This window comes from Oppia nitens, unplaced genomic scaffold (genome assembly GCF_028296485.1).
Source record: "Oppia nitens isolate AA-2021 unplaced genomic scaffold, nextdenovo-longstitch-racon4-pilon3 scaffold1_pilon_pilon_pilon, whole genome shotgun sequence".
Classification (NCBI taxonomy): Eukaryota; Metazoa; Arthropoda; class Arachnida; order Sarcoptiformes; family Oppiidae; genus Oppia; species Oppia nitens.
In genome coordinates, this window is record NW_026533199.1 from 687,419 (window position 1) to 751,478 (window position 64,060).

Genomic DNA, 64,060 nt, shown 5'->3' on the forward strand with positions numbered 1-64,060 from the left:
AACTGATATTTTATTATTTTTTAAAAATATTAGTATAGTAGTAAACTTATGATTCATAAATTATTTTTTTATCATATTTTTTTTTGTTTAATATAACCCTGGTATATAAGATCAGTAATTGTTTTTCAAAATATTATACAATCATATTAATAATTTGATAATTATTTTTTTTATATAGACAACACAAATAAATACTAATTGTTTACTAAATTTATAATTTTTTATTAATTTGCATTTTATTCAAATAATTATTGTTTAAAATGAAATAAGTAAAATAATTTAGCAAATTTGTAATTTAAGATAATATAATTAAAATTATAAAAAATATCAAATAGAATGTAAATTATAATATTATTAGACTATAATGTAAGTTAAGATTTATATTTAAAATTTAATAATATATTGTTTCAAAAATATTTATTTATAAATAAAAACATAAATAATACAATTATTAAAATTTTACAGTAAATATTAATTTAATTGATAAAATGCTTAACGCTCTGAAGTCATTCAAATTTAGCTATTTTTACCTTAAGTGACCAGATTGTTATGGCGCGTGTTATTAAATTAATTTTAGACCAATCAGAATTTAATCTATTATTAAGTTTTCAACGGTTTTAGAATAATTACAAATATTTTAACATATACTAGCTAAACCTATAAATGTATGATTATATCGTATAATGGTAATATTTACTGAAGAAGTTGAGGAATAGGTCATATTATCATATAATGGTAATATTTACTGAAGAAGTTGAGGAATAGGTCATATTATCATATAATGGTAATATTTACTGAAGAAGTTGAGGAATAGGTCATATTATCATATAATGGTAATATTTACTGAAGAAGTTGAGGAATAGGTCATATTATCATATAATGGTAATATTTACTGAAGAAGTTGAGGAATAGGTCATATTATCATATAATGGTAATATTTACTGAAGAAGTTGAGGAATAGGTCATATTATCATATAATGGTAATATTTACTGAAGAAGTTGAGGAATAGGTCATATTATCATATAATGGTAATATTTACTGAAGAAGTTGAGGAATAGGTCATATTATCATATAATGGTAATATTTACTGAAGAAGTTGAGGAATAGGTCATATTATCATATAATGGTAATATTTACTGAAGAAGTTGAGGAATAGGTCATATTATCATATAATGGTAATATTTACTGAAGAAGTTGAGGAATAGGTCATATTATCATATAATGGTAATATTTACTGAAGAAGTTGAGGAATAGGTCATATTATCATATAATGGTAATATTTACTGAAGAAGTTGAGGAATAGGTCATATTATCATATAATGGTAATATTTACTGAAGAAGTTGAGGAATAGGTCATATTATCATATAATGGTAATATTTACTGAAGAAGTTGAGGAATAGGTCATATTATCATATAATGGTAATATTTACTGAAGAAGTTGAGGAATAGGTCATATTATCATATAATGGTAATATTTACTGAAGAAGTTGAGGAATAGGTCATATTATCATATAATGGTAATATTTACTGAAGAAGTTGAGGAATATGTCAAATATTTCATTTATTTTTCAGTCATTTTTACCATTAGATGATAATTGGATCTAATTATCACAATCTTCAGTTATTTTTACCATTAGATGATAATTGGATCTAATTATCACAGTCTTCAGCCATTTTTACCATTAGATGATAATTGGATCTAATTATCACAGTCTTCAGCCATTTTTACCATTAGATGATAATTGGATCTAATTATCACAATCTTCAGCCATTTTTACCATTAGATGATAATTGGATCTAATTATCACAATCTTCAGCCATTTTTACCATTAGATGATAATTGGATCTAATTATCACAATCTTCAGCCATTTTTACCATTAGATGATAATTGGATCTAATTATCACAATCTTCAGCCATTTTTACCATTAGATGATAATTGGATCTAATTATCACTATCTTCAACTATTTTTACCATTAGATGATAAAAACCACTATATGTGAGCATCACTTATTATAAGACATACATAAATTTAATTCTTAATAACTTAAAGATAAAATTAAAATTCAATAATATTTAATTTTTTGTTCGATTCATTTTGATTGGTCAATTGGCTCTGTGCCAATGGCACTGTTTTGTCACCAAAGGAAAACGTCGATTTGTGCCGATGGCACACGTTTGTTGTCAGCGCGTTAATAATAATAATATTAATTGTATTATAATTTATATATTAATAAGTAAGTTATAAGTAAATCATAAAAATTGTTTTAGTAATTAGATTAAATATTTTTTTAAAACTTTATAAAATCATTGTTTATTAACAAACAATAGGTATTAATTGTTTGTCGATTATATGTCTGTCCCATTCATCCCACAAACACTATCCCAATGTAACACTCAAGGGATGTGGTATCGGACGGCAGTCACTGATGTCGAGTGGAAAGTGCTTTAAATGGTTATCCAATACAACAACAACACAAATGGATATACATTTGGGTCGTAACGCACAACCGGGTGAAGTGCCGTTCATTGTGTACATACAAATCGGCAATTAGTATGTATTTAATTAAAACAATCAATAATTTTAGTTAAATTAAATGTGTAATACCCAGTGGTGGACGCGGCACTGGTATTATACTCAATGAGCGCTGGATATTGACTGCCGCACATGCAATAGAGTATGTAATTATACAAAAAAATAATTAAATGTTAAAAAATTAAAAAAAACTTTTTATTTAAACCAACAAAAAACAACAGTTTTCCAATTAATGATTTGTTAGTATATCCGGGAGTTTTAGACACTAATAATATGCGCACCGATAATAGCTACCGACCGATGCAAACATTTATTCATCCAATGTTTAAACAAACAACTAAAACACATAACCCAGCCTTTGATATCGGACTCATTAAGTTGGGATCTGATTTGCCGATCACTGGCCACCGTCACCACCAATTGGGTGCATATCGTACACTCAACGGTATATGTTTGCCCCGTAAGCTTGAAATCAATAGCGTCAATGAGCTGGCATTGTATGCCGGTTACGGTTATATCGATGAAACCACTAAAACATTGGTCAATAGATTGCAATTGAGTTATACAATGATTATACGGGCAAAAAATAATACATCAGATGAACAAAACCGATTGATTTGGAGCTATAGATATCCGCCTGAAATCGGTTCGCGGAGTTGTGCTGTAAGTTATGGTTAAATAAAATTTATTAAATTTTTTTTATACATTATATATATCAGGGTTAAACAAGGTTTTGGATTTTAGAGGGGCTTTTAAGCAACAATTTTTTACATTTGGTCAAAAAGTTTGGGGGGGAGTAAAATCCTAGAATCTCGATCTTAGGGGGCTATTATGGTTTTACACCCCTACCTCCTTACTTAACCATGATATATATATTTAATTTAAATTATTATAATCTATTTTATCTATTGTATTTTGATGCAACTAATTAATTATTTGTATAATTTTTTGTTTGTTTGTTAAATAGGGTGATTCTGGTGGACCATTATATCAATATAGTGGTAGTACTGACGGTAGGGCAGTGCTTATCGGCATAAACTCAGTTAGCCGTTCCAATCATCCGTGTGATGTCACCGATCAGATAGCTTATACACTTTATCCCCGGGTGTCGATGCATATCGATTGGATAATACAAGTTATTAATGATAATAATAATAATTAAGTCTAAATTATTTGATAAATTACATTTGTGTTATTTATTTTATTTTTATTTTATTTTTTAATTATTTTTATAGTACTTAATAATTGTATAATTAATATCATAGTACAGTATTATTTTTATATTTATAAAATTATACACATATATATATATATATATATATATATATATATATATATATATATATATATATATAAGTTATTTATATTACATTTATAGTAATTTATAATCAGTATAAAGTATCCATTATATATATAATACTATAGTAACTTATTATATTAATAGTAAAAATTAGCATAAATTTAATTTTTAAAATAAATTTTGTTGTTTTTGATTACGATGGATGTAATAATTCACGAAAAATATTGATCCAATGGATAACACGTCTATTATTAGTAATTTGTTGCCTGTATTTGACACTCAATACAATTGCCAGACAAACCATAATAATTAAAGCCATAAATCCAATATTTGAACCACTGTTTGATCCACATTCCGGGACACTTGTCGATGATATTATTGAATAACTATTGTTTAGATGACTACTACTACTACTATCAATACTACTACTTGTAGTAGTATTAGTAGTCTCTGAACTTTCATTGACTGATTGTGAGTACATATTTTTAATTATTAATTAATAAAACACAAAAATTTTATGGCTATGATGTAATTAAAACTTTAAATCACAAAAAACTTATAGTTTTTGTTCAATTTTAAAACAATTAGCGATAACTATTTAAATGCTACGAAAATTTTGTTTGCATGTAACTAATATACTATCCATTTATATACTGTATATTACAATGTCTATTAATAACTTACAAACTAACTACTGAAATATAATAATTTTTTATTTAAAATTATAAATATTGTTGTCAATCATATGTCCTGTTTATTGGTATTAACAAAATATATATACAATTTTATAAAAATATTAAATTAATATATAAACAATAATTTTGTTATTAAAATAATAATAGTAAATCAATTATTATAGCAAGTATGTACTGTAACTGATATTTTATTATTTTTTTGAAAATATTAATACAGTAGTAAACTTATGATCCATAAATTATTTTTAAAAAATAATTATTTACCATAATTTTATGCCCATGCTAAATTCAATTATTATTTTATGTGCTTAATATAACCCGGGTGTATCTAAGATAATTAATTGTTGTTAAAATACAATGATATTAACTACTGAAATATAATAATTTTTTATTTAAAATTATAAATATAGTTGTCAATCATATGTCCTGTTTATTGGTATTAACAATATATATATATATATATATATATACATACATATTTGTATATATACAAAAATTATAAAAATATTAAATTAATATAAACAACAAATTTGTTATTAAAATTTTCTATTTTAATAGTAAATCAATTATCAATTCATAATATAATTTGTTTTTACATTCACATAACTAATTCAACTAAACTGTATATTATAGTATTAATATTTTTATTTATTATTATTATAATTTCTATTAATAACTAACTTACAAATTAATATTGAAATATAATAATTAAAATATTTGTCAAACATATGTCCTGTTTATTGGTATTATCAAAATATATATACAATTTTATAGAATATTAAATTAATATATAAACAATATTATTGTTATAAAAATAATAATTTTAATATTAAAATCAATTATTATAGCAAGTATGTACTGTAACTAAAATTTTATTACTTTAAAAAAACAGTATTAATACAGTAGTAAACTTATGATTAATAATTTTAAAAAAATAATTATTGTTTTAAATGAAATAAGTAAAATTATTTAGCAAATTTGTAATTTAAAACAATATAATTATAAATACAATTATAAAAACATATCAAATAGCATGTAAATTATATATTGTTTAAAAAAATGTTTAATTAAATTAAAACATAAATATTAACATTATTAACATTTTACAGTAAATATTAATTTAATTGCTTAAAATGCTTAATAATAAAAATATTAATAATATTTATTGTCTTATAGTTTATATATTCAAAATTATATTAATAAGTAAGTTTTAAGTAAATCATAAAAATTATATTATAATAATTAGTTTAAATATTTTTTTAAACTTTATAAAATCATTGTTTATTAACAAACAATAGGTATTAATTGTTTGTCGATTATATGTCTGTCCCATTCATCCCATAAACACTATCCCAATGTAACACTCAAGGGATGTGGTATCGGACGGCAGTCACTGATGTCGAGTGGAAAGTGCTTTAAATGGTTATCCAATACAACAACAACACAAATGGATATACATTTGGGTCGTAACGCACAACCGGGTGAAGTGCCGTTCATTGTGTACATACAAATCGGCAATTAGTATGTATTTAATTAAAACAATCAATAATTTTAGTTAAATTAAATGTGTAATACCCAGTGGTGGACGCGGCACTGGTATTATACTCAATGAGCGCTGGATATTGACTGCCGCACATGCAATAGAGTATGTAATTATACAAAAAAAATAATTAAATGTTAAAAAATTTAAAAAAACGTTTTATTTAAACCAACAAAAAACAACAGTTTTCCAATCAATGATTTGTTAGTATATCCGGGAGTTTTAGACTCTAATAATATGCGCACCGATAATAGCTACCGACCGATGCAAACATTTATTCATCCAATGTTTAAACAAACAACTAAAACACATAACCCAGCCTTTGATATCGGACTCATTAAGTTGGGATCAGATTTGCCGATCACTGGCCACCACCTCCACCACCAATTGGCTGCATATCGTACACTCAACGGTATATGTTTGCCCCGTAAGCTTGAAATCAATAGCGTCAATGAGTTGGCATTGTATGCCGGTTACGGTTATATCGATGAAACCACTAAAACATTGGTCAATAGATTGCAAATAAGTTATACAATGATTATACGGGCAAAAAATAATACATCAGATGAACAAAACCGATTGATTTGGAGCTATAGATATCCGCCTGAAATCGGTTCGCGGAGTTGTGCTGTAAGTTATGGTTAAATAAAATTTATTAAATTTTTTTTATACATTATATATATCAGGGTTAAACAAGGTTTTGGATTTTAGAGGGGCTTTTAAGCAACAATTTTTTACATTTGGTCAAAAAGTTTGGGGGGGAGTAAAATCCTAGAATCTCGATCTTAGGGGGCTATTATGGTTTTACACCCCTACCTCCTTACTTAACCATGATATATATATTTAATTTAAATTATTATAATCTATTTTATCTATTGTATTTTGATGCAACTAATTAACGCGCTGACAACAAACGTGTGCCATCGGCACAAATCGATGTTTTCCTTTGGTGACAAAACAGTGCCATCGGCACAGAGCCAATTGACCAATCAAAATGAATCGAACAAAAAATTAAATATTATTGAATTTTAATTTTATCTATAAGTTATTAAAAATTTAAGTTATGTATGTCTTATAATAAGTGACGCTAACATATAGTGGCTTTTTATCGTCTAAAGATAAAAATAGCTGAAGATAGTGATAATTAAATTCAATTATCATCTAATGGTAAAAATAGCTGAAGATAGTGATAATTAGATCCAATAATCATCTAAGGGTAAAAATAGCTGAAGATAGTGATAATTAAATTAAATTATCATCTAATGGTAAAAATAGCTGAAGATAGTGATAATTAGCTCCAATAATCATCTAATGGTAAAAATAGCTGAAGATAGTGATAATTAGATCCAATAATCATCTAATGGTAAAAATAGCTGAACATAGTGATAATTAAATTCAATAATCATCTAAGGGTAAAAATAGCTGAAGATAGTGATAATTAAATTCAATTATCATCTAATGGTAAAAATAGCTGAAGATAGTGATAATTAGATCCAATAATCATCTAAGGGTAAAAATAGCTGAAGATAGTGATAATTAAATTAAATTATCATCTAATGGTAAAAATAGCTGAAGATAGTGATAATTAGCTCCAATAATCATCTAATGGTAAAAATAGCTGAAGATAGTGATAATTAGATCCAATAATCATCTAATGGTAAAAATAGCTGAACATAGTGATAATTAAATTCAATAATCATCTAAGGGTAAAAATAGCTGAAGATAGTGATAATTAAATTCAATTATCATCTAATGGTAAAAATAGCTGAAGATAGTGATAATTAGATCCAATAATCATCTAAGGGTAAAAATAGCTGAAGATAGTGATAATTAAATTAAATTATCATCTAATGGTAAAAATAGCTGAAGATAGTGATAATTAGCTCCAATAATCATCTAATGGTAAAAATAGCTGAAGATAGTGATAATTAGATCCAATAATCATCTAATGGTAAAAATAGCTGAAGATAGTGATAATTAAATTCAATTATCATCTAATGGTAAAAATAGCTGAAAAATAATGAAATATTTGACCTATTCCTCAATTTCTTCAGTTTTATTACCATTATATGATAATATGACCTATTCCTCAACTTCTTCAATTATTATTACCATTATATGATAATATGACCTATTCCTCAACTTCTTCAGTTATTATTACCATTATATGATAATATGACCTATTCCTCAACTTCTTTAATTATTATTACCATTATATGATAATATGACCTATTCCTCAACTTCTTCAGTTATTATTACCATTATATGATAATATGACCTATTCCTCAACTTCTTCAATTATTATTACCATTATATGATAATATGACCTAATCCTCAACTTCTTCAATTATTATTACCATTATATGATAATATGACCTATTCCTCAACTTCTTCAATTATTATTACCATTATATGATAATATGACCTAATCCTCAACTTCTTCAATTATTATTACCATTATATGATAATATGACCTATTCCTCAACTTCTTCAGTTATTATTACCATTATATGATAATATGACCTATTCCTCAACTTCTTCTATTATTATTACCATTATATGATAATATGACCTATTCCTCAACTTCTTCAGTTATTATTACCATTATATGATAATATGACCTATTCCTCAACTTCTTCAGTTATTATTACCATTATATGATAATATGACCTATTCCTCAACTTCTTCAGTTATTATTACCATTATATGATAATATGACCTATTCCTCAACTTCTTCAGTTATTATTACCATTATATGATAATATGACCTATTCCTCAACTTCTTCTATTATTATTACCATTATATGATAATATGACCTATTCCTCAACTTCTTCAGTTATTATTACCATTATATGATAATATGACCTATTCCTCAACTTCTTCAGTTATTATTACCATTATATGATAATATGACCTATTCCTCAACTTCTTCAGTTATTATTACCATTATATGATAATATGACCTATTCCTCAACTTCTTCAGTTATTATTACCATTATATGATAATATGACCTATTCCTCAACTTCTTCAGTTATTATTACCATTATATGATAATATGACCTATTCCTCAACTTCTTCAATTATTATTACCATTATATGATAATATGACCTAATCCTCAACTTCTTTTTATATGATTATCATACATTTAATAGGTTTGGCTAGTATATTTTAAAATTTTTGTAATTATTCTAAAACCGTTGAAAACTTAATAATAGATTAAATTCTGATTGGTCTAAAATTAATTTAATAACACGCGCCATAACAATCTGGTCACTTAAGGTAAAAATAGCTAAATTTGAATGACTTCAGAGCGTTAATTATTTGTATAATTTTTTGTTTGTTTGTTAAATAGGGTGATTCTGGTGGACCATTATATCAATATAGTGGTAGTACTGACGGTAGGGCAGTGCTTATCGGCATAAACTCAGTTAGCCGTTCCAATCATCCGTGTGATGTCACCGATCAGATAGCTTATACACTTTATCCCCGGGTGTCGATGCATATCGATTGGATAATACAAGTTATTAATGATAATAATAATAATTAAGTCTAAATTATTTGATAAATTACATTTGTGTTATTTATTTTATTTTTATTTTATTTTTTAATTATTTTTATAGTACTTAATAATTGTATAATTAATATCATAGTACAGTATTATTTTTATATTTATAAAATTATACACACACATATATATATATATATATATATATATATATAAGTTATTTATATTACATTTATAGTAATTTATAATCAGTATAAAGTATCCATTATATATATAATACTATAGTAACTTATAATAGTAAAAATTAGCATAAATTTAATTTTTAAAATAAATTTTGTTGTTTTTGATTACGATGGATGTAATAATTCACGAAAAATATTGATCCAATAGATAACACGTCTATTATTAGTTATTTGTTGCCTGTATTTGATAGTCAAAACAATTGCCAGACAAACCATAACAATGAGAGCCATAAATCCAATATTTGAACCACTGTTTGATCCATATTCCGGGACACTTGTCGATGATATTATTGAATAACTATTGTTTAGATGACTACTACTACTACTATCAATACTACTACTAGTAGTAGTATTAGTAGTCTCTGAACTTTCATTGACTGACTGTGAGTACATATTTTAAATTATTAATTAATAAAACACAAAAATTTTATGGCTATGATGTAATTAAAACTTTAAATCACAAAAAAACTTATAGTTTTTGTTCAATTTTAAAACAATTAGCGATAACTATTTAAATGCTACGAAAATTTTGTTTGAATGTAACTAATATACTACCCGTTTATATAACTGTAAATTATAATCTCTATTAATAACTTACAAACTAACTACTGAAATAAAATAATTTTTTATTTAAAATTATAAATATTGTTGTCAATCATATGTCCTGTTTATTGGTATTAACAAAATATATATACAATTTTATAAAAATATTAAATTAATATATAAACAATAATTTTGTTATTAAAATAATAATAGTAAATCAATTATTATAGCAAGTATGTACTGTAACTGATATTTTATTATTTTTTTGAAAATATTAATACAGTAGTAAACTTATGATCCATAAATTATTTTTAAAAAATAATTATTTACCATAATTTTATGCCCATGCTAAATTCAATTATTATTTTATGTGCTTAATATAACCCGGGTGTATCTAAGATAATTAATTGTTGTTAAAATACAATGATATTAACTACTGAAATATAATAATTTTTTATTTAAAATTATAAATATAGTTGTCAATCATATGTCCTGTTTATTGGTATTAACAATATATATATATATATATAAAAATTATAAAAATATTAAATTAATATAAACAACAAATTTGTTATTAAAATTTTCTATTTTAATAGTAAATCAATTATCAATTCATAATATAATTTGTTTTTACATTCACATAACTAATTCAACTAAACTGTATATTATAATATTAATATTTTTATTTATTATTATTATAATTTCTATTAATAACTAACTTACAAATTAATATTGAAATATAATAATTAAAATATTTGTCAAACATATGTCCTGTTTATTGGTATTATCAAAATATATATACAATTTTATAGAATATTAAATTAATATATAAACAATATTATTGTTATAAAAATAATAATTTTAATATTAAAATCAATTATTATAGCAAGTATGTACTGTAACTAAAATTTTATTACTTTTAAAAAAAACAGTATTAATACAGTAGTAAACTTATGATTAATAATTTTAAAAAATAATTATTGTTTTAAATGAAATAAGTAAAATTATTTAGCAAATTTGTAATTTAAAACAATATAATTATAAATACAATTATAAAAACATATCAAATAGCATGTAAATTATATATTGTTTAAAAAAATGTTTAATTAAATTAAAACATAAATATTAAAATTATTAACATTTTACAGTAAATATTAATTTAATTGCTTAAAATGTTTAATAATAAAAATATTAATAATATTTATTGTCTTATAGTTTATATATTCAAAATTATATTAATAAGTAAGTTTTAAGTAAATCATAAAAATTATATTATAATAATTAGTTTAAATATTTTTTTTAAACTTTATAAAATCATTGTTTATTAACAAACAATAGGTATTAATTGTTTGTCGATTATATGTCTGTCCCATTCATCCCATAAACACTATCCCAATGTAACACTCAAGGGATGTGGTATCGGACGGCAGTCACTGATATCCAGTGGAAAGTGCTTTAAATGGTTATCCATTACAACAACAACAACACAAATGGATATACATTTGGGTCGTAACGCACAACCGGGTGAAGTACCGTTCATTGTGTTAATCAAAATAGGAAAGTATGTATTGAATACACTAATAAAACTAAAATAATTAATTATATATATATATTGATATATTAACAACAAAGTGGTGGTCGAGCCTCTGGTATTATAATCAATAAGCGTTGGATATTAACCGCCGCACACGCGATAAAGTATGTCATATCAACAAAAAAATAATAATAATTATTATTATATCAACAAAAAAAAATTAAACCCATTTTGTTTGATATACAACAAAAAACAAATACAGTTTTCCAATCAATGATCTGTTAGTATATCCCGGGATCTTAGACACTGATCAACCAACTGATAGCTACAGAATTGAACAAACATTTATTCATCCAATTTATAGACAACAAAACAAATCAGTTAACCCGTACGTCGATATCGGACTCATTAAACTACAATCAGATTTACCGCTTACTAACCGCCACAGATCGGGTACATATCGGACACTTAACGGTATATGTTTGCCACCAGAGTATGCAATCAATAGCGACAATCAACTCGGACTGTATGCCGGTTACGGTGTTTTAGATGAAAATACATTAAGTTTAAGCAATAGATTGCAAATAAGTTATACAATGATTATGAGGGCGAAGAATAATACCATCGATGCATACAATCGATTGCTGTTTAGCTACAGATATCCATTAACTACCGGTTCAATGGGTTGTTTTGTATGTGATTTTGCAACTAATAGTTTTTGGTAGTAATTATTTATGATTTTATTTTGAAATTAAATGAAAGGGTGATTCTGGTGGACCATTATATCAATATAGTAGTGCTGACGGTAGGGCAGTGCTTATTGGTATACACTCGGGTAGTCGTGGCAATCAACAGTGTCAAGTGACCGATCAGATAATATTTACAGTTTATCCACGTGTTTCAATGTATATCGATTGGATAATACATGTTATTAACAATAACAATAATAATTAGTTTTAATGGATAAATTAATTAAATTTGAACGCTGAATTTTTTTTAATTATTAAAATAATTTTACAATTATAATTATATACAATTTATATTATATAATAATACTACATATTATAATACTATATATAATAATATTATAATATTATATATTATATATTATATATTATATATTATATATTATATATTATATATTATAATATTATATATTATATATTATATATTATATATTATATATTATATATTATATATTATATATTATATATTATATATTATATATTATATATTATATATTATATATTATATATTATATATTATATATTATATATTATATATTATATATTATATATTATATATTATATATTATATATTATATATTATATATTATATATTATAATATTATATATTATATATTATATATTATATATTATATATTATAATATTATATATTATATATTATATATTATATATTATATATTATATATTATATATTATATATTATATATTATATATTATATATTATATATTATATATTATATATTATATATTATATATTATATATTATATATTATATATTATATATTATATATTATATATTATATATTATATATTATATATTATATATTATATATTATATATTATATATTATATATTATATATTATATATTATATATTATATATTATATATTATATATTATATATTATATATTATATATTATATATTATATATTATATATTATATATTATATATTATATATTATAATATTATATATTATATATTATATATTATATATTATATATTATAATATTATATATTATATATTATATATTATATATTATATATTATAATATTATATATTATATATTATATATTATATATTATAATATTATATATTATATATTATATATTATATATTATATATTATATATTATAATATTATATATTATATATTATATATTATATATTATATATTATAATATTATATATTATATATTATATATTATATATTATATATTATATATTATATATTATATATTATATATTATATATTATATATTATATATTATATATTATATATTATATATTATATATTATATATTATATATTATATATTATATATTATATATTATATATTATATATTATATATTATATATTATATATTATATATTATATATTATATATTATATATTATATATTATATATTATATATTATATATTATATATTATATATTATATATTATATATTATATATTATATATTATATATTATATATTATATATTATATATTATATATTATATATTATATATTATATATTATATATTATATATTATATATTATATATTATATATTATATATTATATATTATATATTATATATTATATATTATATATTATATATTATATATTATATATTATATATTATATATTATATATTATATATTATATATTATATATTATATATTATATATTATATATTATATATTATATATTATATATTATATATTATATATTATATATTATATATTATATATTATATATTATATATTATATATTATATATTATATATTATATATTATATATTATATATTATATATTATATATTATATATTAGCATATTAAAAATTTTATTTAAATTCTATATATTATATATATAAACTTGTAAATTTTACCGTAAGTTACATACTAACAAATACATTTAGGTGTGCCACCCTGTATTAATAAATGTTAACATAAACTGTATGTTTGTTTACAGTTTGTTTTTATAAATAAAAAAATATTTGATAAATTGCTAAAAAAATAACTTTATTTATACATTAATTGAATAATGCCATTGAAATTCAATTATCTAAACATGTTATCAACAAATTAAATAAAATAATATTTATATAATTCACTAAAAAAAATATATAATCATAATTTTTTTAATTAAATAAATATATCATTTTTAAATTATGTAAATGTATTGTCTGTCTGTTTGTTTGGTTTTATTATATAAATTTTTGTGATTATATATAAATTATTTTTGGTTTCAAGCGATGAATTGGTGGAATAAATACCGAAATCACATATCATTTTGGTATATAATTTAAATTATTAAACAATTTTTTAAAAAAAAATTAATTTTAATAAAATAAATTATTAATTTAAATATTTAATTGATTTCTAATTGATTTTTTTAAAAATATAATTAGGATTCTGGGCTTAAGTAACAACTATTCCTATGTTATTATGTTAAGCGCAGCCTTCGATATCATTGCCGTTAGTGTCCATCATTGATATGATCATTACAATCATTATAATCACACAAACACATTATTGTTAACAAAAAAAAATAATTAATTATATATATATCGTATAATTATTGTTAAAAATATTGCAGGAAAATGATCGCAAACCGGGAGTCAGTGGCGGCGGCGATGACATTACCGCCGATGACTACGACGACAACAACAACAATAAAAATTCAACAACATTTCAGTGCAACTCGTCATCGACCGGTGCCGTACTTATTGCTGATATACTTCCCTGTCTTATCATTAAACTATTGGCACCGTTTGTCTTTACAAACACAAAGTTAGTAGTGTCCTATCACTTAAAAATTTAATATACTTTTTTAAAATAAAAAATTTAATTTTTTTTAATGATAACATATATATATAGTTTTAGGGTCTCATTAGTGGTCATACTGTCGGCCATGAGTTTCATATTGACATCAATTTCTACAAATATCTACTATTCATACATAGGTTTGTTGTTAAAAAAAAGGTTTAAATCTCTATGTTTAGGATTTAACTAAATTATAGTTAATCTATTTTTTTTAAATATATATATATATATATATATATATTATAGGTATTGTATGCGCCTCCCTGTCCAGCGGTTTAGGCGAAACAACATACCTATCGTATACATCGAAATTTGATTTACGAGTCATATCCTACTGGTCATCGGGAACGGGAGCTTCCGGTTTGTTAGGCTCGTTGTCCTATGCATTCCTTACGACAATCGGTTTGACTCCCAAAACAACACTACTGGTCATGTTAGTCATACCAGTGTTGATGGCGTTCACATTCTGGTGTATCATAACCGAGCCTACCGTTCCTCACGACGACTCTATTGCTGAAGTTATTAGTCCATTGATTTGCGATGAATCTACTGACGGCGTGGACGACTGTACCGATGAGACAATTGTTTTGAATCCAAACAATTCCGGCGACAAAATGACAATCTGGCAGATGATTGTCTATATTAAAGTATATATATATATATATAATGTTGGATCTTATGGATCAGTTATTTAAACAATTATCTTATTTTTTTTCGTTTGGTTTGTTGGTTACAGAGCCTACTGAAATATATGCTGCCATTAATGTTTGTCTACCTGTTTGAGTACTTCATCAATCAAGGATTGGTTAGTATATATATATAGTTTACTAAATTTTTTTTATGTTTATAATTAAAATTACCGTTCAATTCAATTACCTTTTTTAAAATCTATTTTTTATTACCCACTCAAATGCACTGGTAGTTTGAATTAGTCTACTTTCCCGGCATATGGCTTACACAAAAAGAGCAATACCGATGGTATAATGTCGACTATCAGGTTAGAGACAGTTATTATACAGTATATATATATATATATATACAGAGCACTGGTAGCTAATTTTAAAACTATTAATAATTGTTGTATCAAACAGATCGGTGTATTAATATCCCGTTCGTCGATAAGTTTTTTGAAAATTCAAAAACTCTATCTACTGGCCATTCTTCAGTTGGTCAACGTTTTGATAGTCTTGACACAGCTGTGGACACAGTTTATGCCCACCATTTGGATAATGTTGGCACTGGTACTGTTCGAGGGACTGTTAGGTGGGGCCGCCTATGTTAACACATTTTATCGGATCTATAGTGAAGTCAATCAAAAGTATAAATCCTATGCGTTAAGTATTACAACACTTAGCGATTCAATTGGTATAACAATTGCCGGTTTTACAGCACTTCCAGTTCACGACGCTATTTGTGAACATTTGAAATATTAAATTATTTATTATTATTATTATTTAATAAGTATTTTATTTTTTAATAACTATTTTTTATATCTATATATATAGAGTCTATTATCTATTTTTTTTTATTTTAATATATTTATATTTAATTTATTTATTAAATAAATTTTATTTTTTATATATGTATCGGTAATTATTGTATAGAAATTAAATCAATTGTGAATATATATATATATATATACTGTAATAAATTACTACTGTATTGTTGTGTATATAATTTGTAAATAGTGTTTGTTTAAAAAAAAAAATATTTACCGATAATAATAATACAGTGTATAACTAACTGTATGTATATTTTTGTGTTACAGTTAAATTAATTGAGCGTTTAATTTAAACTTTATAAATAAATAGTTTAATAATCAACAAAATAAAATACAAAAATTATTAAAATATATATATAGATATAGATATATATATAACAATTGTTAGTTCAATCCCAGCCATTGATTAATTTTGTTATTAATCGATGCAAACCAACCGGTAGTTTGTCTCTGGTTTGTACCGAAATCCGGATTATCTTCAGTGTCGTCGCCGACGTCGCCGCCATCGTCGTCGTCACGGATCCTGAAAAACGATGTGATCGATAGCCGACAAATGGGACAGTTGTCCACTCGTTGAAAACATTGTCCGCACAGACACGAGTGCCGACAGGGCAACAGTGCCACAGATACCAGTGATGACTGACAGATGACACACAGCTGCTGAGTGTGAGACTCGAACTCGCTTTGCGGTGCAAACAGTTGTTTCAAATCAAATATTGAACCGTTTCTTTGTTTCAGATACTGTGTAATCAGTGATGTAGTGGACGTACAAAACGAGTCGCGCAAATGTATTATTGATATCAAACAAACCTATTTATTATTATTAATAATATATATTAGAAAATAATAGTTTAGATAATTATCTGCAAATGATTTCAATGACAACCACTAACCACATCATTGTCATCAATCTCGACGCCATCGTCATCATCATTGCGGATCTATTAGGTGTGGTTAGGAAGATATATAACAAGTGGTGATCAACAACATTAACAAACAAACAAAATAAAATAAAAACTAACAATTAGTACAACTAATGGATAACGAGATCTAGGATTATAACCAAGACTTTCGCCACTAAAGTAGACATCCGGCGGTTTAATCCAATGGGTAACTGTTTCGTTGGTCTCGTAATACCTTTTAATATTAAATAAAAAAAAATCAATTAATTATTTAGTTTAGGATCTATTAAATCAATCAATGACAACGATAAGTGATGGTCAAGATATATGCATATATGATATACATACAGTTCGGGTTCACTCTTATAGAGATAGTGGCCATCGATAAACTTTTCGTCCAGCAATTGCTGGCGCATTGGCTGCCAATCATCGGTATCCAGCGACTGATGTAAATCATTGATAGTCACCGCCCAGAAGCTCATTACCCAGAAAGAGCTGTCGCAAGTGATGTCCACTTTCAAACCGTTACGGTAATTGTCGGTCTGAATGGACTCATCCTTCAGTTTAAACATAAACGGATTCTTCAGGCGTACCATCGATTGGGCGTTCAATGGTTCCCGATTCAGATGATGAACATTATCGCCGTCGGTAAACACATTCATCTTTCTGTATAACAGAGAAAAAAAAACATTTTAATCATTCAATGGTATGAATAGATGGATCAGATGTTTGATGAAGATTATTGTTGTCTTACTTTAGCATAAATATAATGAATCCAATCATCAAAATTAAGGCTAAAAATAATATTAAAAATAATGTATTAGTTTTATCTGTCAGCCAATCATTGATTGGTAAGACATTCATGAAGGAGAAGAAGTAAACCATTTCTTCAGTCAATCAAAACAAAAAGTTTTCATTTCATTCATTCAAATCATTATTAACTTTAAACAAAAATACCTTTAAATTAGTAATACATTACTACTACTAATAGTACTGTATTTTACTATTGATTTTTGTTTTTGACACTTATTTTTATTTTGTTAGACAACACAACACTAACATAACAACAACATTGCAATCAATTATATTTTATAACTAATAATAATAACAATAATAACAAATGTTTTTAACAATTTTTTTGTTGATATATTGATGTATTTATTATTAATATTATTTGACTAATAATACACACAGTAATAGAGTATTGCATTCAATATTAATAATAATAATACAAAACAACAGGTGATGTCATAGAAACACACGTTATGTTTGGTATTATTATTGTGTATTAAAAATAAATAAATAAAAAATATTTTTTTTCAGTTAAACTATGTATTAGAGGCGCGAAACCTCTCAAAAAAAAGCATCGATTGATTGCCATTTACGAGACGGGAACCGAACCGCTAGTGACCAACAAAACCAACTAAATTAAAACAGAAATTAATAATTTAATTGTTTTGTTAATAATAATAATAAAAATACTAATAATTATGTCAAAACCGGACCCGAAATCCAAAACCCGAATCGAAACTATTATAACGAAAGACCTGGCAATTCAATGCGATTTAGTGGCCATCGATGACCTCATAGAAGAGTGCAGTGACGGTAGCGGCGATGACTACGACAACGACCCGATTGGTGACCACAACAACCCGATTGGTAGCCATAACAACCCGATTGGCGACCACAACAACCCGATTGGTGACCACTGCAACCCGATTGGCGACCACAACAACCCGATTGGCGACCACAACAACCCGATTGGCGACCACAACAACCCGATTGGTGACCACTGCAACCCGATTGGCGACCACAACAACCCGATTGGCGACCACAACAACCCGATTGGCGACCACAACAACCCGATTGGTGACCACTGCAACCCGATTGGCGACCACAACAGCACCAACGATGTCTGCGTAAGTCCGCCGCCGCCGACGATGACAACAACGATATGCATGACTGGCGACAACATCATCAACAACAACAACGGCAGCGATGATAAACAATACGAAGACATTGTAATAGACATCGATGTCAACGATTACTATGACTACTACAATGACTACGACGACGACGACGACAACTACGAAGACATTGAAACGTCGGACGAAGAAGAAGAAGACATTGTGGTCAACAACGATAATGAGTTGGCAACTGATGACAATAAACGTCATCTAATAGAAGATCTACCGTCGATGAGAAGTACTAAAAGGCAGAGAAGAAAGAAGAAGGAGTTGATGAGCGCCGAAGAGTTTAGACAAGATATGCGACAGAGAAACAGATTTGCTGCTCAAAGACATCGGCAGAAAAAGTTTGGACAATTGGATTCGTTTGGCCAACAAATTAGACAATTGACTGAAGAGATCGGGAAACTGGAGACAATAGTCGAACACAAACGACAACAAGTGTTGGACACAAAAATGTCAATACTTTGCCATCGATTCAGTGATAATTGTCGACTATATTCTTTGTTTTCGTCGTCGTCGACATTCAATTCACGATGACTTCAAATAGCGGTTTTGAAGACTTCATTATAGAAAACAATCGGACAATTGATTTAATCAATTAATTAATTATCTATTTATTTGTAAAATTAATATTATTTTTTTTAAAAAAAAAATTTGTAAATTATCGGTAATTATTATACAAAACTTAAATTATTATTATTATTATTATTATTATTAAAAATTATTCTAATTTATACACATATGTTATACACATAAATAAATAAATAAAAATAATTTATTAAAACTTTTAAGTATTAATTAAATAATTATTACGGTATTATAATGTTATTTTTATTTAAAAATACCCGTAAAAAATTAAAAAATCAATAAAACTAAAAAACTTTCAAAAATCCGAAACCTTATACATGAAAATCATATAACATTTTTTTTGTTGGTTCCGGTTTATTATACCCGCCTCCTAGTCGAGTGGGGCAGGGGGTAATCAAACCGGATATTTTCTACTAAACGAAATAATATATATATATATAAATCACTTTTATTTTTTAAAAAAAAATTAATTATTTGCACATTTAAAGTACAGTCAATTAATTAATTAATTAATTAATAGCATACATTTGTAGCGTCTACTGTATAATACTCTACACTGTATTGTCAATCAATATACAAACTACAGTATTATTTATGTATTAAACAATAGAGTGTGTGTGTGTTATTACAAAATTATAGATAAAACCGAAACCATTCAAAACATTTCAATTTAGTGTTCACAGCAATAATTGATATTTTTAAATTAAATATTTTTTTTAAACCAAACCGAAATTATGAAAACATATTTCCGATTTAATTATATATATATATACTAAAATTTTTAAATATTGTAAAATTAAAAACCAAACCAAAATTATGAAAACATATTTCCGATTTAATTATATAATTTTTAAATTTTTAAATATTGTAAAATTAAAAACCAAACCAAAATACTGAAAACATATTCCCGATTTAATTATATATATATACTAAAATTTTTAAATATTGTAAAATTAAAAACCAAACCGTTAACCACATTAACCAAAAAAATACCGGGTCATTAAATAATAATAATAATAATGGGTAACCAAACCGCGCTTAAAACCAAACACACTCTATTACTACACACACATTGATAGCACAATAACAATGACTACTAATTATTAGTAATAATAAAAAATATCTATTAATAATAATATCATATAATTATTGTATAAATAAATAAATAGTAAAAAAAATAAAATACTATTTAATATTACATTAATATTATTGAAATGTTATTTTGATTATCAATTAAATTCAATGTAATAATTGCGTCAATAGTTTAATAGACATTAAAAAACTGGTTTTTTTTTGTGATTGATTTGTAAACAAACAAACGGTTTGTTAATTTTAAAGACATATTTGTTTTTAACCACCGATTGAATTGTTTTTCGTTTCGGTTGATCGGCGCTGAAGATGTCCTCATCTAAAGGCAAACGTAAGTTATTGCAAGATATGGCCAATTGATCCGCCAATTGATTTGTATTTATTTATTTTTTATATAAAAAATAAGGTAAAAGCGGATCAATTAATGGCAGCGGCGGCGGTGGTGGCAGTAGTAGTAGTAGTGGATCAGCTAATGGTGACCATCATCATCATCAAAATCATCGGCGAAAAATGGTCGACAAAGAGTGTCTGTTTTGTTTCAAATCCAATCGCAATTCACTGCGTTTCGGCAAAATGATCAAATTGGACGACATCTATGTCCACTATTATTGTTTGGTTAGTTACCGACAAAACAACCGACACATCCATATGTCTTAAATCAATGTCTTGTTTATCTTGTTTATCTCTCTCTCTCTCTCTCTCTCTCTCTCTATATATATATATATATATATATATATATATATATATATATACATCACTGTCATCACATCCAACACCAACAGCTATTGGCGTCGGGTTTATCGCAAAATGGCAAAGACAGCGAAGGTATATACGGTTTTCTGGTCAAAGACATACACAAAGAGCAGCGTAGAGGCGACAAACTTTCGTGCAATTATTGTCGCAAAAAGGGCGCAACAATCGGCTGTTCAGTTGCCAGTGTAAGTGTGGGGAACCAATTGCGGTGATATTACCTGTTATAACCACTGTTTGTTTGTTGTTGTTGTTGGTGGTGGTGGTGGTGTTAACCACTAATTCAGTGGTTAATTGAATTGATTTTTTTTTATTAAAAATTATTATTATTTTTTTTAGTGCAAAGTGTCGTTTCACTTGCCGTGCGGTATTGAAAACAAAACGATGAGCCAGTTCTTCGATAACTTCCAGTTAGTAGTAGTTGTCTTCTGAGACATCAATAAAAAATATCTAATTTTTCAAAACTAACTGTTTTTTTTGGTTGTGTTTATTAATAAAACAGTTCATATTGTCTGAAACATCGACCAAAACAGGAGCTTCCAAAGGACGAGAAGACAAAATCCGTAATCAAAGCGCAAGATTTGTGTCCGATTTGTTATTCGGATCTGACTTTCGATGAGGGCGTCGACGTATTGGCCACACCGTGCTGTCTGAAACTGGTTCATCGATCATGCATTCAAAAGCAGGCGCTAAGTGCCGGCTATTTTTTCAAGTGTCCGCTGTGTAACTGTATTCAAGAATTCAAGGACACAATGATCTATTTCGGTATATTTATACCCCGTCAGGACGCCTCCTGGGAACGCGATAACAATGCATTCGGCGAACTGTATCAACGGCACGCAACGTGCGACCAGAGCCCGTGCCAGTGTCCCAGCGGACGCAAATACAATTCGGGTCCCAATTGGCATCTGTTAATTTGCGATACGTGCGGCTCACGGGGCGCCCACTGGTCGTGTATTGATGAATACACGAATACTAGTACTGGTATCTGGAATTGCGATGATTGTCGTCTAATCAATCAGCGTATTGAACAGCGAGCCGACGGCGGCGGCTGTCCGACTGGCGCCTCCACTACCGCTGCCGCCGCCTCCTCCACTACCGGATCCAATGATGATGAAAGCGATATCGAAGTTATATCGTCGACGACGACCGCCGATGATGGCAATGAAGGCCGACGTCGACTGCGGCGAAAACAGCCGAAACATTTTCTACGCAAAACAAGTGTCGAATTAGTGACGACTACTACTACTACTAGTACTGGGGGTAATAGTAGTCGTAATCAGTCGTCGATCGAAATTACTGTCGACTTATCAGCAGCTGATGAAACACCGTTGCCATCGAAAAGACAGCGAAGAGGTGGCGAACCCAAGACAGACAAGACGTCTACAACAACAACAACAACGATGAAGACGACGACGACTACAAGTCCTAATCAACAAAATACTACTGAAACAAAAGATATATCAATTCAATGTGATTTAGTATCGATCGATGATCTCATCGATTGCGACCCGATTGATGAACTGGAAGAATATGTTATCAAACGGTCGATGATATGCTTGAAAACAATGACTGACGACAAACTTAATGATAAAGAAGAAGAAGAAGACGACGACAACGACATTGTGGTCGACATTGACGAGTCATCCGACGAAGACGACTGTATTCTTCTTAATTGATTTTGTTTTGATTTCCTTTTTTTTTTGATTCATTTAACAAATTTTTTTTTTATAATCATTTCATATATTTATATTTTGATTGCAATTTTTTTGAACAAATTTTTTTTCTTTATTTTTTTTGAACAAATAGTTTTTTAATTTTCCACAATATTAACAAATATTTTTTGTTGTTTTGTTTATTTTTATTTTACATAAGTGTATTTCAAGCGTTACAAACATGACTCTATTTAATTTGATAGCAATTTATTATTGTTGTTATTATTATTATTATTAACAATATTATTTAGTTAATTTGAATTTAAGTTACGGTATATTTAAAAAAAAATTTTAAATTTCAACAATAATTGTAAAAAATTATTGATAAGTTTTTTTTGTTGTTGTATTTTTTAAAAAGTACCTAAAACTTAGATCTCTTACTTTAACCAAAAAAAAAAAAATAATAAATAAATATAAATATATTTTATTATTTAAATAATTGCAAATTTGTAAATATATAGTAAATTTATTTACAGTATATATATATATTTTTTTGGAAATTTATAGTGATTTTGAATATGTGTTTAAAAATATATTTTTTTTTTATATATAAATAAAATTATGTTTTTCTTTTGTTTAGTTGATTCAACTGATACCTAAAGTAGTGATATTATAATTATTATTATTATTATTAATTTTATTGATAATTAACATATCAATAAACTCATATACTATACTATAATGTACTACACATTAGTCAAAACCATTGCAATGACTATATAATAAACAACTAAATAAATAATTTTTTTTAAAAATTCATTACTAATTGCTTACCAAAAAATATATATATACTGTATATATATTTCAACATTTGATTGTATGATTTGTTTTTGTGGGTGCATTCAAACACACACCCGAAAAATGTGTGGGCATTTCAAGCTTATATATATTATGTAAAACCATCACAAAATAGTTATGCGATTAATAACTAACTATACACTGTATGTATGTCCCACTCATTGTCGTTGATGTCAATGATGTCATAATTTTTTTTTAAAAAAGGATTTTAATTACGGTATTATATATATGACATACAAAGCCAAACAATTTTTTGTTGTTTGGACTAACAATTAGTGTCTTCAGCGCCGGCATTATTGGTCCAAATTTGGCGCATCTGTTGCGGTGTCAGTTCACTGCTTGTAATTCGGCCGTTGTTACCGAAAATACTGCACACAGTATCGGTAGACGGCCTCGCAAGTGGTCTCAGTGTTAGGCGATCGGTATTTTTGATACCAATGTTGGCTTTTTGTCGGGTCAGACCGGTTACGAAAACGTCTTCAATCTGCAGATACGGTATTGTTAGGGCTGTACGATATAGTTTGTCGGCTACCGGTCGGGAAAAGCCGTATCCAAAACCTTAATAATTATAATAAATATAATAATAAATAATTATATAATAATTTTAAAAATAAAATATTACAAAAAAAATAATTATTAATACATAGATTTATACTGTAAATAATTTTTCTATAATTAATATATTAATAATTATTTTTATAAAAAAAATCATAAATTGATATATAAATTGCTAAATATTTTTATTTATTTATTTTTATTGATTGATTGATTACCTGAACAATAGCTGGGATAATAAAGACCAGGCAGTTGTGAATAATTGATTTTGTATTTCAATAATTTTTTAATCAAATCGGCCATCAATTGGTGCCGATTGGCTGACCGGCGGCGATATGAGGTCATCATTTGCGATACTTTTTCAAACGACCGGATAATCTTTCGGTTAGGGTTTTGTCGGCAAAAGATCATCGAATTGGTCACCACTTTGTTGTCGTCATCGTTGGCCATAAACTCTCGGACACTTCCGACCAAATTCTTCGTATAGATCATAATATCGTCGTCTGTCTTGAAATAAAAGTAACCAAACGGACACCAATCGAGAAACCATTTAATACTAGCCATCGATTTGTGTGTCAGGTGTTGAAAATCTTCGCCCAAATTGATTTGTATGATATCTGCAAACATTTCGTTTTCTTCATTGATTTTATCCTTTAAAAAAAATTTTTATATAAAATAAATCCATAATTTATCTGAAAAAAATTATGGATTTTTCCCCCCCAATATTGGATAATATTATAGGTATTACTATACAGTCCTTATATATATATATATATATACTGTAATACATACCTGTATGTCATCAGCAGTACTGGACTCAACTGGATGTGGATGTCGATGTCCATCAGTTTTTTTTCTGTTTGATGGCAATCCCAATACAAATACCACTTTAAACTGTTGATCATTCTGTAGCTGTCGCTGTGCCCAAGTCTGCCTAATAGTTAGTCGTCTATGAAAATTGATTGTTTCGGATTCAATAAATATTATGATAATCTTATCCTTAATAATAATATTGTCGCAAATTTGATCGTTTCTTATATGATATGATAGCTTATCAAATGGATTATCGCTACTATTATTACTACCCAAATGTGTTACCGTTCCGTCTGATAGTAGTTTCCAATGTGGGGAACGGTATGTCGACTTATTAATACTAACCGATTGATTGACACTTTTTCTAACTATATTATTATTATTGTAAGTATTTTTATTATCTAATAAATTGTCGTCAAAATTATTATCGGTATAAATAGTGTTATAAATTATTGATGTCTGATATGTAATTGTTTTCAATACTAGAAAGACTAGAGTTATTGATATAAATAAAACTATTGAAACATATCTTTTAAACAAAACACGCATTTCGTAACATATTTTTTATAGCAATTAATTAATTTATTATTATTATTATTATTATTATTATTATTATTAACATTTATTTTATAGAAAACTTTTTTTGGCAACAATTTAATTATTAAATAACTTTTTTGTCCCATTTGTTGTGTAAATATGTTTTTTCGTTGTTGTTAATCAAATATACTAAATATATGTAAATATATAAATATATATTTAAATATAAATTTATATTTAGTTTACCATTAAATAAATAAATTTAAAAATAAACTTTTTTTATGATATATTTCTTCAGCGAAATTATTAATAATATTTTTTCACTGGAAATAAAATCCAAAAAACACTTATAAATTATTTTTTTAGAAAATTTCCAAATAATTTACTGTATGTACACTAATACTGTTAAATATAATTTAATAAATAACTTTCGACTGACTCTTAATAACTAGTTTTTAGTGAATTAAATCAGTAATAATAATAATAATAATAATATAAATATTAAGTGAAGATATTTGTTGTTATGTTTTTACTTTTAGCTGCAGAAAAAAAATTTCATATGAAATTGAATGCTATTTTATTTTTACTGTTAGTTTTCTATACGTGTCCTTGTTTTTCATAGTTTCATAAAAATTTATTTAGTAATGGTTTTGTTGTTTTTGATTTTAATTTTTTTACTGTTATTTTATGTCTTAATTGCTTTTCAACTAACTTTTTAAGTGTAAGAGAGAGAGAGAGAGAGAGAGAGACAGAGAGACAGAGAGAGAGAGAGAGAGAGAGAGAGAGAGAGAGAGAGAGAGAGAGAGAGAGAGAGAGAGATAGTTCACTGTTAAAAAAAAGTAAAGTTGTTTTACCAGATATTTCCTAAATTACAAATACAGGTATATATATTCACAACAACAACAGCGAAAAAATAATGTTATGTTTATTAAAACATTGAATGAAAACCTCATTAATTTATTAACTGTTAATCATAAGTATACCTAACAGTGTATATAATTTACAGTTACAGTAATATAGTGTATATAAATAGTAGAAAATGTTTAATTAATTATTATTTATTTGTTAAATAATTTTTACTAAATATTATATATATATACAATACTATTCTACAGTAGTAATTAAATCTATTTATTAATAATTAATTAATTAAATAATTAATAACATTTTAATAACATTGTATAAACAATTTTTATTTTTAATTAATAGATCATTAATAAATTACATATTTATATTTTAATAGCAATAATAATATTAATCAAAAATTTTTATATATATACTGTATATATATTTTTTCCGATAATAATAAACAACAATATTATTTCAAATGGTAATAATGTTAATAAAATTATGATAATAATAGTAGTAAATATTAATGATTTATAATAATAATAATAATAGTAAATATTATTATTATTAATCTAACAAATATATATATTTAATTAATATAATTTATGTGTGTGTGTGTGTGTTTATTTTATACATTAAATATTGAGTATTGCTTGTTTCAATAATAACAATAATAATTAATAAAATGTTAAATAAATGCAATTACTTGGAAATTGTGATTATTAATATAAATTGTTTGTTTTGTTTTTTTTGGTAAATTAAATAGTAAAAAAATAATAATAAACAAATTAATCAATATTACAAAAATTAAATTATAAACTTATATATAAAAAAAAATTAACAGAGATATGCTGATTATTATTATTATTATTTTATTATTAAATTTTTATGAGTAGTTAATATATATATCACATATTATTTAATGTCTTATTAATGAAATATAATTATATGTAAATTTTTTAAATAATAATTAATAACAATTTAGTTATATATATATATATATATATCATTTAATAGCTGTGAGTGTGTGTGTATGTGCTTAACAATAGATTAGTTTTTTTATTGACAAAAAAAACAAAATAAAACAAAACAATTCCTGAGTTTTATTTATATAATGTTTTTTTTTAAATTTTGAAACAAAACTAATTATATATATTTTTTTAGATGAAAAACAGTCATTAAAATTTCAGTATAGAAGTGAGAGATCACAAAATTGATTGATAAATTTAATAATACAAATAATATAAATATATATATATTGAAAAAACACAATTCATTAGAAATTATATAGTAATTAATATATATAATAATTACTGTAATTAATAATAATTACATTATATAATAACATATAATTTATTATTATTATCGTAAATATTATTATTATTTAAAAAACGTGTGGAATGTGTTTTGTTTTTTTTTCAGTGCAAAATTAATTAATTAATTATTCATTAAATTAATAATCAAAATAAAAAACAATGTGTGTGTTATAAAAACTAATAATTATATAAATATTTAATCATTTTTCATTGACTATTCATATACTGTCTATTAAGTAATCAAAAAAAACTTTTTTATTAATGAGTTTTTTTCTACTAATATAGTATTAATAATTATAATAATAATATTAATGTCAAACATAAATATTATACTGGGTGATTCAACATTTTGTTTAAACTAATAATTAATATTTTAAACAAAAAAATCTATTTTCTCTGTTAGTTTTTATGCATATATATATATATCATAGTATTTTATAATAAAAATTAAAAATTTATGTGTGTGTGTGTGTAATGTATAAATCTAGTTATAATAATAATAATAATTATAAATTGGTGTCATGTTTAACATCATCATCATAATCAACAAAAACACAACATTAATAATAATAATAATAACAAATAATTTTTTGTTTGGTTAAATAGTAATAAATCAATTAATCGATTTTATAGATTTTTAAACGATTTTTTTTTCTAATAAATAAAATATTGTATTTACATAACACATAAACAATATAATCTAAGTGTTATTACTTAATAAACTATTAGAGTTTTATATAAATGTATTGAAATTATTATTATTGTTATTATTATTATTATTAAATTTTTATAAATTATATATTTTTTAACATTTATATATATATATATATATATATATATATATATAGAAAAAAAAGTGCTTTATTCCTAACATTTTATTATTATTTATTAGTTTTTTTTTCTATCAACAACAAAAAATGTGTGTTACAATAATTTATTTAACAATTAGTTTATATTTTAAATACAATTTATAAATATTTTTTTATGTGAGTGTGTGTGTGTGTGTACTTTGAGATCAAATAAAAAATACAATAATATTTATATTATATTTTCAATAATAATAATTATTATTATAACTTGTCATAGAATTTTGTTATTTATATTTGTTTTATTTTAAATAAATATTTCATATTAAACAAATATTATTAAACTAATAACTAGAATTTTTTTTAATCTAAATCTATAATTATAACAATTATTATTTTAATAGCATTTTTCCCCCAATAAATTTATATTGATGTAAATTTTACAAAAAAAAACAATTATTATTATTATTAATCTGTATATATATATTTATTTATATAATAGACTGTATACTAAAGTATAGTTAATTAATAAATTGCTTGATATATATATACTGTATATAATTAGTTAATTTAAAAAAAATCAATAATAAGTCATTGTTATAAAAAAATTATATTATATTTTAGTTTTTAGTTTTACAAATAATTAATTAATTAATATTCGGTTTGCAATTGCAGTTTGAATAGTTTGAAAACTATTTAATAATAATAATAATAGTAATAATAATAATATCACAAATTTATTATTATTTATAAAGTAATATACATATCATTATAATTGATCCCGGCTACTTTTTTTTAATTGAATAATATATAATTTAGATATTATTATTAATAATAATAATATTATTATTATTACATTTATACCAATATTGACTGTATGTATATATAAAAAAATGATTATTAATAGAGACGACTAGATTTAGTTAATTAATTAATTAATCAATCAATAAATCAATTATTAATTGAAAGTAATTAATACAAATTGAATGGTTGGCACAGAAAGTTTTATTATTTTTAAATTAATCATCATTTTTTAAAAACTATTTAAATTTTTCAACAAAAAAAACTTAATTATCTAGTTTTATGTAGTTTTTTAAGACTATGCAGTTTTTTTAAGTAGTATTTAATTTACTAAATAATAATAATCTTTAAAAGTTTTTATATAATCAGTTTATACTTGTATTTAATGTATTTTAATTAACAAACAAATAATTATATATTTATTTCATCGATTATATAATCCTAAAAATAAATCTGATTGTTAACTATTATTTTTTTTGACTAAATTTTTATTTATTTATTATTATTTTAATGTTTCATGTTTCAATGGCACTAATTGTCAAATACTATTTTTTATTGGAGATATTATTTAAACAAAACTATAACAAACAAACAAACAAAATATATTGAAATAATTTAGTTGATTAGTATATATAATTAAATTTTTCAACAAAAAAAAATTATTATTAATAAATTAATGTCATGACTACTGACTGACTGTTGTAATAAAATATTATGAAAAAAATACAGTTAATATATAATAATAATTATTATTATTATCATTGAAAGATCATTAAATTAATATATGTATTCAAAAAAAAAACTTAGTATTTACATCAATATAAATTTAATTATTATTAATATAATTTGTTTCAATTATTTATTTATTTTTTTAAAAAAAACTGCATTTTAATGTATCGATCATTTTTTAAGAGTAAATAATTACTGTTTATTTTTTTAAATTTATTTACTGTATTTATTATTATATGTATGTATTTGTATTAAAACAAATAACACATTCATTAAATTTATTATAAATAAATTTGATATTTAATTAATAAATATCTCATCAAATAAAAAGTTATTTTTTTCAACAACAAAAAAATTCAAATATAATTGACATTTAGTTTTTCTCTTAAAATTTTATGTAAATTTATTTGCTATTTATATATATAGATATTAGAAAAAAGTTTGGTTTCTTATTTTATTTGTGCAAATATTTTTTTAATTAAGTTTTTATTTATATATATATATATTATTTTCCACAAATTAATTAATTAATGTTTTAAATTTTTGTCAAATATATAATTCCTTAAATCAATTGTCAAAGAAAAAAATTTTTCATTAATCGTATGCCAATAAAAAATTTGTTGTTTCCTTAAATTAATTATTATTATTATTATTATAATCATATAATTTAATGTAAAATTTATGTATCACTTTTGTACATAAATATTTGAGTTATTTCGAGTTATTAATTGATTTTAAATTACAAAAAACAATGATAACAACATCAACACCAAACTTTTTTTCAATTTCAAGTTTTAGTCAAAAATTTATTTTTTTTAATAAAAAAAGTATAGTTAGTATACTATTTAGTGTTTACCAGTAATTAGGGTAACAGTTATAGATAATCAGTTAGTGATATATATATATAATATCTTAATAAATAAATAGTATATCAATTGGTTTGGAGGCACAGGATTTCAATCAATCAATTATAGATTTTGTTTTGGTTTTGTTTTAAAATTAAATATCAATTATAATAATATTAATAATAATTTAATGGCTTAATAAAGGGGAACGACATATATATATCTTCAACAACAACAAAAAAATCAAGATTTTGTACTTAAATCACATGTGATGGACACACACACACACACACACACACACACATACCATAATAACAATCATAATATCAATTATTTAAATTTTTTTAGATATTTAATAAATTACATGTAATTATCATATAATATCTTATATATATATATATATATAATTGATATTTTAAAAAAAACACTTACATCTTAAGCTTAATTCGTTTGATTTTTTAATTGATAGAAATTGTGGCCAAAAAATATGTAATTTATTAGTTAGTAGTACCACAAGAAACACGTGTTGCACGTGTAAGTGTGTGTGTGTGTGTGAGTGAGTTTATGTACTGTATATCGTACGCGCGTTTGCGTGGTGTGTGTGTGTGTGTGTGTGTGTATAGTGTGTGATGATTACCGATGTTGTTGATGATAATAAATGACAACTCAAGAGTTGATAGACTCGATAATATCATCAGATGGCGAACACTTAGATGAATGAGAACTGGAACCGATAAGGCGTGAAGAGGCCGACGATATATCTGATGAGACGCTCTCTTGTTTGTTGAACGACGAACTACGCCATAGAGTTAAGGCAAAGTCTGCCCGCCGATGGCACAGACAATGACACGGACTGACCAGCGGCTGGTCTTCCATGAATTCGTGGTCACGATTGGTGGATGTTGTGGTCGTATTGTTTGACGAAGCGATGCTACTCTTGTTGTTGTTGTTGTTGTTGAAACACTGTTCGTCGCCAATCGAGAAGCTCATCATCATCTCATTGGATGCGCTCACCGGCTGTTGTTGTTGTTGTTGAAGTAGTATTTGTTGGTCTGGTTGTTGTTGTTGTTCATCAACGGCACAGGTATTAGCACTCGAGTTGTTGGTATTGTTGTTTGTATTGCACTCACATTTACACAAAAACTTGTCGACACCGAGACCACCGCCGCCGCCACCGTCGGTAAAATTATTCGAAAAAAATGTATCATAATTGACAAAATTGTCGCCAAAACCCGGCCATTTAGTATCACCGCCGTAGCCTTCCAATGGCGTAACTGGTGTCAAATTGCCCGGCGATGGCGACAATGTTAACGGATTGTTAACTGAGACCACAGACGAAGAGAAGGCGTCAAAGTTTGAATTGTTATTCAAAAACGACGGCGTATTAGGTTGTAGTTGTTGTTGAGGTGAAGTAGTGCTGTCAACACTGGGAAAACAACTGTTGGCCCGTTGTTTGCGCCGTTGCAACGGACTCTGGAGACCTTTTTCGCAAAACTCGAACCAAATCGACGGGTTAGACTTTCGGGGACTCTTGGCCCGGGCCGATGCGGTAAACTGTTCGCCCGGAAGCGACAGTTTAATCTTTTCGACCGACGGATCCGGTGACGTACAACTCGAACTTATGTAGGCTTCGAGCGGTACAATGTTTATCGGTGTTGTACTTCGCGGCCGTTCAATCGGTATGGTTAGCACTTCCAGTCGTTCCTTACGTGTCGGCGATCTGATTGATTCTATTAGCTGACAAGCGGCTGCCGCTGAGGCCGTTGTCGGCGATAGTAGCGACAGATTTGTTGAACCGAATAGCTGTTGTTCACTACTATTGGAACTTTCGTCGTAGTCTTCCTGAGTGGACGACAGCAACAGATTCTGGGCTTCGAAGTCGTCTTCACTTTCTGATAGACTTTTGCCATTTGATTGCTTTGATTCCTTATTATTATTAGTATTATTATTGGCTTTGAGTTTGCTTTCATCAAATCCTATCTCCGATTCGGAAGAGTTGTCCTCGTATTTGGCAGAGGATTCAATTTGGACGACAACTGTTTCCGTATTATTATCATTATTATTATGACTATCATTATTATTATTGGCTAAATTTTGAGAAATCAATTGTCTATTGGATCGACTACTGGGAAGTATTTCTGGCAAACTCTGTACATCGTCATCGATGGTCGATTGGCGGCGTTTCAATTTTTTTCTCAAATTAAGCGGCGGTAATGGCACTGAAATTAGCGATGGTTCAGCATCTGGTCCACTGGCGTCTACTGGTGTCGAAATCATCAGCTGATTACTGGCCGCCGCTTCGATGATACCGATAATGTCCTGTTCGGACGCTTCCGGTTCATTGATTGGCGAACCGATCATCAGTTCTTCGTTCGGTTCGTTTTCGCTGGTATCGGTTACCGACACTCTCGGTGTATCTACACCGCCACCAGTGGACGACAACTCTATGGCCGATGACTGTTCGCCACTTTGTGTTGTAGTATCGGCTGAGATCGATGTCCGCGACGGCGATTTTCGACCGAAACTAATGAATTTTGCGAAAACACTTTTCTTGCGTTCGCCTGAAGTCGTCGGACTCTTGCGCGGGGAACTGGACGTAGACTTGCTTCGGGTACGACCGCCCCGACCGGCAAAGAATATGTCGGTCCACGAACTCTTGCGTTTCGAATCGGGTGTTGTCGGCGACTTAGAACCATCGGCGCCATCGGGAACAGTAAGCAACGAGCCGTGCGAACCGCCGGTTGCGGGCCGGTGTTGACTACCAATGCTCAACAATGACTCGGAATTGCCGACGCCGCCGCCGCTGGCGGCCACCGGTGTTACAGAACCGCTGCCGCCATCATCGGTCAGCGTATTTTGCGACAGACTATAACTGGCTTTGCGTTCGCCGCCACCGCCGCCGCTGGTCGGCGTTATCGTCAGTGTCGGACTCAGCGCCGGACTAGTATTACTGTTATCGGACCGTCGGTTCTGCATCAGTAGCTGACTGCTGTCCAAATCCAATACCGTCGGATGACCATCGAGTGGATCGCAAACAAACTCTTCGTCATTGTCGTCGTCGTCGTCGTCGGGACTGATTTGGTCATCGCTGGGCAAGTCTTCAAACGAGGCCAACGGCGCCGCACCGAATCGTTTCTGTTTCGAAGCGTACGATCCTTTTGGCCGTACTATCGGCTCTCCGCTGCCGCCGACGGCACCACTGCATTGCTGGCCATTGTTTGACGTCATATTCTGGTCTCTCTCTCTCTCTCTCTCTTCAGTTCAGATATCTTCGGAACAACCGGTTATCAGATCTCATCAAACACTCGTCGGTCGCCAGTCTTAACACTTGTTGTTGATGTTGTTGTTGTTGTTGACCAACAAGTGGTGGCCACCAATCACTTGATACTATAGTATACACCCGTCGATAATAATAATAATCGCATTGATTATAATCACAATTTTAAATATGTTATCATTTCATAGCATAGGATATCATATATTGTTTTTTTTGCCATAAAATCACTAATCAATCAACCAATCGATGACTTTATTATTAATTTAATTAAATATAAAAAAAATAATAATTTTTTAAAAAATTGACTGAAAAAACAAACAATTAATTGTATAAATTAAACACCAAAAAAAATCAATTTTAATTAATTATAATTAAACATTTAATTTAAACATTTGTTGAGCCATTAAATATATCGCTATAGAAAATGCTTTGAAAAAAAAACATTACAACAAATAAAAAACATTACTATTATTATTTTGATTGCAATTACTATAATATATTATAATAATTATTATTAATATTATAAGTAAATCACTGTTTGATATATCTATTAACTCATATTATAATGTAATTAATAGTAATTACATTATAAACATGTTGTGTATATTATATATATAATAAACATATCCTTATTATTATTATTATTATTATATTTAAGAAAATAAAAATAATAATTAATAATCAAAACATATACAGTCAACACATCATATATGATAATAATAATAATAACAGTCACTACTGTATAATAATAATAATAATAAACAGTTTTTTAAGCATTTATTTTGTGCATCGATTTGCAAACACAACACTACAGTAGAAAACAAACAAACAGTCAGTTTATATCAATCATTAGTATTACACAGTATTTTAGAGGGAAAGGCAGTCTAAACACAAAATCAATGCCTATCTCTCTCTCTCTCTCTCTCTCTCTCTCTGTTACTCTCTCTCTCTCTCTCTCTGTTACTCTCTCTCTCTCTCTTACTCTCTCTCTGTTTATCTCTCTCTCTCTCTCTCTCTCTCTCTCTCTCTCTCTCTCTCTCTCTCTCTCTCTCTCTCTCTCTCTCTCTCTCTCTCTCTCTCTCTCTCTCTCTTACTTTCTCTCTGTTTCTCTCTCTCTCTCTCTGTCTTCTCTCTCTCTCTCTCTCTCTCTCTCTCTCTGTTACTCTCTCTCTCTCTCTCTGTTTCTCTCTCTCTCTCCCTGTTTCTCTCTCTCTCTCTCTCTCTCTCTCTCTCTCTCTCTCTCTCTTACTCTCTCTCCTTCTCTCTTACTCTATCTCTCTCTCTCTCTCTCTTTTAGTACAGCACTTGTAATGCAAACACATAGTACAGTACACACAGTGTATACACCTTTTTCCCCATAGGAATATATAACTATATATATGGACCCTTTTTATGCTATTGTACTGCAATTGTATGAATACACTGTATGTACGAATCTAATATGCTATATGAAAAGGGAACAAAATATTATTGCATTTAATTTATACTGTATATTATGCTCTCTCTCTCTCTCTCTCTCTCTCTCTCTCTCTCTCTCTCTCTCTCTCTATATATATATATATATATATATATATATATATATATATATATATATATATATACAGTATATATAGCGATATTCTATGATAAGCTCTACTTATTCTGTATGTATAATACTATTGACTGTACACTGACTGTATATAAGGTATATATATATAAGAATATTCTTTATCTCTCTAAATTTATATACAGAATATTCTGTATAATATAGTTCTCTCTCTATATATATGTATATAAAATAGTTTTTAATGTACAGTATATTCACAATTTATATATATATATATAGTAATACTGTACGTAAGCTGTATAATATAGACATTGATATTACATACAAACACATAGACACACATAGTGTAAAATATTATTTATATGCAACACAATAGTACGCTTGACTATAATAAAAATTATAATAATAATAGTTATGTTTTTAGATATTTATAAACTTTTTTTTCAAAATATATAGATGTGCAGTGTTTAAATAATTGATTAATCAAACGTTTGATTTTATATATATATATGAATTGCTTGAATATATGATATAAATTATATACAAAGGTATAAAAACAGCAGTATATATATATATATATAGAGTAATACTGGAAATATGTTTATATAATAAAATAAGTTAATGTCAATCATATTAATACTGTATATAGAGAAAAACACACATAAAAATAACACATATTTTTAGTTTTTCTTAAATAACATGTTTTAATAAATTTATTAGTCTCTCTCTCTCTCTCTCTCTCTCTCTCTCTCTCTCTCTCTCTGTATGTATGTTTGTTTGTGTGTCAAATAATTGCACATTAAAAATGTTTAAATAAATACATATATATATATTTGAAAGCATTATAATAAGTAGGTGTGTGTGTGTGTGTGTTTTTATATTAGTATGAATTATTTATACTGTATATATATATATATATACCCGTTTTATTTATTTATAATTTTTATAAGTCAAAGACAATTAGATGTTTTATTTTATTATATACTACAGTACAGTACTGTCTATTATACTGTATATTAAATTTATTATATATTATACAATATACAGACTAAATAAAACTTTACTTTAATACCATATAATTTAAATATATATATATACTAAACATATGTTTAATAAAAATAATAAACTGTATTTATATTATATTGTATATACAAAAATTCAAATAAATTTATGCATTATTTACTGTACAGTGAATATCTACCATAATTTTCATAATATAAACATAATTTAAATAATGGTTTATTTTTATTAAACAAAAAAAAAATAAAATAAATAAACTAAAATCCTGTTTAACAAAAATTTTATAATTTAGATTTTCAATATAGATATGAATAAATATATATATATATATATATATCTTTTAAAAATTTATTTTACGATTATATAAATATTATATAAATTTATATATAAATATATTAAAGTAAAATCACACTATAAAATATATTTGGGATAAAATTATATAATATTCAATGAGATAAGAGCTACTTATATACTATATATCTATTAATATAATAGAGTTATAACCAAATAATTTTTATTATTGCATTTTTTTTATTAAAAAAAAGGTTTTTAAAAAATAGGATTAAAGATATTATGATAATAATAATAATAATAATAATAATGAATACGAAACTAAAGATTACGTGTATATATATATATATCAAAAATATTTTTATTTTATTTATTTTTTAAAAAAATAAAAACTAAAAATAATCAATAAAAATATAAATATAGATAACAACAGAATTGTTTAGATAAAAATATTTATTTATTTTCATAATTATTTAATACTAATAATATAGTAATAAAAAATTATTTTTATTTTTCTAAATTATAAAACATACAAATAATAATAATAATATATCGTTGACCTAAAAAAACCCAATAGATATAATAAAATAAAATTTATATTAAAAAAATAAAAGCCAAACCTAAATTAATACATTAAATATTAATATTATTGGTTTATACTGTAGTATGTATTAGAAAAATAAATATAATCTAAATAAAAATTGATTTAAACAAATAAAAAAAATATGACAAATAAAAAAAACGATAATTAAATAAATGTTTTAAATAAATAATTTATTAAATAATATAATCAAATAATATATATACATTTATAGAAATACTATAATAATAATAATAGTTATATAAATAGATAATAATAATTGAGACTTTTTTTTTGCACCAAAAATAAAATAAATCATTTATTTTTTTATTACTGTAATAGCAATCAATAGGTATTACAGTATTATTATTATTAATACATTATTTGTGTACAACATTACTGTAATAATAATAATAATATTAAATAATAATAAACACAATGTGTTTGTGTTGTCAATCAATCCAAACAACAAACAAACAAACGTTTGGCTAATGTTTTACAAAACAAAAACAAAATTCAATTAAAACAAACATTAAGTTTATAATTGATTTTATTGTCAATTGATTTGATATTAAAAACACGTGTTGTGTGTGTGTGTGTGTGTGTGTCTACACACGTGTTAGCAATCAATTTACGCGCTTATAATAAGACTATAGTGTTGACCGCGCAAAACCCGCGCGCGTGTGTGTGAAGACAACTACGACCAGCCGGCCATGTCTTTAGCCGATGAATTGTTGGCCGACTTGGAGGGCGGCGATGACGACGTGGACGACATGGAACTGACGGCTAGGATGGCGGCCAACGGCGGTAGCGGTGGCGAAACACCGATGGAAACGGACGGCAGCGGTAGCGGACCGACCACTCAGACACAGTATACATCGGTCCGGTCGTTGGCCAAACTGGTCGACAGCGAAGAGTTGGCAACAGTTATGTCGGAAATACGGGCCAAACAGTTGTCGCAAGAAGGGTCGGCATTGGGCCGCAAGTGTCAGATCGACGGTCCGGTCGAATCGCATCCCGAATACAAGCTTATAGTCGACGCCAACAATATGGCCGTCGAGATTGACAACGATATTACGGTTATCCATAAGTTTGTTAGGGATAAGTACGCCAAACGTTTCCCGGAGTTGGAATCGCTGGTCCAGTCGGCTCTCGAGTATCTGATGACAGTCAAAGAGTTGGGTAACGATCTCTACAAAGCCAAGACCAGCGAAGTTATGCAACAGTTTCTAACTCAGGCCACTATTATGGTCGTATCGGTAACGGCATCCACCACTCAAGGCCAACAGCTAACCGACGATGAATTGGCCAACATTTACGAAGCCTGCGATATAGCTGTCGATCTGAATCAAAGCAAACTAAAGATCTACGAGTTTGTCGAATCAAGGATGACGTTCATTGCGCCGAATTTGTCGGCAATTGCCGGCGCATCCATTGCCGCCAAACTAATGGGTTTGGCCGGCGGTCTGACCAATCTATCGAAGATGCCGTCGTGCAATCTGGAAGTGTTGGGCTCCGAACGGCGAACTTTGGCCGGTTTTTCGTCGACAGCCATTATGCCGCACACGGGTTTCGTATTTCTGACCGATTTGGTACAGATATCGCCGCCCGATTTACGCCGGAAAGCTGCCCGACTGGTGGCCAACAAGTGTACGATAGCTGCCCGAGTAGACGCCTCGCATGCAGCCACTGATGGTTCGATTGGTCGCCAGTATCGGGAGAAAATTGAACGCCAACTGGATAAATTACAGGAACCGCCACCGGTCAAACAGGTCAAGCCGTTGGCCACACCGATAGATCAGCCGCAGAAAAAGCGAGGCGGCAAACGTATCCGTAAGCTAAAGGAACGTCTAGTGATTACCGATTTGCGCAAACAGGCCAATCGTATGACATTCGGCGACATTGAAGACGACGCCTATCAGGACGATCTCGGCTTTACGACTGGCCAAATGGGCCGATCGGGAACCGGTAAGATACGTGGTCCGGCTGTCGACGAAAAAACTAAAGTACGCATATCGAAGACACTGCACAAGAACTTACAGAAACAGCAGTCGTACGGCGGCAGTACTACTGTCCGCAAACAAGTATCGGGAACGGCATCGTCGGTGGCCTTTACACCTCTGCAGGGCCTGGAGATTGTCAATCCGCAGGCGGCCGAAACCAAAGTCAACGAGGCTAATGCCAAATACTTTTCAAATACATCCGGATTTTTGAGTGTCCGACCCAATTGATCCAATAGTTTTTTGTTTGTTTGTTTTTTTTGGTTACCATTTCATTTGTATTTAAAAAAAATTATAAATAACTTTCTATATAATAAAAATCATTGACATTTATAAAGTATATATTATATAATAGGATATATTTATTTTTTTTTTTAAATAGTTAACTAAATATTATTTTTCTATACAAATGAAAAGTTTAATTTTAAAATAGTTAATAATTATTAGTAGTAGTATTATTAATAGTGTTAACAGTGAATATATAATTTGATAATAATTTATTATTATAAATACAAGCAATTTAAATTAATAATTACGTAATAATAATAATAATAAATGAGTTATGAAAATATATTGATCTCAATGTGTGTGTGTGTGTTTTGAAAGCCTAATAATCAGTAATAATTAACTGTATATATATATATATATATATAATATTTTAACAGTTATCAACAAAATATATATATATATAGATATATGAATCCATGCAAATTTAATATAACAATTATTAGATAATAATAATAATAATAATAGAGTATATACTGGTAAATGTGTGCATCAATTATGACCCGTTATATCGAAAATATTTTGTATATATATTGTTATACATAATAGATATACTGTACTGTTGTATAAAACCGTTAAACTATCGGTAATATTCAAAACAGTGGACCTAATGTAAAGTTCGGTCCCTAAACTATTTAGAGCCCAAATCACGTCTGACCAGTGTTTCGGCAAACTTTTGAAACGATTGAAACAATTCGTATTCGCGAGCGGTAAACGAGTTGACATATTTGGCACGATTTACCATTAGTAATACCTAAGGGGATGGGGTGGGGGGGGGGTTACAGGTGATAACACAAACAAACAAACATTAATTAATTAGTGGATCAGATTATGAGTGATAATAATATTAATAATAATAATATATTACATCTTTTAAGAAGTGGGCATTCGATGTATAGGTTCGTAGCCTAAGATTGGCGCCCAAGTCGTTCAAATTCATCTGTGGTTTATCTTGCATTCGGCTTCGTTTTGGTTGCTATTAAATAAATATTAAAAATAAAAGATTTGTAAGTTGTTGTTGTTGTTGCTGTTGGTGATGATCATCGTCATCATCATCACCACTAACTAACCATAATTGCTCTTCTCTTCAATAGACAACTTCCTGAATGATTGTCCAATTTCTTAAGTATTTCATCGCACAGCGCATAATCACAACCTCCCGCTGCGGCCGCCACCGCCGTCCTCGTCGTTGTTGTTGTTGTCGTTGATTTTCTATTGGACCGACTATTGGAACTCTTTTGGTTGTTGTTGTTGTCACTTAATCGTAACGACCGCCGCTGTTGGTAGTCGTGGTGGTGGTGGTGATGGCCATCATTTGTTGGCAATGATTGCCGATTATTATTATTATTATTGGAAGTATCTTTTGTTTGTTGAGTTTTCATTTTGGTAAATGTTTGGTCAGATTTTCGACCAGTTTTTGGACAAACAGATGATTCCGTCTGAGGTAGCGATTGTTGTCGACAAACTCTTTTCGGCCGTTGAGACAAGTAATCAGAATTATTATTATTAAGTGAAGAGTCGTTGTTCATATCGGTGACCAGTGGCTGTTGTTGTTGTTTGCGTTTCTTATCATTGGATCCATCATTGATGACAACATCGAGTAGTGAACAGTTTTTGCACAACCATTTGCTTCTTGTAATTCGTTGATTGACACCAATCACGCACTCCTGATGATAGTAATGGCGACACTTATCGCAAACTAATTTAACATCAGAATCAGTTGCCAGACATTTGTCACATTTTTGTGGTAAATCTGCTGCCGATTCTTCTTCTTCTTGTTCATCATCGTCTTCCTCGTCACTACTAGTCTGCGATCTGTCATCAATTTCCGTACAGTCATTGTCGTCATCATCATTATCATCGTAATCACCGGTATCTTCACTATCATCACCACTCGGTACTGATTCGGTGGTTAGCTTTTGTTTCTTTGGACTTTGGGGTCGAAATTTTGGACTACAATCAGGACACAGCCATTCGCCGACGGGAATCGTTTCCAGTGGCGGCTGAAGACAGTAGATATGATGTCCGCGATTGCATCGGTCGCATAGTAGCATATTTTCGTCGTCTTGTTTACGCCGACACAGCTTACAGTAGGCATTCGATGCCGATTTTGACCATTTAATGTTCTGTTCGAAAACCCATACGTGAATGTATAGCTGGGAAACGCTGGTACACTCCGACAGACTTTGGAACCAATTCGTATAAGTGGAACTATCAGCTGAAAACAGATCCGACAAACACATTGGTCGTACACATTGTCGAAGTACTAGAATCGCTCGGATTAGTCGCTTGAGGACACCGTCAGCCGTCGGCGACGGCGAATCGGTAACAACCAATTGACGCCATTCATCTCTGGTCATCTGATCGGACTCGACTGCCAGACTGGCGGCAAACGCATGCTCTTCCAGTGTCAGCAGATAGTCTTTGAACAGTCTGATCTTGAGATCGCTGTGCGACGACGACAATGAGACACCATCGTCGGGAATCAATTGGTTTTTGTGGTATTTACGCAATACGTGTTGTACTCCTCTTTGCGATCGGCGACCACCACTTTGTTCTGGCGGCTGTTGTTCAATATCTTTATTCAGCTGATGGACCGGACAGTGTCGGATAAATCTCTTTAACCATTCACTGTTGAGATTCAATGTCGATCGTAACGAACTTTCCCGATGACCTCTACTGTTAAGCGACGCAATCAAATCGTTTAGCTGTTCTACTGAAGAATAGAACGACCATTCGTTGACACCATTATTGGCAGCCATTCCGTGAACACAACAAGTGTTTATATTAGCAGTACATCTGTCTAAATCCGATAGTCTTTGATTATCTTTGCGGACGACAACACTTAGCTGTTCCTGATTGTGATCATCGCTAGTGATCTTCGAGTCGTTTTCTTTATCGCTGGTGGTCGAGGTGTCATCGCGTAGACTGGTCTGCAATGTATCACAGCTGTCATCGAAGGCAGGGGTGGTGGTGGCGGCGGCCGAGTCATACATGGGTTTCACTGATCGGCTGGGCGTCGGTTCGGGAAGACATGGACCGTACGGTTGATTTGTGTAACGAGTGTCGGGCGTCAGTCGTTCGACAAACAAACCGGGAAGCGATTGGAAGATCCAATATTTTCTGTACGCCCGATCCGAACCAATCGGTTTCAGCCGATAGCAGGCTTGCAGTTTGAGTATAGCTTTCCGAACTTCGGCCAACTTTTCGTTCGTTTCGGATTCCATTTCTGACTTTTCTTTGCTATATATATTCAACTGTCTCGCTGTTGGAACCGCTGATTGTTGTGATTTTTGTTGTGCTAAAGACTTTTTCTTTATACTACTACTACTATTGTTTAGTTCTTTGATCGGCAATCGTTTCAATGAATTATCTTTAATCCATTTGTTCGAATCCATCTGAATTCGACGGATTTTACCCCACAGTTTGGACACTTCGTCGGACGCGTCTTCGATTTTGTCGCGAAATTCAAAATACGTCAACAATTGATGAATCAAAACGGAAAATATTTTCAACCGTTCATCAGCTGTTAAATCGAAAATAGTTTCCGATTCGAGTTTTTTCATGATTTCATCGTTTTCGGCAACAAATTCAATGCTCGGATCTTCGCGAGGAGAATATAGGCCACGATATTTGGATTTAGGTTGCGGTCCGCCGCCCGACGATAGCAGATGCAAGCGTAACACTTCGGTAATGTTAAACGAATCGATATTCAGTTCGGATAGTTGAACACCGAAATGATTTTGTATCCAATGATAGTAATAGACAGCGTTTTTCTTGTCAACTGTTTCATCGAAAAAATCTTTGTCGTTGTTGTCGCCACCAAACGGTATGTCTTCGTCGTCGTCGTCACTCAAATCGTTCTTACGTTTGTTGTGGTTGTTATTGTTGTTGGAACTGCTATGAGTACTGTCGTCTCCTTCATCCTCGAGTAGTGTCAAGTTTGTCGAGATTAACACTTTTAATAGATCGACAAACGGACCGTAAATGTTGACATCGACAAGAATCTGTTCCATAAGTTCGAATGAATTCCATGGTGAGCCCATCGGAAAGATGGACTTCAAATTGAACATATCTTTGAAAATACTAAGAAATTCCATTACGAACACAGAATCGGCAAACAATTCAACCGGTATTTTGCAGTTAACGGGTATCGGTTCGGGTAGCGGCTGCAGGTCATCGCAGGCCAAGTCATCGCGTTTAGTGTTCCACAGTTTCATATCTTCGTCGAACTGGCGTTTCTTTTGTTTTTCCAACTCTTTCTGCGCTAATCGCTGGCGACGTTCACGATCTCGACGCTCTTCTTTCGTTTCCTTGACTTTGATCACCAATTTATCTACTTTTGGTCCCAATTTTTTGTCCACATTGGGCGCCAATTTATCAGCTTTGGCCAAAATCTTCAATTTGGCCATCATTTCCTTACTGGCAATGGTTGTTGTGATACTACCGTTGACCACTAGTGTCGAGTCGCTCATAAATCGCGGTACTGGTCCGGCAAATATGTTGTTCCAGTAGATGGACATCAGATTGAACTCTCTGACCGACGAATCTTTCAGTGTCCACGGATCGGTACGTGTGGACGGATTCAGGTGTCGTTTCAGAAACATTTTCAACCTGTCCTTAGTTAACGAATTTTTCGATCGTACTATTCGGCCGGCGGCCAGAATTTGCCGCTTTTTATCGCAATCGATAATCTCGTACCTGTAGAGCGAGGCACTGAGTCCGACAAACTGTTTCGGTTGATTGCTTTTGCGTTTGTCGGCCTTGACCTGTGCATCGGTCGGCGCTATTACCCGAAACACCCGTCCCTTTATTCGTCTGCGGAAAAAAACATAACAAAAAAGGTGTTAAAAGACAACAACAAAAACTAATAAAAACAAATCAATCAATCAATCGATTGATTTGATAACTTAATAACAATTAAAAATAAAAATTACTTTTTTGAATGAATAATAATCTCAATGTCTTCGGCAATGAAATACCGATTGTTGATAAAGGCATAGATTTTATCGACAATAGCGTTGATATTGGTTTCGCACAGATATCTCATCAGAAACAATGAGGGAATCTTAATACCAGCGGGAAATGTGGCCAACATTTCGTGACCTTTACGCTCGGATTCCACTGCTTCGGCAAATGTCAGACCCTGACGACCGGTGACCTCACAGGTCCAGACCATTGACGTCAACTGGAGCTGACGGTTACTGAATTCGCTGAATAAAACAAATAATTGGTCATACATTTGGTCACAATAATCGGGAGACAATAAATCGGTAAATATATAATTTATTATTATTACTCGTATGTAAGGAAAGCTTCACCGCTTGTCTTACAGTAGAAGACTTCATCTTCGGGATCGAGATTTATGGGCAGGTCTTTCGGGACAAACGGTTCTCTACCTAACAGTGGCATAATATCTGATGGATCCGATGGTGTCCGATGGAGAGCTGATGATGGTTATGGTCAGTGATGGCGGACACGATATCAATGACGACGACGACGCGGATGAGTAATGATGGCAATGATCATCAACAACAATCGGCGGTCAAATCAATTGGTGGTACAATCGGCGGTCAAATCAATTGGTGGTACAATCGGCGGTCAAATCAATCGGTAGTACAATCGGCGGTCAAATCAATCGGTGGTACAATTGGCGGTAAAAATCAATCGGTGGTACAATTGGCGATCAAATCAATCGGTGGTCAACAACAACGCGCGTCGCGGCGATGACGGCTGCGATAACTTGAGGCCAACTTCTCTTATATATAAGACAACTGGTTAACACTTAATGGTCAACAACAACATTACCACAACCGAAATGGTCACCCGAAACACACACCGACGGGTAAATCACACAAACAATAACACTAACGATAAAAAAATAAAATTAGATTACAATTAAAACTACAATAAAAACTCTTAAAAAAACCAAAACAAACAAAACGTTTTTTTATAGTTTTAATTATTTAATAAATAAGTTATAAATAAACAAAATATAACGTAAAATGTTTTTTTTTGACACAAAAAATAATAATAAATAAAATAATAACTAATGAAACCAATGGGTGAAAAAAAATGAGCGCAAAATAAACGCATTAAATATCATATAAATAATAATAATTAAACAAAAAACTGATTGAAATGATTGTTGAGTTATTTTTTTAATAATAAATATTTTTATTATTTTTTTTTTTTAAATAGTTATATAATATAACTTATATTGTATTTATAAGTATTTAATACAATATAATACAATACATATTGGAAATAATGCAATGCATTGAATAAATAGCTACAAAAAAATAAGTATAGTATATATATAAGTATCAGTGTTGGCAGAGACAAAGTGTATATGTATAATACAAAGCGTATTTTACAGTATAATACAATGTAAATTACATGACAAAAATTTTAGCGCCACCTAATAACAAAAATACTAAAATTCACAAACAAGCACATGTTTTGTAATAATAATAATTATTATTTTTTATTTTAAAAAAAATTAGCTATTCAAATTTAATTCTGGTATTGAAATATATTAATAAAATAATTAATATTAATTTTTATTAGTTTTTTAGAAAACAACGATTCTATAATAACGATATTGAAATTATGTACTACTAATAATAATTTTAATAATAAAAAATATAAATATTTTATCATTGTTAATGTAATTTTTCTATAATAATTGTAAAATACATCTAGTACACTGTATCTTGGTGGCTCGTAGGCTTGTTACATTTTAAAAATTAAATTTCTCAAAATCTGTACATGGTAATTTATTCAAAAAAAAACCTCAAAAAAGTATTTTACAAAGTCCTAAAATTGAAAATCTTGTATTTTTCCAACCCTGTATACTGTATACTGTAATACAGTACTTCAATTGAATTGGCGCTCAATTAATAGTAGCGCTGAAATTGAGTACATAATAGACACGCAATCAGTCATTAATACAGTAGTGTATATAGTAATGACATCTACTGTATAAGTAATACACAATACTATTACATGAATTTTAATGTTAAGGGTTGTTATATTCACTTCACTGTAAAGCATATATTGCGACAAAAATTTTGTTTTTTTGGGCGATAACTACTTAAACCAGTTTTTTTGTGGTTGTATTTCTCATAGTGAGCCGGCACAAATATACTACTGTATATGATGATCAATGGTAACTTATTAATAATTTTTTTAATTTTTTTAATTATTTAATTATATTTACTATGATATATATATATATATATATATATAATTTTATATTTTGCTATAATTTTTTTTCGATATAAAGAATATTCTGTATATTGTATTTGTCATTATTCCGTATGTTTGTATATATATATATATATATATATATATATATATATATAGTCATATTATATAATTTATATGGATATTACCTGTATATATATATATATATATATGATATACCTTGCCTATACAGCTTAGACCTTTTTTAAAAAAAAATACCTGGCCATTTGATTAATGGTTTCAACCCAACAACACAAAATAAATAGATAACCTTGGACACCCCTGGAGCGTTGTTGAAACATAAAAAATAATTAAATAATTGGTTAAAACTTTACGGAGAGCACATGTAGTTTTTTTTGTTGGTTGTTGGTTGGTAATTGAATCTAATTGTTAGTCATATAAAATACTATTACAACTACTACTACTACTTATAAAACTTCGACACTTGATATTAAAATACACTGTAATATAAAACCAACAAAAAAAAATTTGATATTTTTTTTTAAAAAAAATAATTTTATTATTGTAATAATTGATCCACAGATCAGTAAAATAATTTTGAATCATCACTATTAACCACTACAACAACCACACCCACCCACCCACGCGAGAAAACAAAATGCCAATCAATTTATACTATATGTTGGAAAGTCCGCCGTGTCGTACGGTATTGATGGTCGCCAAACAATTGGACATCCAGTTGACCCTACATAGTATCGATCTGACCAAAGATGAACACCTGACCCAGGAGTTTGCCCAAATGAATCCATGCCGTCTGGTACCGACTCTGGTCGATAAGGATGGCGACGGCGGCGACGGCAACGGTGGCAATGGTTTCAAACTATGGGAAAGTCGGGCAATTGTTACCTATTTGGTCAACAAATATCGACCGAATCATCCACTATATCCTGTGGCCGTACAAACTCGGGCAACAATCGACCAGTTTTTGCAGTTTGATTTGGCAACACTGTACAAGTCTATCACCGATTATGTGGTAATAATTGATTGATTGATTTTTTTGTGTATAATTTAAACCATTTTAAAAAATATATATAAATATATAAAAAACTTTATTTTTGTTGTTGTTGTTGTTTGAAAGGGTCCGATATTTTTTGGCGGAGAACTGGAGGAAGCGAAACATATAAAATTAAAGGAAACACTGGATCTGTTTGATTCAATACTCGGCGGCGGTGAAGGCGGCGGCGGCGGTAAACATGGATTTGTTTGCAGTGGCAACGGCTACGACCAGTTAACAGTGGCCGACATATCGATGGCAGCCGGTCTGACACTACTGGAACCAATTGACTACAGTCTGGATCAATGGACTAATATTATGAAATGGTTAGCAAATGTCAAACAAGAGCTGAATTCAAACGACAACAACTGTTACGATGAGATCAATGCTAAGGCGATTGAAAATACTCGTCAGTATATCAGTTATTTGAAGACCAAAAAAATCAATGACTGATCTAATCAAATGAAATTACTAAATATCTTGAACCACAAAAATACTACTAATAATAATACTAATAAATCATTTTAAATATATAAATGATTTTTGTTTTTTAATTATATAAATTTATTTTCTTATTTTTTTTTGTTGTCTCTTATGTTAACACAATAGTTAAAGAATGTGATTACAAAAAAAATAGCAAAAAAAACTAATAATAATAATGTTTTTCAAATACATAATTATAATAATAATGATTACAAACACAAACAAAATTTGATTCAATACATAATTTAAATGAGAGATTATAAACACACACACACAACAAAAAAAACTAATATTTAAAAAAAATTATTATAAATTATATTATCATTTTGACTAAAATAACTTACGGTAAATAAGATATTCAAACTTTAATGTAATGGCAAATCAAATCAAATCAAAAAAAATAAATTGACTTTTTGTTTGTTTGTTTGTTGATAATTAAATTAATAATAAAAATATATGAATTTTTGTTTAATTTATAAATAAATTATATAATGGTTTTTAGTTTTTTGTTGTTTTCGTTTTTTGTGTTTTTTTTAAATTTTTTAAATTTCACTCCATTTTATTCATTTCCAAATGTGTGGTCATTATCTCTTCGTCGGAATCAATCAGCGCTGGCAATGCATTATCAATCATAGAGGTCGGTATGTTTGCTTCAATCCATTTAAGATTGTCTTCAGTTTCTTTGCTAATGTCGTTGCTGTTGCTATTGTTGTCGTTGGTCTCAAAATGTGTACCATTTTTGCCTCTCATTTTCATACCATCTGAAGTATTTGGATAATTACAACAAACAAACAAAAAATCCAATTAATCAATCAGTTAGTGTCTATAATAATCCGATCAAATATATCGGGGTGGGTGTGGGTGGAGGATAGGGAGGGAGGGGGTACCGGTAATCATTTTTTTTTACCGAAAGCTTCGTGAGGTATCTGATGATACTGTTCCTCATCCTCGTCCTCACTGGCGTCCAATAGCGGTGTGAATGCGTATCTAATAAATTAATAACAATTTTTGATTTTTTAATTATTTTAATTATCGGTAAACACTGGGGGGGGGGGGGGGACGGGGGGACAAACCGTTGATTATTGTTTGTCGGTCTCCACAAAATCATTATCACTAACAGTACAGCTGAGAACAGTATGTGCCAAAAGGCTTCGTCAAACCATAAAAATGTCCAATCGTTTAGACATTGTGTTAATTTATGCTAAATTTTATATATATATATAAAAATTATATATATTATTTAATTTTTACATTACAAACAATACTTATAAATTTTAACTTTATATATATATATAGATTTTGTAATAAAAATTATTACTTACATTATGAATTTGCCAAATCATGAATATAATTGATGCTAATAACAATTAAATCAATTAAATCAGTAATTTTTTTAGTAATTACTAAATATGCTGTATATACTATATACTATATATATATATATAAATAACTTAATAATTGGATAATTAAATAAAATAAAACAATTAAAAAAAAATTTTTTTTTACCTAAGACTGCAAATATTAATGTATTTGTAAATTGTTTGTAAAGATTTAGTTTAACAACATTACGTCTCAATCGTAATATTCTTGTTGTTTGAACTAAACTACTGAAAACCCACCAACAGATTACTGAATCCAATACGGCTAACGGTATGCCAGCCATCAGTGTCTGGTTAGTCGGATCGGTCTTTGGCTGAAATTTGGATCAAAAGCAACACAAAAAAAAACAATTTGATTAACAACTATTCAACTAAACTAAAGTCCAACAATACCTTATAAATCCTAAGTATTGCCTCAATTGATCCGAGAATGAAATATATACCGCCAACGCATACAACCCGATGTAATATCGGTCCCAAACGTGGCCTTTAAATTACCGTAAATTTTGTATTGTTTTAATAAAACAAACAAACAAAAATAATATATCATTAAACAAATTACAATAACAATAACTACCGATAATACATACTTAACAATACCGAAACCGCACGAAACAATAATGACTAGCATTCGGGCCAATGTTCGCTTAAAACACGACATAATTTCGGCAAAAAGTACGGCCCCTTTGACCGAAACACCAGTCGAATTGATCGACTGGTATTCGGCATAAAATACAGCCTTTTCGAACATTCCCAGAAATATGACGGCACCGATCCAGAACTGGATCCTCAACAGATCACGCCATTGGAGAAACGCTACCAATAGCCAACTGAAAGCAAACACTACATATACGCCGCACATAACACCGTAGAACGGCAATAGTGGCCAATCGATTGCCGATAAGTACTGTCCTTTTTGGGTTTTCATTTCGATGTCAACTATTTTTTTTTAAACAAAAACATCCAATTTTATACTTAATTAATATAAATAAATACAATAACCAGTTATGATATATTATATATACCTTCGGCGTTAAACCGTTTACTACTGTCCATGGATTCAATATAAACAACTAGTAGATAGACGCCATCATTGGGCACTGTTAGCTCATTTTCAGACAACTATTCAACAGATAAAAAACAAATAATTTATAAGTTTAATCATAAAAATCCAAAAATATTAATGATTATAATCAATCATACAGAAGGCATTCGTGTCAGATCGCGGCCACTCATTATTCTGGACAATGGTGTCGGCAATGTCTCCGACGACGACGACGACGATCTCTTCTCTAGTGTCTTATCGGCGTCTATTGTCCTCGACGACTCGGAATAGTCGCCGATAAGTGTTAGCAATGTTGTCTCCGGTGAACTGCTACACATTACGTCCGGTGGCGAACAGCTACGGTTGGTCGTGGATCCGATCAGCTCGTAGACAAAGTTTCCTTTTGGCTACAGGTTTGACAAAAACAAAACAACAAAAAAAAAGTCATATAATATTTGCAATTAAAATTTTTTTTTGCTTTAGTTGTTGTTGTTGTCGTCGGGTCACTAACCGATAGATTTTTCAATTGATTGCATTTGATTACGACTTCGTTGGTCTTCAAATACTGTATCCTATCGTAGCCGAAATCGCCGAACGGAGTGGCCGGACAAAAGTAGTACCATTTGAGAAATTCGGGTAACTATTTGGGGTCATAATTGAAGAAACAGATTTATTATTATCGATAAATTTTAAAAAACAATGAGATATACAACAATAACAACAACAAAACTGACCGCTATTTCGGGTCCCAAATATTCCTCAAAACATGGCGTCTCTCTGATTGTCCAACCGATACGTACGGCCAGATCTTTGTCTTCAAGCGAATCGCATGAGACTATATATATATGTATAATAAAATAGATATTTAAAAAGTTTTTAAACATTTTAAAAAAAATCGCTTAATTTAATTGATCCGCTATTTATATATCATATATATATTAATTTCAAGACATGGTGTGTGTGTGTGTGTCATCATCACCCAAATGGGATCAAATTAAATATGATATAAATATATATTACTTTTGATGGATATGCTTGAGTTGGCATAAAGTGCTGAATTGACTTCAAAGTAGTGACACTTTCGCTGTTAAACAAAATAAATAAATTAATAGACATTTAGTATAGAAATATCATTAAATAATTTGAAAATAAAAAAAAAATATTTAATTCATTCAAATGACAGACAGTTTCTCTCTCTCTCTCTCTCTCTCTCTCTCTCTCTCTCTCTCTCTCTCTCTCTCTGTTTGTCAGTAGGTATGGGTCAGTGGTATACATGATATGTTGAAGACATACCTGTGAGACATTGTAAGACCATTTACCCTGATTTGGGAAACCATCGATGGTTTGCCAACAGATAACTACCAGATATACGATTAGATGACATAATTTTATTAACCAAACAGTCATTTGGTATTAATTATTATTAATAATAATTAGTGAAAAAAAATTTTTAGATTATATATACTAGTAATAAGTATATATGATATTAGATATTAATTATTATAATTATATATCATTGATTTTTTTATAATATATAAAAAACAGTGATTTAACCGACAATTAATTTATATATTTTAAAAAAACACAATTTATATATAAAAATAAATTTCAATTCAATGACTCATTTGATGTGTTGTTGATATTTATGATATAAATCATATGTATTTCACATTTTTAATAATTAAATATTTTATATATTTTTTAAAAATTAAAACATTAATACTGTATAAAAAAAAACTATTGATTTGAATATAAATTTTTTGCTACTATTTAATTAATTAAATTTTTTAAATAAAAATATATTTGTAAATATCATATATATATATATAAAATACTAGTAAATTATTGGGATATTATTTAGTAATAATATAAATATTAATTATTATTAAAAATAGTATTTCTAATGTCAAACCATTACTATAACATTAATACTGTATTCAAAAAATAAAATAATTATAATTATATCATAAATCAATTGACGGGTTGTATGTGTGATATCACTGTTTTTAAAGCCGATAGACATATACTGTAATAAAACACTGCAATACAGTACTGATTATAAATATTTAATACTACACTAGTGTTGTTAAGATTGTTAGCAATTAAATTTTATATTTTTTAAAAAAATTAATGTTTGATATTAATTGAATTATAATTTGTAAATTAAAAATTATTATTATTTTTTTTATATTTAAGCATATTATTATTTTTTAAAAAAATGTAATGTTTGATATTAATTGCATTATAATTTGTAAATTAAAAATTATTATTATTTCTCTCTCTCTCTCTCTCTCTCTCTCTCTCTCGATATATATATATATATATTTAAGAGAATATTTAAAACTTTTAAAGTTTTCGTTTACAATATTGTATTGTATTTTTGTTTGTTTGTTTGTTGAGAAAAAAAAAATTAACATCAAAATTAACAACACTAACAATATTGGTAAAACATTGTCATCCAAATAGGTTTTAACAGTACAGTATAGCCCATAGTATACGTCAATAGTGTTTAGTATATAATATACAGTATATACTGTTTTTATATGTTATTTCAAACACACAGTTATAGTACCAATAAAACAGACAAACAGGGGATCAGTTGATTGATTTGAAGAAAGACATCATTGATTTGATCCAAACATTGACAGTGTTTTGATTTGCAAATACATGACGTGTTTTTAAAAATAATAATAAATAAGAAATAAGTTTTTCATTTCATTTCAAGCCATGATTTGCGGATCAATTTGATTGACTTATCGGATCCAATGGTGGTTTGAATGTCTGGATGACTGATGAAGTAATTGATTGATTGATTGGTAAAAAACAAATCAAAAGAAGATATAGACAACAGAGACAGACAATGAAATCGTTGAAAGAATGGACAAAACTGTCGACAAATATCCTATTAGTTGTCATCTATTTGTTGAATATCTTGAGCCAAGTATTGCTCAATGAAGTACCGACCGGTTCGGGTTCGGGTGGCGGCGCCGGCGGCAGCGGTAGTGGTAGTGGTATTAACCGCAAGATCGAGACGTCCCATTCGAACGAAATCAAATCGTTTGACGACAGTATCTACTATCGGATCAATTGGTTGGGCGATAATCGGGAACAGATGTCGCCAGATGTTGACCAACATATTCAACAGTTTGCTCAGTGGACACCATCGAGTAGTGAACCAAAAGTAAGTTTAGTTTGTTTTTTATTTGGTCGCCGAAGTTGTCTGAAGACATCACTAATTGTTTCTCTCTCTCTCTCTCTCTCTCTCTCTCTCTCTCTCTCTCTCTCTCTGTCTTTCACTCGATTAGGATGTGGTTCACGACTCCAATGTCCTCTACATAACCACTGCATCTCACGAACGATATGTCTGTACTTTACCACAGATTGATGCCGTTGTAAGTCTAAAATCTTCAATTAGTTTTGTCATTGATTTTCATCTGATTTTTGTTTTGTTTTTTGGTTATCTCTTGTACCATACAATCAATCAATCAATCAATGAAAAAGTCTGAATCATTGGATAGTCAAACAAAATCAGAATTTTCAACGAAAAGTGGTTACCAATTGTTGAAACCATTGATGGTTCGCGAAGTCTGTTCCTATCGTTTGGAACAGTACTGGACGTACGAGATATGTCACGGCAAACATATCCGTCAGTTTCACGAAGACAATGGACCGCAAAAAACTAGCAAAAACTCTGCTACTCAGGAGTACTACTTGGGTCGATACGAACTGTCCAGACTCGGCCAAAGTGAACAGCAATTTGATGGACAACTGAAACAATTGGCCAGAGATGGCAGACGGCGGCCGACGGTTACCGTCGACGAAACACAGTTGCCGTACGTCGAAGTGAATATGACTGACGGCACGATCTGCGATCTGAGTAATACTAAGCGTTTTACACGTGTACTGTACGTGTGCAACGAAGACGCCAAACACGAGCTGTACTCGATTAAGGAGACGTCCACTTGCGAGTACGAGGCCATCGTATTGTCGCCACTGTTGTGCCAGTCGTCCGAGTTTCAAGTATCGGCTGCACCCGAAAATCAGATCAACTGTTATCCGGTGGACAAATCGCCGGCCAAACCCAAAGCACTGAAGACAATGGAAGCCGAAGTAGTCAGACAACAGTTAGAAGTGTTGAAAAATAAGGATAAATTTTCGCCATTTCCCGGCGGTATATTCGATGGTAAAACTATTATTATCGGTGCCAACGATTTTGGTAAAGAGTTGCGAATCAATATAGTGACCAATGAGGACGGCAACGATGAGCCCAGCGGTGAAGACTTGGCCGCTAAGTTTGATTCGAAAATATTGACCAACTTTTTGAGCGGTGATCTATGCTTACATGGGGTTAGTTAGTGCGCGCGCCCACCTATTTTGCTAACTGTTTGCTAAATAAATTGTTGGTTGTATTACAGGGAACCGGTTGGTGGAGATATGAGTTCTGTTACGGCAATAAAGTGGAACAATATCACGAAGAAAAAGGAGTAAAAATGACGGTCATTACGCTGGGAAAGTGGGATAAACGACAGCACATTAATTGGCTGAACAAAAATCCATCGAAAAGACCAAAGTCTAACAAAACGCCTAAACAAGTGTCGCATTACTATTCAAACGGTGACGCCTGCGATATGACCGGAAAGTCGCGCAGTGTTGAAGTCAAGATGAAGTAAGTGACGGGTGATTACCGATTCACACACACATACACACACAGTACCCGTAATATCGGGTTATATATTATAAATACGGGTTTCATATCATTGATTGTATTGATATTCAAATTATCGGTAATTAATTGTTTGTTTTGTGTCTGTTTAGGTGTCGTAACATTGCAGGACATCCCGATTCTGTTGCACTGTATTTATTAGAACCAAAAACCTGTGAATATATATTAGGAGTAAATATAAAAATTATTTTTTTAATTATTAAAATTTTTTAACTTTTCTGATTTATCTGTAATTATATTTAAAAAAAAATTTTTTTATTAATAATTATTTTCACAGATCGAGTCACCAATAATTTGTCAGCTGTTGAGTAGTGCCGATGAAAACGGATTATTATATAATCCAAACATTAAATTAACAGAAAATTTAGATACTATTAGTAGCGATGGCGACGACAAAGATGACGAAGAAGTGGTAAATCTAGCAAATGATGAACTTTAGAGATGAGTTCAGAGATATTTTAATAAGTCATTTAAAAATTAAAAATAAAATTAAAAATGTTTTTTTTCAATAAATTATTACTGTATATAAAATAAATAAATACTTTTAAATCAATCATTAATTGTAAATTAAATAAATTTAATAATAATTACCGATAATATAATTAAAAGTTTCAATATTTATATAAATAATTTTTTTTTAAAAATTAAATTGCATTATTATTTTTAGTATAAAATTATTAATTAAAAATATATTTTTATTTATACAATAGTAGTATTAATATACTGTATGTGATAATTACCATAGAATTATTATGTAAAACAATATAATATTATAAAAAAAATATAAATATTTATGTTTATGAATATAATAATTATGTTATTTTAAAAATATAGTTTTCACTAAATATGTCTGCAATTGAATTGTTAAATAAATTTACAATAAGTAAGAAGATATCACATTTACATCAAATTAAACTTTTTCATTGTAAGGATGATAATAGTGTATGGTTTGTGACAAGTGATGATTGCGTCTATACATTGGGCGATAATAAGTGTGGTATACTTGGTTTGGGTCACAACATAGATATCAATGAACCACAAATTATACCTGAATTATGTCTGAAAACAGTCAACAAATTTATTATCGGTAGTGGTTTTGGATTATGTATAACAAGTGACCAACAAATATATAGCTGGGGTTTGAATACTGACAAACAATTGGGTAGACATACCAGCGATGAGTACAGCAAACCAGCAATCATTACATTCCTCAGCGATAAATGTATTATTGATATCAACAGTGGTTCATATCATTCACTGGCCCTCACCAGTGATGGCACTGTCTATGGATGGGGTGATAACACATACGGACAGTGCGGTTGCGGACAACAAACTAAATATATTGAAAGTCCGACTCGTGTTATATTTACCACAAATACTATCATTAAATCAATTTATAGTCACAGTTGGTGTTCATTTGCTATTACTAGTGATGATAAACTTGTCTACAATTGGGGTAACAATCGATACAATATACTTGAAAATAAATATACAAAAACATTATTGAAACCCCAATTGATTAATAATATACAGAATATACAGAATATATCATTCAATAATAATTTTATTTATTTACTTAATACTGATGGATATGTCTATCAAAGCGGTGAATTTTATTTGGATTTCAATATTATCTATCAATTAAATAATATAACAAACATTTGCGAAAAGTTTGTCGAAATAGATGACAATAGTTATTATGAACTAATATATAATTCAAATGAAACATATGTTAAAATATTAGAATTAAATTATAAAAATTTTAGCGATTTATTTGCCGAAAACAAAATAAACCAATCAATAGATTTACAAAAATATAGTGAAATCAATGGATATATGAAAACATTACAATTGATTTATAAGTTTAATATAAATATATTACCAAAAAATAATATTCAAATTAAATTAATTCATTGTCACAGAAATAGTATATGGTTTGTGACATCAATTGATGATCGAGTCTATACATTGGGTGATAACACAAATGGTTTACTTGGTTTGGGTCACAACATAGATGTTAATGAACCCGCAGTTATACCGGAATTATTTGAAAAAAATATCCAAAAATTTATTACTAGACCTATGTTTGGATTATGTTTAACAAGTGATCAACAAATATATAGTTGGGGTGTAAATAATTTTCAACAATTAGGTAGACATACCATCAGTGATGATGATGTGTACAGCAAACCAGCAATCATTACATTACTCAGCGATAAATGTATTATTGATATCACCAGTGGTTCACATCATTCACTGGCCCTCAGCAGTGATGGCACTGTCTATGGATGGGGTCGTAACAGTTGGGGACAGTGCGGTTGCGGTCAACAAACCGATTGCATTGATAGTCCGATTAGTGTTATATTTCCAACAAATACAGTCATTGAATCAATATATTGTCATTTTGTGTATTCATTTGCCATAACAATGGATGGACTAGTTTACAGTTGGGGTAGCAATAAATATCATCAATTGGGACATAAAAATACAAATAAATTTTTGAAACCAGAATTGATTAATAATTTTGAAAAAAATATAAAATTAATTTCTTTCCATAAAAAAGCTTTGATAACATATTTTCTAACAATTGATGGAAATGTTTATCAATGCGGAAAAATATATGAAATGTTATTTAAAAGTCCGTCAAAAATCAATGTCAATTCAATCGATGATATGTGCGATCATTATATACAAAAATGTGATAAATATTACGAATTAATTTATGAACCAAACATTGAATTACGAAAATTATATTATAAATCATTTGTTGATTTATTTGCCGTCGAATGCAATAAAACTTATCAAACAATTGATTTAGATTTTTATGCTGAAAATTATCGTGAAATCAATGATAAACCAAATAATTTTATGATATTTTTTACAACAATTAAATTGTTGGGTTCGGGTGGTTATGGAAAGGTATATAAAGTAGAAGACAAAAAAACTAAAGATATTTTTGCCATAAAAGACATTTTATTATACGGTATAAATAAAACAACAAAACTATTAATTATTAATTAGTTATTATTCTAATTATAGATGAAAATGAAAAATCAAATGTTAATCAAGAAGTTAAACAATTATTGAAACTTCGGTCACAGTTTGTGGTCAACTGTTTGGACGCGTGGTTTGAGTTCAACAATCTATTCATTCAAATGGAGTTATGTTCGCAAAGTCTTAAAGATTTGATTGAAGTGAAGGCAAAAACATTTCAAAAACAATCCAATGAACCGATGGATTGTATCGAGTATTACATTACAAGTCATCTGATGCTTGAAATGTGTGAATGCGTTGAATATTTGCATACAAGACATCCGCCGGTCATTCACCGCGATCTCAAACCTGCAAACATACTCATCAACGATAAGCCAACTAATAAGCGGTTTATAAAATTAGGTGACTTTGGTTCGGCCACTGATCACAACCGTACGGATAATCATTCAGCCAATCATACGCTAAATGTGGGAACACCTAAATATAGAGCGCCAGAGATTAGTACCGAAAAATATAACGAAAAATGTGATGTCTATAGTTTGGCAATGATTTTAATGGATATTTTTGATTTAAATAATATCATAGTTGATGAGTAAGTTATACAGTATATAGATATTAAATATATTGTTTAAATTAAAATTTTATTTTAATTAGGTTTAATTAACTTAAATCTAATCAAAATCTAATTTTTATTTTCTATTTTTTAAATAATAACAAAGTTTTATCATTTGTAACTTAAATTTTAATAGTTTTTTTTATAATTTACTTATTAATAGTGCAATCATTAAGATTTACGATAATAGTAGTAGTGTTGGATATTATATGGAAAAGTTGGTAAATTTGATCCAACAAATGAAACAATTGCAATACACTTCAAGACCCACGTGTACACAAATTGTCCTGGATCAACTTAATTATATTAATATAGTTGATAAACAATTATTTCAACAATCAATTATAGCCCAACTAAGTGATGACAATATATTTAGACAAATATTTATTACTAAATTTGGTGAAATTTAAATATATTATTTATCTAAAACAATTAAATACTATTATTATTATTATTATATAATAAATTTTAAAAATTACTTATAAAGATAATAATAAATTTTTTAAAATATTTTTTTTGATAACTAATTAAAAAAATATATTTATTTTTAATTATTTAGTAAATATATTTACATTTAATATATAAAATCTTTCTATTACATAAATATTGATAATTAAAAAAAATATTTAATGATAAATTAACTTTATTATTTATTAAATAATTTTTATTTTATAAAAAAATAAAATATAAATTACATTAATTATAATACCATTATATTTCATATAATGTAAGATTAGATTTTAAAATATTTTTGTTGTATTAAATATAGTTTATATACAGATAATTACTATAGCATTCATTATGTCTAAAAAAATAAAACAAAACAATTTATTGATAAATAATAATAATGAAATTTTTGTGAAAATATTTTTATTATTATTATTATAATTCTAATAATTATGTAATTTTCACAAATATAATGTCCAATATTGAATTGTTAGATAAATATACAATAAATGATAGTATATTATCAAAAAATATCAAAAAACAAATCAAACGTTTTCATTTTGATGGCTTAAATGTATGGTTTGTAATATTAGATGATAGCGTCTATACATTGGGTGATAACAGGAATGGTATACTTGGTTTGGGTCACAATATAGGTATCAATGAACCCGAAGTTATACCAGAATTATGTGCGAAAAATGTTAACAAATTTATTATCGGTAATGGTTTTGGATTATGTATAACAAGTGATCAACAAATATATAGCTGGGGTCGGAATAATTACAATCAATTGGGTAGACATACCATCAGTGATGATGTGTACAGCAAACCAGCGATCATTAAACTACTCAGCGATAAATGTATTATTGATATCACCAGTGGTTCACATCATTCACTGGCCCTCAGCTGTGATGGCACTGTCTATGGATGGGGTCTTAACACGTATGGACAGTGCGGTTGCGGACAACAAACCGATTGCATTGAAAGTCCCACTTGTATTATATTAACCATAAATACTATAATTAAATCAATTTATTGTTACAATTGGTGTTCATTTGCCATAACAATGGATGGACTCGTATACAGTTGGGGTAACAATCAATACAATCTGTTGGGACATAAAAATACAAAACAATTATTAAAACCCGAATTAATTAATAATATAATTAATATAAAATGTCTATCATTTTATAATAATAATATATATTTACTTAATAATAATGGATATGTTTATCATTGCGGAAAGTTTTACAGCGATTTAAATATAATATATCTAATCAATAATATTACTAATATTTGCTATAATATTGTTGAAAAAGATAATAATTATTATAAATTAATTTATAATTTAGACAACAAATATGTTAAAATATTTGAACTAAATTATACTAATTTTATCGATATTTTTGCTGAAAAACATTGCAAAACAATTCAGTCAATAGATTTAGGAAAATATAGTGAAATTTATGGTAATATTAAAACATTACAATTGATATATGAATTTAATATAAATATATCCATTGAAAATAATATTGAAATCAAATTAATTCATTGCGACGGCAAAAATGTATGGTTTGTCACAATTGATGATCGCGTCTATACATTGGGTAATAACAGGAGTGGTATACTTGGTTTGGGTCATAACATAGGTGTCAATGAACCCGAAGTTATACCTGAATTGTGTCAGAAAAATGTTAACAAATTTCTTATTGGTAATGGTTTTGGATTATGTATAACAAGTGATCAACAAATATATAGCTGGGGTTTGAATACTTACAAACAATTGGGTAGACATAACATCAGTGATGATGAGTACAGCAAACCAGCGATCATTACATTCCTAAGCGATAAATGTATTATTGATATCACCAGTGGTTCACATCATTCACTGGCCCTAAGCAGTGATGGCACTGTCTATGGATGGGGTCATAACTCTTTAGGACAGTGCGGTTGCGGACAACAAACCGATTACATTGAAACTCCTATTTGTGTTATATTTCCCACAAATACTGTCATTAATTCAATTTATTGTTACATTGATTGTTCATTTGCCATAACAAGTGATAAACTTGTATACAGTTGGGGTAACAATCAATACAATCAATTGGGATATAACAACAAAATCGATGAATATTATAGAATAAAACCCGAATTAATTAATAATTTAAATAATATAAAAAGTTTATCATTTAATCAGTTTATTACATATTTTCTAACAAATGATGGAAATGTGTATCAATGCGGAAATATATACGAAATATTATTTAGTAATCCAACAAAAATTAATGTTAAATCAGTTGAGAATATTATCGGTCATTATATTAAAAATGATAATAAATATTATGAATTAAAATATGAACCAAACATTGAATTACTAAAATTATATCACAAATGTTTTGATGATATATTTGCCGTCGAATACAATAAAACTTATCAAACAATTGATTTAGATTTATATGTTAAGAATTATCAGGAAATCAATGATAAACCAAATAATTTCTTAAAATTTTTTAAAATAATAAAACTATTGGGTTCTGGAAGTTGTGGTAAAGTATTAAAAGTAGAAGACAAAGACACCAAAGATTTATTTGCCATAAAAGATATCATAATAGACGGTATATTAAAATTTAAAAAACAAATAATTATAAATTAAATTAAAAATAAAATGTAATTTATTAGTAATTATTTATATTTATAGATGAAGAACAAAAATCTTATATTATTAAAAAGTCAAACAATTGTTGAAACTTCGGTCACAATATGTGGTCAACTGTTTGGACGCGTGGTTTGAGTTCAACAATCTATTCATTCAAATGGAGTTATGTTCACAAAGTCTTAAACATATCATTGAAGTGAAGGCAAAAACATTTCAAAGACAATCCAATGAACCGATGGATTGTATCGAGTATTACATTACAAGTCATTTAATGCTAGAGATGTGTGAATGCGTTGAATATTTGCATACAAGAAATCCACCGGTCATTCACCGCGACCTCAAACCCGCAAATATACTCATCAATGATAAGCCAACTAATAAGCGGTTTATAAAATTAGGTGACTTTGGTTTGTCCACTGATCACATCCGTACGGATA

General features: G+C 28.3%; 11 protein-coding genes across 12 annotated transcripts; 6 read left to right on the top strand and 5 right to left on the bottom strand.

Moving 5' to 3' along the window:
* Window positions 1-2,126: 2,126 nt before the first annotated feature.
* Window positions 2,127-4,976, top strand: LOC128952611 (venom peptide isomerase heavy chain-like). The gene is made up of 6 exons (XM_054298027.1): window positions 2,127-2,178; window positions 2,334-2,556; window positions 2,615-2,680; window positions 2,760-3,201; window positions 3,506-3,673; window positions 4,944-4,976. Exons 1-6 carry the CDS (start codon window positions 2,127-2,129, stop codon window positions 4,974-4,976), a joined length of 984 nt encoding a protein of 327 aa, XP_054154002.1.
* A 9,900-nt stretch (window positions 4,977-14,876) lies between these two features.
* On the top strand, window positions 14,877-16,903 carry LOC128952061 (battenin-like). Its single transcript, XM_054297394.1, has 8 exons — window positions 14,877-14,927; window positions 15,043-15,109; window positions 15,231-15,424; window positions 15,512-15,597; window positions 15,704-16,104; window positions 16,194-16,262; window positions 16,380-16,454; window positions 16,549-16,903. The coding sequence occupies exons 1-8, from the start codon at window positions 14,887-14,889 to the stop codon at window positions 16,888-16,890; spliced, it is 1,275 nt and encodes a 424-aa protein (XP_054153369.1). The 5' UTR covers window positions 14,877-14,886; the 3' UTR covers window positions 16,891-16,903.
* A 439-nt stretch (window positions 16,904-17,342) lies between these two features.
* LOC128952614 (cell growth regulator with RING finger domain protein 1-like) lies at window positions 17,343-18,973 on the bottom strand. Its single transcript, XM_054298031.1, has 6 exons — window positions 18,818-18,973; window positions 18,615-18,654; window positions 18,209-18,526; window positions 17,981-18,095; window positions 17,852-17,899; window positions 17,343-17,768 (listed from the first exon to the last, which is right to left on the bottom strand). The coding sequence occupies exons 2-6, from the start codon at window positions 18,641-18,643 to the stop codon at window positions 17,343-17,345; spliced, it is 936 nt and encodes a 311-aa protein (XP_054154006.1). The 5' UTR covers window positions 18,644-18,654; window positions 18,818-18,973.
* A 2,664-nt stretch (window positions 18,974-21,637) lies between these two features.
* LOC128951999 (pineapple eye protein-like) lies at window positions 21,638-24,009 on the top strand. Its single transcript, XM_054297321.1, has 5 exons — window positions 21,638-21,838; window positions 21,914-22,122; window positions 22,290-22,445; window positions 22,597-22,667; window positions 22,760-24,009. Exons 1-5 carry the CDS (start codon window positions 21,817-21,819, stop codon window positions 23,934-23,936), a joined length of 1,635 nt encoding a protein of 544 aa, XP_054153296.1. The 5' UTR covers window positions 21,638-21,816; the 3' UTR covers window positions 23,937-24,009.
* A 978-nt stretch (window positions 24,010-24,987) lies between these two features.
* LOC128952615 (beta-1,3-galactosyltransferase 5-like) lies at window positions 24,988-26,687 on the bottom strand. Its single transcript, XM_054298032.1, has 4 exons — window positions 26,684-26,687; window positions 26,118-26,506; window positions 25,544-25,976; window positions 24,988-25,328 (listed from the first exon to the last, which is right to left on the bottom strand). The coding sequence occupies exons 1-4, from the start codon at window positions 26,685-26,687 to the stop codon at window positions 25,036-25,038; spliced, it is 1,119 nt and encodes a 372-aa protein (XP_054154007.1). The 3' UTR covers window positions 24,988-25,035.
* A 5,831-nt stretch (window positions 26,688-32,518) lies between these two features.
* LOC128951823 (putative uncharacterized protein DDB_G0277255) lies at window positions 32,519-35,546 on the bottom strand. The gene has a single exon (XM_054297102.1). The coding sequence runs from the start codon at window positions 35,247-35,249 to the stop codon at window positions 32,688-32,690; it is 2,562 nt and encodes an 853-aa protein (XP_054153077.1). The 5' UTR covers window positions 35,250-35,546; the 3' UTR covers window positions 32,519-32,687.
* A 3,649-nt stretch (window positions 35,547-39,195) lies between these two features.
* LOC128953056 (U4/U6 small nuclear ribonucleoprotein Prp31-like) lies at window positions 39,196-41,057 on the top strand. Its single transcript, XM_054298557.1, has one exon. The coding sequence runs from the start codon at window positions 39,449-39,451 to the stop codon at window positions 40,964-40,966; it is 1,518 nt and encodes a 505-aa protein (XP_054154532.1). The 5' UTR covers window positions 39,196-39,448; the 3' UTR covers window positions 40,967-41,057.
* Window positions 41,058-41,506: 449 nt separating this feature from the next.
* Window positions 41,507-46,934, bottom strand: LOC128953055 (bromodomain adjacent to zinc finger domain protein 1A-like). Its single transcript, XM_054298556.1, has 5 exons — window positions 46,320-46,934; window positions 45,958-46,233; window positions 42,091-45,838; window positions 41,889-41,996; window positions 41,507-41,774 (listed from the first exon to the last, which is right to left on the bottom strand). Exons 1-5 carry the CDS (start codon window positions 46,430-46,432, stop codon window positions 41,652-41,654), a joined length of 4,368 nt encoding a protein of 1,455 aa, XP_054154531.1. The 5' UTR covers window positions 46,433-46,934; the 3' UTR covers window positions 41,507-41,651.
* A 1,157-nt stretch (window positions 46,935-48,091) lies between these two features.
* On the top strand, window positions 48,092-49,781 carry LOC128952408 (glutathione S-transferase 1-1-like). 2 transcript variants are annotated; one of them, XM_054297802.1, is made up of 3 exons: window positions 48,092-48,191; window positions 48,812-49,262; window positions 49,368-49,781. In XM_054297802.1, exons 2-3 carry the CDS (start codon window positions 48,888-48,890, stop codon window positions 49,734-49,736), a joined length of 744 nt encoding a protein of 247 aa, XP_054153777.1. In that variant the 5' UTR covers window positions 48,092-48,191; window positions 48,812-48,887; the 3' UTR covers window positions 49,737-49,781. The 2 variants fall into 2 exon arrangements, with proteins under 2 accessions (XP_054153777.1, XP_054153778.1); XM_054297803.1 differs by lacking the exon at window positions 48,092-48,191 and adding an exon at window positions 48,667-48,731.
* Window positions 49,782-50,235: 454 nt separating this feature from the next.
* On the bottom strand, window positions 50,236-53,597 carry LOC128952618 (transmembrane protein 87A-like). The gene is made up of 13 exons (XM_054298034.1): window positions 53,484-53,597; window positions 53,211-53,274; window positions 52,925-53,025; window positions 52,702-52,830; window positions 52,349-52,597; window positions 52,171-52,267; window positions 51,736-52,084; window positions 51,539-51,632; window positions 51,273-51,459; window positions 51,089-51,123; window positions 50,840-50,967; window positions 50,674-50,753; window positions 50,236-50,527 (listed from the first exon to the last, which is right to left on the bottom strand). The coding sequence occupies exons 1-13, from the start codon at window positions 53,595-53,597 to the stop codon at window positions 50,316-50,318; spliced, it is 1,839 nt and encodes a 612-aa protein (XP_054154009.1). The 3' UTR covers window positions 50,236-50,315.
* Window positions 53,598-54,806: 1,209 nt separating this feature from the next.
* Window positions 54,807-57,474, top strand: LOC128951728 (endoplasmic reticulum lectin 1-like). The gene is made up of 6 exons (XM_054296991.1): window positions 54,807-55,371; window positions 55,496-55,582; window positions 55,692-56,537; window positions 56,606-56,856; window positions 57,006-57,084; window positions 57,191-57,474. The coding sequence occupies exons 1-6, from the start codon at window positions 55,051-55,053 to the stop codon at window positions 57,350-57,352; spliced, it is 1,746 nt and encodes a 581-aa protein (XP_054152966.1). The 5' UTR covers window positions 54,807-55,050; the 3' UTR covers window positions 57,353-57,474.
* Window positions 57,475-64,060: the final 6,586 nt, after the last annotated feature.

What these genes read in the sequence shown, in the direction of transcription:
- LOC128952611 (XM_054298027.1), top strand. Translation starts at nt 2,127, where the DNA reads ATGGCACTGTTTTGTCACCAAAGGAAAACGTCGATTTGTGCCGATGGC. An exon ending in TACATACAAATCGGCAATTA is followed by an intron (nt 2,557 to 2,614) that starts GTATGTATTTAA and finishes TGTAATACCCAG; the next exon opens with TGGTGGACGCGGCACTGGTA. An exon ending in TCGGTTCGCGGAGTTGTGCT is followed by an intron (nt 3,202 to 3,505) that starts GTAAGTTATGGT and finishes TTTGTTAAATAG; the next exon opens with GGTGATTCTGGTGGACCATT.
- LOC128952061 (XM_054297394.1), top strand. Translation starts at nt 14,887, where the DNA reads ATGAATTGGTGGAATAAATACCGAAATCACATATCATTTTG. An exon ending in CGAAATCACATATCATTTTG is followed by an intron (nt 14,928 to 15,042) that starts GTATATAATTTA and finishes AAATATAATTAG; the next exon opens with GATTCTGGGCTTAAGTAACA. An exon ending in TATCTACTATTCATACATAG is followed by an intron (nt 15,598 to 15,703) that starts GTTTGTTGTTAA and finishes TATATATTATAG; the next exon opens with GTATTGTATGCGCCTCCCTG.
- LOC128952614 (XM_054298031.1), bottom strand. Translation starts at nt 18,643, where the DNA reads ATGATTGGATTCATTATATTTATGCTAAA. An exon ending in TATAAGAGTGAACCCGAACT is followed by an intron (nt 18,096 to 18,208) that starts GTATGTATATCA and finishes TAATATTAAAAG; the next exon opens with GTATTACGAGACCAACGAAA. An exon ending in AGATTGATGACAATGATGTG is followed by an intron (nt 17,769 to 17,851) that starts GTTAGTGGTTGT and finishes AATAATAAATAG; the next exon opens with GTTTGTTTGATATCAATAAT.
- LOC128951999 (XM_054297321.1), top strand. Translation starts at nt 21,817, where the DNA reads ATGTCCTCATCTAAAGGCAAAC. An exon ending in GTCCTCATCTAAAGGCAAAC is followed by an intron (nt 21,839 to 21,913) that starts GTAAGTTATTGC and finishes ATAAAAAATAAG; the next exon opens with GTAAAAGCGGATCAATTAAT. An exon ending in CAGTTCTTCGATAACTTCCA is followed by an intron (nt 22,668 to 22,759) that starts GTTAGTAGTAGT and finishes TTAATAAAACAG; the next exon opens with TTCATATTGTCTGAAACATC.
- LOC128952615 (XM_054298032.1), bottom strand. An exon ending in GTACTGCTGATGACATACAG is followed by an intron (nt 25,977 to 26,117) that starts GTATGTATTACA and finishes TTTTTTTTAAAG; the next exon opens with GATAAAATCAATGAAGAAAA. An exon ending in TTATCCCAGCTATTGTTCAG is followed by an intron (nt 25,329 to 25,543) that starts GTAATCAATCAA and finishes ATAATTATTAAG; the next exon opens with GTTTTGGATACGGCTTTTCC.
- LOC128951823 (XM_054297102.1), bottom strand. Translation starts at nt 35,249, where the DNA reads ATGACGTCAAACAATGGCCAGCAATGCAGTGGTGCCGTCGGCGGCAGC.
- LOC128953056 (XM_054298557.1), top strand. Translation starts at nt 39,449, where the DNA reads ATGTCTTTAGCCGATGAATTGTTGGCCGACTTGGAGGGCGGCGATGAC.
- LOC128953055 (XM_054298556.1), bottom strand. Translation starts at nt 46,432, where the DNA reads ATGCCACTGTTAGGTAGAGAACCGTTTGTCCCGAAAGACCTGCCCATA. An exon ending in ATTATTATTCATTCAAAAAA is followed by an intron (nt 45,839 to 45,957) that starts GTAATTTTTATT and finishes TTTTTTCCGCAG; the next exon opens with ACGAATAAAGGGACGGGTGT. An exon ending in ATGCCCACTTCTTAAAAGAT is followed by an intron (nt 41,775 to 41,888) that starts GTAATATATTAT and finishes CCATCCCCTTAG; the next exon opens with GTATTACTAATGGTAAATCG.
- LOC128952408 (XM_054297802.1), top strand. Translation starts at nt 48,888, where the DNA reads ATGCCAATCAATTTATACTATATGTTGGAAAGTCCGCCGTGTCGTACG. An exon ending in AGTCTATCACCGATTATGTG is followed by an intron (nt 49,263 to 49,367) that starts GTAATAATTGAT and finishes GTTGTTTGAAAG; the next exon opens with GGTCCGATATTTTTTGGCGG.
- LOC128952618 (XM_054298034.1), bottom strand. Translation starts at nt 53,597, where the DNA reads ATGACTGTTTGGTTAATAAAATTATGTCATCTAATCGTATATCTGGTA. An exon ending in ATCTGACACGAATGCCTTCT is followed by an intron (nt 52,268 to 52,348) that starts GTATGATTGATT and finishes TCTGTTGAATAG; the next exon opens with TTGTCTGAAAATGAGCTAAC. An exon ending in GATACCTCACGAAGCTTTCG is followed by an intron (nt 50,528 to 50,673) that starts GTAAAAAAAAAT and finishes CAAATACTTCAG; the next exon opens with ATGGTATGAAAATGAGAGGC.
- LOC128951728 (XM_054296991.1), top strand. Translation starts at nt 55,051, where the DNA reads ATGAAATCGTTGAAAGAATGGACAAAACTGTCGACAAATATCCTATTA. An exon ending in GTGATCTATGCTTACATGGG is followed by an intron (nt 56,538 to 56,605) that starts GTTAGTTAGTGC and finishes GTTGTATTACAG; the next exon opens with GGAACCGGTTGGTGGAGATA. An exon ending in CCTGTGAATATATATTAGGA is followed by an intron (nt 57,085 to 57,190) that starts GTAAATATAAAA and finishes TTATTTTCACAG; the next exon opens with ATCGAGTCACCAATAATTTG.